At 40.8% G+C, this 72,089-nt stretch overlaps 1 non-coding gene across 1 annotated transcript; it reads right to left on the bottom strand.

The window, feature by feature from the left end:
* Positions 1 to 47,956: 47,956 nt before the first annotated feature.
* On the bottom strand, positions 47,957 to 48,028 carry TRNAC-GCA. The gene has a single exon. It is a non-coding gene; the product is annotated as a tRNA-Cys (tRNA).
* Between the last annotated feature and the right edge of the window lie 24,061 nt (positions 48,029 to 72,089).

Below are 72,089 nucleotides of genomic sequence, written 5' to 3'. Positions count from 1 at the left end.
TGAGAAGTGAGATGTTCACTTTTGAGAAGTTTTTCACTGTGGTTTTCTGGGCTGGGGGTGGGGTCGGGATGTGGACATCCAGTGAAATGAATTTATGGTCTGATCTTACCAATGAGGGATATGCTTCTGGTGTGGAGCATAGAGTCCCCATGTTGGTAATGATCAGGTCTAGTATGTTGTCCCCTCTTGTGGGAGTGGTGACTAGTTGTTCCATAGCATTTGAGTTTATAATTTCCAGGAATCTTTGGGCTAAGGTGCTGGGGCTTGAGTAGTGCTCCCAGTCAATGTTTGGGTAGTTGAAGTCACCCAAGATAATGGTGTTCGGAGAGATCTTCATGTTCTCCAATGTTTTCAGGAAAGCCGAATGGGATTCCTGACTTTGAGAGGGTGGTCTGTAGGATGCTATAAACTGAAAAGCAGTCTTGCCCACTGTTAGTTGCACATGGATGGTCTCCGATACTGTGCAATGCCACTAACCTGGAGGTGTGGATATCCTTGATAAATATGGAAACTCCCCTCCTTTTGTGGTTCGGTCCGGGTTTTGGGGCCGAAAAGCATGATACGAGGTATAACCTGGTAGTGCTGGGGTGCTCTCTGGAGCCTTGAACCAGGTTTCTGTCACTGCACAGATATCAATGTTCTCCATACTGAGGAGAGCTTTGAGTGTGTGCATCTTGAGGTTAAGACTTCTGGCGTTTAGCAGCATTACCCTTAGTTTCTTGTTCCTTGTGCTGTCTATGGGGGTGGGTTTGACTTTTGAGCCTTGCCTACAAAAGGCACTATGGGGGTGGCAAGAGCCTTTGCCAATATCCAAAAGCCCAGTGGTGACAGGTGCAAGCCATCCCTAGCGAAGCAACGTGGCTTGTCGAGCATGTCATCCCAGGCTGACAGACACTGGATCCCCTTTAAATGACACCACAATTTTAGCCAATTGTTAAAGTCGATCATTTTGTCTTTGTACTGTGGCATCATTCTAGGTGAGGGTAAGATGCTGCTCAAGGTCAGGGTCATACCAGCCTGGGCTACATGATCAGAGAGCTCCTCTATGTCTCGTTTCATGTAGTCCAGGGAAGTACGTCTCAGGTCATTCACACCAGCATGTACAATGACTGAGTCATATTTGTATTTGCTTTGGAGTGACCTGAGTGCTTGCGTTATGTGTCGGATCCTAGCACCCGACAGGCAGCTCACCGTGACCTTCTCTTTATTCAGCCTGGTGAGCGGGATGTCAGTGTGTCTGACAATAGAGTCACCTATAACAAGAGTATCAGGTGTGTTATTCAGCCTTAAGGGCTGTGGCTGCTTGGCACTCTGACTTTGTGGGTTATGTGTTGTGTGTGTTTTGTTTTGAGGTAGTGTTTGCTTGGATGTCTGCTTTGGAGGTCTCTGTTGCTTAGGTAGATTTTTATTTAGAGCCTCCAAGTATGTTTTTGTGTATTTAAGTGTTTGGTTCGCTGATGTGGTGGGACTATGTGATACTGGAATTGTGTTGTGTGAGGTTACCTTCTCCTCCTGACTGGTTACACCAGTTTTGAGATGAGAGAGCTCAGCCTCCAGTTTGGCTAAATAGTTGCATCTCTCACATATATTTGAACCTGTTTGGAGGAGGAGAGGGTTGTCCGTGTACATGAGACAGTTGTAACATTGCCTCAAAATTCCCAGATTCACCAGCTGGGCTGGAGAGGAAACCATTGACTGACCTTTGGACATGCTAGAGTAACAGGGAAACTGAATTTAAGATGGACCAATAGAGGACAGGGTAATCGTAGAGAGTATAAGCGTAAGTAGTGTCACAACTAGATATGTCAGGGATGCTACAGTCATGACCTGCACCCCAAGCTATATATATATATATATATATATATATATATATATATATATATATATACACCCTTTGTCTTTAACTGTACTTAGCATGTATGATTGTAATTTCAAAATGGTGGTGGGATTGTCACATGTGTTCCGATATAAACACAGGTATCTCTCACTTTACCTTCACACTTACTATTGGGGCCAAGCACAGGCTTGTGTTCTGGGCCTAGTTGTTTGTTTGCAGAGGCTGTGTGTCTAAGCACATGTTCCAGGCCATCTTAGTTCAGCAAAAGTAATTTTTCATTTCATTGATAGTGTAGTGCTTATGGTCATTGGCTGGTTTTGGTTATGTGGACTATGGCTTGGAGTAAGCAACTCATTGGTTCTTTTGAGCTTTTTTTAAAGTTGTTTCAGGTTTCAACTTTCTGTTACTTAAAAAGTGAGTGTTTCTGCCATTTCACACAGAGATAATCAGAGGAAGGGCACTGAGCAAAACTCTGATCTGTGATATATAACATTAAGTATCCTGTTTTTTTGCTTATTTTTACTAGTTATTGCTTATTATAGATATTTATAGCACTTTTATTGTGTTCTGCATACTTGTTATTGTATTTTATTGCTATAAACAATTTGCACGGTTGTACTAAAATTCTCTGCCTCACAGGGACTGATAAATAAGGTTTTTACTGTCACACTGTTTGTAAATCTTTTCTAGCTAGTTTCACTGTGTGTGAGGTATTAACTGGAAATTTTCTCCATTTGTTAAACATCTGTTTGTGTTTGTTCTGATTTCCTGCCAAGGATTGTATCATATAACTGATTGTTTCCCACCCTCCCTTCCTATTGGTATTCTGTTCTTATACTTGGTGGCTTTGCAGCTGCCCACCCCTACTGTAAATTTGATCTGGGACACTCCTCCCAGTCTAGTGTCATTAGCTCATTCTGCCTAATGCAGAGAGAACACTTGAGAAGGCCAACCCACTTAGTTTCTTAACCTTGAATTATCGTCTGCTCCTCCTTTTCCAATTTAGTAAAAAAAAAAAAAAAATTGCTAAAATTTCCCTGTGTTCTGACTGAGTGTGCTTCTCAGATGATAAATAAATTTTTTGGCACTTTTTAACTGTCCAGAGTTAAATAAAACAATAATTGAATTCAGTTCAGAATACATTTTTAATAAATTGCATTTATTTAAACTGTAGTGCTTCAATACTGCTATACACTCAAGTGTGCTGGCTTGCACTGCACTTGAATTGTTTTTAGTGCTGTTTACCTGCTTTTCTGTAAAAAATAATTCTAAATTCTAAGTTTGTTTCCTGCCTTTCCTGTAACTAGTCTAGTCCAGATACAGATTTGCTGTATCCACGAATGTTTGTAAGCTTCTGAGCCCCCCAAGCCTTTCTGTGTTGGAGGGAAGGCTTCTATCTTATCAGTGGGAGTCATAAGCACTAGGTAGCCTATCTACCACAAGAGGAGAGATTTCTGGCCCAGAAATTGTAGTATATTGGCCGTTTGGGCAGTTTTTCTATCTCTTTCAATTTCCTGGTTTAAAAGCCTGCATTTGTGCTTTTCCCACCTTTCCTGTCTACTTAATAGATTAGGTCATGGCTACAACAAACAACAAAATATACAGACTTCTCATCTTCTTTTTGTGGATGATTTAAAACTGTACTAGTCTAGTCCAGATACAGATTCGCTGTATCCTGGATTGTATGTACGCTTCTGAGCCCACCAAACCTTTCTCTGCTGGAGGGAAACCTTCTAGCTTATCAGTGGGAGTGGTAAGTACTAGGTAGCCTATCTACCATAAGAGGAGTGGTTTCTGGCCCAGAAATTGTAGTTTATTGGCTGTTTGGGCAGTTTTTCCATCTCTTTCATATTTCTGGTATAAAAGCCCACATTTGCCCTTGTTTCCCATCTTTTGTAAAACTAGTCTAGTCCAGATAGAGAATTGCTGTTTCCAGGAGTGTTTGTAAGCTTCTGAGCAGTACCAAAGGCTGCTCTTCAAATTTTCCCATAGATCTACTAGTTCTGTCCTCTCCTGCACTTTCACTAGCTTATTAGTCTAGCTCTTTACCAGACTTCTTGTAACAATTATTGTAGCACAGAAGTGCTACCAGCACTATACATTCTACAAGGAAACAGCTCCAGTACTTATTATTAATGCCCACCCCCTCCAGGCATGTCTAAAGGTCAGTTCCCTGTGCTTTCTCCTATTACTCTGGTGAACTTGGCCATCTTGAGGCAATGTAGCAACTGCCTCATGTACACTGACAACCCTCTCCTCTTACCTCGCAACACTCAGACTTGCGAGAGATGCACTTATATAGCCAAATTGGAAGCCACACACTCTCCAGCCAAGACCGGAATAGCTTGTCAAGAGGAGAATGTCAACACTTGCACACAATCAGCACTTTTGCATTCTACCACTCAAAGAGAGCCACTCTGAAAATAAAGCAAACAGAAAGAGTTGGGAAATGTATTTCTTTTAATCAAAAATATTTAAAATTGAATCCAGAGTAATTAATAGAGTAAACTTATATGCTTTAAACTTAAAGTATTATGCATTCTGAATTTAATTGTTTTAACATTGCAATAAGTGCCTATAAATAGGCCAAAACATATTTAAATTTTTTAAGTGAGTTGTGCATCTAAGCACAACATATAATTCATTAAATGTTATGGGATTTTTATTTAAATGAAACCCACACCCCGGTTCCACATTACAAATGCTCATATGCAGCAAGTAACTCTGAGGACATACTTAGCTATATGATTAGAAGAATCTAAACATGGTAAATATAATTTCATAAAAACAGTGTAAAAGATATGTCCACCTCTTCATTTTTAACACTGTCTGTATTTTGATGTTGTTGAATCCAACTGTGGAACTAGTTCTTTCAAAACAGCTATTTCTCAGCATATTTAAAGTGAAAGTCTCTATTTTTAACATTTGTTTGTTTTTTTGTGTCTGTATATTGATATTGTTTTTTTTAATTATGGAGCTTTTCTCCCCAGGCCTCCACTGAAAAAGGACCTACTCCAGTTGGATTAGCCCGGTTAACAAATGTAAAATAAAAATAAAAATAAATAAAAATAAATAAATAAAAGATATGAAAGTGACTTCATTAGCATTTCATGTAAATCTCTATTAAAACCATCTTTTAGATATAGACTCTACCCCAACTAACAGTCGCAGATTAAGACAAAGCTCTTCTTTTGACATCATCGACAGCCTACTCAGGTTGGCAGAGTTTGTGTGAGAGAAATTTAAAGTCAAATTAATTAACATTGGTTACAAAACAACAGCATTCAAGCATTCAAGCAGATGAAATTGAGCTTTGAGTTGCAACATTCTGTTTTCCAAACAAACTCCATCGTTCCATTCTGAACCATCGCCCCACACCGCTGCAGTAATGGGTTACTGGGTTCTCCATCTCCCCAGCTTGTGTAGTTCAGTGGCTGATGGTTTATCCAGTACCAAGTGTCTGTCATCCTGTGATTACGTAACCCAATCCAGACTCTTTGAGTTGTGACTCCTGTGAGTAATTTGGTCAGCAGCAGTTGCATTTCTTCAAAGTCGACACTGACCATGTCTTTAAATCATTAACAAAATACAGCGTGTAGTTATTAGTGAAAACTGAAAGAAAAACAACTGCATAATTATCATTCTGTTTCCTTTTTTTTTTTTTTTTTTTTGCTTATGCTAATGCATTATTTAAAGAATTTTTCAGCTTATGTTAAGAATTTAATTTTAGTAAGCTATTTTTGAAAGAAATTGTAACCAAGTTCAAAAGTTTAGTTAACAGACTGAGAAAAACAAGAGTCTGATGCGCTGGCATTTGAACTCATGTGGCTTGAATAAATTCTAAAATTGTGACAGTGGGGTTGTCTCTGTTACTAGACTGACAGTTTGCACTGTGAATCTCTCTGATGTCCTTCCTTGTCATCTACTGTGTGCCAGACAGTAAGAAATAGATCAACACAGAAATACTGTATGTGTACTACTTGATGAGGGCATACAGAGGTCTTTTGTATTTTTCTCAAAGTGCTGCTTGCTAACATAGATATTCATACTTATTTCTTTATTCAATTTTGTTATCTATATAAATCACACAAAGGCAATGATATGTTTATATGGTTTGACATAAGACGAATGCTTAGATAAAAACAATAAGTATTTGTGGACTAATAAATGACAGTAGGAATTGAGGATATCTAAAACCCATATAGTCATAAGGAGACATAAATTTCACCCATACAACAGATAACATAAATAAACTTTAGACGCTGGAGCAGAAAATCATCAGCACAAAACAGTGAACTGTTATGCCCTACAGTTTATCCTGTAAAATGTACAGCGTTCTCAAACGGTGCTGCACAGTTAGGGAATCATACTAGAGATTGCATTTATCGTATTAAAACTCTTTTACCTGCAATAAATTAGATGACCTTCAATCTGCTGCCCTTCTGAGTGTGTTGTCCTTTAGATCGACTGTTAAGATGAAACCCAGTGGTGGTTTATGTGGATGTAACTATTGAAAAGAGTAGGTTAGCATCCCTAATACCCTCCCTAAATGTGTTAATTAGTAGTATAAATACCACCTTAGGTCTCGCCTGAAAAGAGGCTATTAGTTTTGAGGAATTAATCCGGTCAATAAAGTATAAATAAAACAAACTGTTCTCTCTGCTACTGTCTTCACCAACAGTATTAAGAAAATACTTTGGGTCTCCTATATCTTATTCAGTGGAAAGAATAACATGTAAGTTCAGTCGCAGAGCTTCTGTGCAGATGAACTGCGAGCGTTTGGAATCTGCTTATTTCTTAAGCGATAAATACCCATTTTAATCTGGGAAAAATCTACTTCAACAGAGTATTTTATATTGTTTCTGGGATACATAGGGGTTAATTTTGTTTGTGTGTTTCTTACCTATGTAGAAATCTTGATGGGATATATATATATACATACATATATATATATATATATATATATATATATATATATATGTATATATATATATATATATATATATATATAGATATATATTTGTATGTATATGTATACGTGTATGTATATATATATACATATATATATATATATATATATATATATATATATATATATATATATATATATATATATATATATATATATATATATATATATATATATATATATATATATATATATTTATATACATATGTATGTATATGGGTCCCTTTTAGGTAGCCAACATTTTAGAATGTCAGCTGGCTAAACACTGAGTTAAAATTGTAGATGGTATGAAACATTGACTATGGCGTAGTTCAAAAAGGCTATTTTACTAAGATTATGGTATACCGGGAAAGGAGCATTTGCCCTTTGCCCCACTGTAGTGTGCTTTCTGGGCTGGTATTTATATTTAGCAGGGGTGGGGTGGGGGTACTTGCCACCCCTTCTAAAATAAAGTACTTTCTTTTTCTTTGATTTTTAACGTTTTCAAACATCAACAATTTTGGTTCAATGTTTTGCCAGCTGGGTACTCTGAAACTTTGTTCTTACATTTCTTTAATGAACGCAACAGCACCTGCACAACTGTGCAATTATTTATTTATTAAAAAAAAAAAAACAAGAGCATTATGTTATGTTGCAAAGCTTGCTACATATTAAAGACAATATGCAAATAGTGTCAGGCTTCAGCTATGCAAAGTGAGGATGTGTGGAATATTTATGCAAACTAAAACAGCCACCTGTTACAACCTGATACAGATCTTTGATTTATAGTAAGAGACAGCCATGAGTGTCTTACAGAAATCTTTAAAAATATGAGCTCATTTCAGTACATAAGAAAAAGTAAATACTATTAACAACATAAATAAAAATGAAATACAAACACTGACTGGGCTTTTATGTACTACTACAGAAACAGACATGATAGCTTTCCTGTTCTGCCCAGTCATTACTTCTGTGACACCACTTTTGCACAGGTAATAACTATTTTACCTGCGGAAGGATCATTAGGGTTGGGAGGATGGCCTAATGGTTAAGGTGTTTGTGTTACAAATACAAAGTGCAGGGTTTGAGTCTCACAAGGGATAATTGGTTAGGCTTAAAATGGCTCGCAAGGGCAGTTAGCTCAGTACTAATCTATGAACCTATAATCTATGACATGCTATGAGGTCAGATGAATATTTCTAACACTGCATTGTTTCAGATGTACACCACACACTGTCTTAAGTGCAGTAACCAGGCTTTTTGTTACATAATTTAAAGCTCTATTGGATATATGACAGCAGTTAGTTTTCTGCACAAATACATTTAAAACACACTAGTTCTGTTGAACAAAATTGACTTGGCAGCACCATTCTAGGATGCATAACCCATACTGTTGTGAACCTATAAGTCTCAAAAAGTGTACAGCATTTTCTGCGCTAGATGAAAACATTGATAATATCCCAATACATTGCATTCTACAATTTACTTGATGTATACTAACATAGCATTGTACTATATTTCCATGTTTAACTAGGTTCATAGATAGGTACTAGGCTATTAGCCCTAGGGCCTATATAAATAAGCCTAGCCAAAAAGGTACCCTGGCTTTTGCCACCCAAGAAAATTATTTTCCTGTGCCCCTGTCGAGCAGAGCCACAGAACTGATCCCCGGGGTGAATTTCCTATCTCACATCCAATCATCAAGATTTTTCTTGAACAGTGCTAATGAGGAGCTTTGTTTGATATAGATAGGTAATTTGTTCCAGAGTATGGGAAGTCTCTGGGACAGGAATCTATCCCTCCAGCATGTTCTGTTTATTGTGGTGACAAGGTTTTGTTCCCTAGAGCATGTAGCTCGGAGGGATTGGGATTTCTTTAAGTGGAGCATATCCAACAGCTCTGGGTTTGACATAGGTTTGAACAATAGACAGAGATCGTCTCTGAGTAGGTGATATGCAACGGAGTAAAGCTGGAGTTTTTTGAGACGGTCTGCGTAGGGCACCTGTTTGAGGCTGGTAATCCTCTTTGTGAGGTATTTCTGCGGCCTTTCCAGTTGTTGTAGATGTCTTGTGAGGTACATACCAAAAGGGGTGCTGCATTCTATAATGGGTCTAATGAGTGATGAGTAGATGGGAACAATGACCTCTTTTTTTCCTGGATGAGAAACTGTTTGTGATGAGCTGTGCCACATAGAAGGATTTCCTGACTACTGTGGTGAAGTGATTATCAAAGGAGAGACTACTGTCCACCTGTGTCCCAAGGTCTCTTATCACACTTTTGGTGTTAAGTAGACTACTGCCTATGTGGTAGTTCATGGGTACAGAGTTTTTACCAAAAGGGATGACAATGCACTTTTTGGCTTTGAGCTTGAGGCCATAGCTTTGACACCAAGCATCTGTCTCAGTGAGGCCCTTTTGTAGGATGTCCACATCATTAGGAGTTTCGATTATGGTGCCTAGTTTGCAGTCATCTGCGAACTTCTTTAGCCAAAGACCTTCTGTGTTAGCCTGTACTTCAGAGAAGTAGATACGAAACAGGAGAGGACCCAGGAGTGAACCCTCTGGTACTCCACTTGTCACTGGTCTGAAGTCGGATTTGGAGTCTGCTACTTTCACAGTGTGGGTTCTGTCAGTGAGCCAGTTTGCAACCCATCTAGTGACATAGGTATTTATACCTAGTTTAGTGAGTTTATCTATAATTTCAGAGTGGGGGATGGTGTCAAAAGCCTTGGCAAGATCTAGATAGGCTGTGTGAACCACCTTACCCTCATCTACGGCTTTGGTGACCGCTTCAAAGAAGTTTATCAGGTTTAGGAGACATGATCTGCTTTTACAAACCCGAACTAGGTGGGGTCCAGAGTTTGGAGATTACCAATATCACTGTTTATAAGTTCCATGATGATACATTCCATAGCCTTGCAGACCAGGCTCGTCAGGCTAGTGGGGCAGTAGAAAACTACTTTGCCTGTTTAAATGATAATACTGCTATGAGGTTTTACATTTTTCCTTCCATAGACATAGATGTTCTACTTTTACACCCATCAGAGTAAATTACATTTTAACTCTTGTTTGGTGCCTTTGGACTGATATAGAAACAAAATGAAGAAATGCCATGCTGAATGTTCATTCTCATTGTTGCAGTGCATATAGGTTGTATATTTCCATAGATACATCACCTGGACAACTTCCCAAAGCTCTACCGCATCTCATACAGTCACTCTGGCTGCTTATAAACTAATCCCTTTTAGAGGGAAGAATAAAACCAGCCAGAGTAACTAAAATCTTCAATACTTTCTTGCACTCTTGTGCAGATGCATCTCTGAGACTTCTCTTGTTCAGCAGTTAGTCAAAGCTTTCTGTCAAATAGATAAGATCCCTTTTGCAGACCATTTCCACTCATATGAATTCTATTTTGAATATGTTTAGTGTTTTTACATTTTGTAAATAGCAGTATGTCACTTTAAGAATACCAGCTTTTAAGGGGCTGTACCCTTATTGTCTTATGTCACTTTAAGAATACCAGCTTCTAAGGGGCCATACCCTTATTGTCTTATGTCACTTTAAGAAGACCAGCTTTTAAGGAGCCGTACCCTTATTGTCTCTCTAGGATTGCTTTTTAGTATTCAGCTGTCATTTAGTGCCTCAGGGCTATATTTAATTGTATTTCTTGTTTATAAAGTGTTTTTGGAACAGTGGGAAGTATTTTTCTGAGAGAATAATGGAATTATATGTGATTGCTTTGGTTTACACTTGAATTACTTAGATTTTATCCTATTTCACTGGACAGCTGATTTATTTAATTCTGTCTATCTTTTGACAGGGAATTCTTGTGTGTTGCTTGTGTTACTTTGTTTTGGGGTAAATTTGACTGGACTGGAAAGGCTGTGTGCTGTTTATGCTTAATAGTGACAACTTGCCTTCCAACAGAATTCTTCAGACATACCTTACTGGCAAATGGGCTTCTTCCCTGGCTATAGTGTGGATTCTTACCCCACTCCTCCTGGTCCTTCCCCTATTGTACTAAAAAGCAAAAACAATTGAAACATGAGTCCATGCCTCACATGTGGGCTATTTCTATCCGTCAAGTGATGGCAGCTGACTCTGCAGTGGCCACTGTCGCTTCCTCGGCTATCACAGTTCCAAGCATTTGAGCAACACTTTGAGTCTTTTTCTCCCACACTGGGATATTTATACATTTCTTTTTAATCATTAAGAAAGCAACTTTTTTTTTATTCCCTGTTTCTAGACAACAGTGGACAATAAAGCAATATATCCAACATCAGCAACTTATGCCTAACAAAGAACTCTTATTAGGTTCATAGGTTCCTGGATGTGTAAATGACCACAAACTCCTTTTTAGCCTAGACACGCATCCCAAATCTCTGACAAGTTCTTGTACCCTAGGTAAGTGTAAGCAGAGGCTTTGGAGATGAAACATTTACAATCACGGCCTGGGAGATGAACCATTTACAGGCTGCCTGTGTCCATTAGAGACATAGATGCCAAATCAGGGATACATTTCCTGTTCCCATCCAATGGTTCCAAGTTACATCTGAAATGGGTTAGGGAGATATTCTGAATCACATGCATAGGGAGCCTGTTCCAGAGGAAAGGTCGTCTATGAGATACATACCTGTCTCTGCATCAGGTCCTATTTATATCACAGGCAATTTTTAAGTCTTTAGAATGGGTAATTCAGATGCTGTTTGTTTTGCAGTTATGCAGGAGGTCCTTCAGGGAATGGTCTGACAATGCCTTGTATGCCAGGCATAGATCTCCCTTCAACAGCCTGTGTGAGACAGAATACAGGGATAGGGCCTTGCGGTGCTCTGCATAGGACATTTTACTTATGCCCTGCAGTCTTTTAGTGAGGAACCTGCATGGGCATTCCAGTTATTGGATGTGCCTGGTTAGGTTCACACCAAAGGGGGCATTGCACTCAATCAGAGGTCAGATGAATGAAGAATACAGTGTAACAATGACTTCATTGGACCTAGATACCATACCTTTGTTTATATGTTACACAACATAGAATGATTTCCTCGCTACTGTAGACATGTAATGGCCAAAGGCTAGATTACTGCCTATCTGTGTCCCAATGGTCATGACTACTAGGTCAAATTTTGGTGGTGTGTTCTCAATGTGATAGTTACCAGGGGGAATGACTTCCCGAAGGATGCTGTTATGCACTTCTTGGCATTTACTTTCAGTGCGTGGCTCTGCACCAGCTATTTGTTTGCGGCAGCTCTTCCTGGAAAACATTTGTGTCAGTGTATGATTCAATGACAGCTCCTAATTTGCAATCATTTGTACATTTAGTCAGCTAGAGGTCGTTGACATTGATCTTGACTTCAGAGAAGTAAATGCCAAAAGGAGTGGTCCCAGGACTGATTCCTGACAGACTGTTTGTGACCAGCCTCTTTGTAGAGGGGGACTCTACATGCTCTAACTTCCTGGGTCCTGTCTGTGGGCCAGCTGGCTTTTCACTGGGTGAATTAAGGGTTTATACCTAACATTTTTAGTTTGTCAACAATGCCTGAGTGAGGTATTGTGTCAAATGCTGTGGCCAGTTCAAGTTAGGCAGTGTGAACCATTTTGCCTTCATCCATTGCTTTGGTGACCAAGTTAGGCAGCGTGAACCATTTTTCCTTCATCCATTGCTTTGGTGACCTTCTCAAAGAAGTCCACCAGGTTGACTAAGCATGAACTGCCCATGGTGAAACCAGATTGGGTTGGGTCCAGTGACTAGAGGTTTCCTATGTCATTAGTGATCATTTCTGTGATGATTATTTTTCATGGGGTGCATATGAGATGAGTGAGACATATGGGCTTGTGGACGGCCCACCATTGTGCAGAGGGATGACTGTTGCTGTTCTCAATTCATGGGCCATGAAGCTTGTTTGGAGGCTACAGTTGAATAGCAATTCCAGAGGACCTGATAGATTGTGTTTCATGCTATTTAGAAGGCATCCTAGGATATTGTCTGGGTCAACTGATGCAGTGTTCTTCACCTGAGAGAGATTATTAAGGACCTGTTCCCTAGGGATAGGAGGGGGGCTTATATTTGATGTTATTTCTTGAGGCGAGGCTGAGGGGGAGAGAGTGGTAAAGTTGGACCAGGATTTGTCAGCCAGTAGGTTTGCTGTATCTTCTGGCTCAATATAGGTAGCTGCATTAACAATGAGCTCCACACACAATTGTGTATTGCCTTTGACTTTGCGGACATAGCTAAAGAATGCCTTGTGGTTGTTCTTGGACTGTTTGGCTTTGGTGGACTTTATTTATTCTCTGAATTATTTGTTTAGTTTGAAGAGAGTGATTTTATCCTGCTGGGTGCTGCACCTCCTAATTTGTGCCATGATTTTCTTCCTTCTGTTATATATCTTATTGATTTTGTGATTCCACCAGGTTCGCCTTTTTTTTGAGTTCATAGGTTCATAGGTTCATAGGTAGGTACTAGGCTATTGGCTCTAGGACCTATATAAGCCGAGCTAAAAAGGTACCGTGGCTTTCGCCACCCAAGAAAATTATTTTCCTGTGCCCCTATCGAGCAGAGCCACAGAAGTGAAGACGTTAGTTCTGTTCTTCTTCCTGGTGGGTACAGCTGTCTCTTTGCAGTTATTAACATGCTTGTATAGGGTTTCTGTGAATGGTTCCATTTAGGTAGAAATGTTCTTAGGGTTTAGAGACTAGTGATTGGAGCAGACATCAATGTGCATGTTGGTGAAGTGAACAGAGGGGATGAGGAAGTGATGGGTAGGTATGGTGTTAAGGAGAGGAATGCAGAAGGTCTGATGATTGTGGATTTTGCGAAAAGGATGGACATGCCTGTTGTGAATACGTATTTTAAGAAGAGGGAGGAGCATAGGGTGACGTACAAGAGTGGAGGAAGATGCACTCAGGTGGATTATATGTTATGTAGGAGGGCCAGTCTGAAGGAGATTGGAGACTGTAAAGTGGTGAGTGGGGAACGTGTAGTTAAGCAGCATAGAATGGTGGTCTGCAGGATGATGTTGGTGATCAAGAAGCAGAGGAGTAGTGTGAAAGCAGTGCCAAGGATTAAATGGTAGATTTTAAAAAAGGGTGATTGTGAGGTGGAGTTCAGGAAAGAATTAAGACAGGCACTGGGAGGCAATGAAGAGTTACCGAATAGCTGGGTAACTACAGCAGAGCTAGTAAGGGAGACTGCTAGGAAGGTGCTTGGTGTGACATCTGGACAGAGGAAGGAGGACAAGGAGACATGGTGGTAGAATGAGGAAGTACAGGAGAGTATACAGAGGAAGAGGCTGGCGAAAGAACAGGAGAGTATACAGAGGAAGAGGCTGATGAAGAAGAAGTGGGATTGTCAAAGAGATGAAGAAAGTAGACATGAGTATAAGGAGATGAGGTGCATGGCAAAGAGAGAGGTTGCGAAGGCTAAGGATAAGGCATATAGAGAGTTGCAGGAAAAAATACAAGATAGGACCACCACGATAATTCAATAAGACTTTAATCCAATGGAAAAAATGTGGATAAGCGCTTTCACGTACAAACTGAGTACGCTTCTTCAGATCTCTAAAACATATCAGAAAGCTCTCACCTTAAATAGTATTAGCTGAAACTAATCATAAAATAACTAATTAAACAATTTAACAATAAAGCAATTAAAACAACATAATTAATTCAATCACTCAAAATAGCTCTCATTTCTGTTAAAAAACTTCATCTAACAAATGACATACCCCTAATGGAAACTCTAGCATATAGTACTCAAAGAAAACATGTATATTATATAAACGACATGATCGCGTATAAAATCCCTGTGTATCAACGCTTAAATAATCATTATATATATATATCTATTTATTAAATAAATACATCGAGTCATATTCAAAAATAAATCAATTCATATTTAGAAATAAATCAATTCATATTCAAAAATAAAAATAACTTATTATAAATATAGAAATATATATAAATATATAAATATATGTACACTCAATATTTATCTCATTAACACTATATAAATCAATTAATTAAATAAATAAATAAATAAGTAAATATAAACACCATAGACAAAGCTTTATTTAAGCATATAGCATATAGAGAGTTGTATGAGAGATTGGACACTAAAGAGGCAAAAAAGGACCTGTACCGATTGGCTAGACAGAGGGACAGAGCTGGGAAAGATGTGCAGCAGGTAAGGGTGATAAAGGACAGTGAGGGAAACGTACTCACAAGTGAGGAGAGTGTGTTGAGTAGATGGAAAGAGTACTTTGAAGGGCTGATGAATGAAGAGAATGAGAGAGAGAAGGTTGGATGATGTGGGGATAGTGAATCAGGAAGTGAAGCAGAATAGCAAGGAGGAAGTAAGGACAGCTATGAAGAGGATGAAGAATGGAAAGGCTGTTGACCCAGATGACATACTAGTGGAAGCATGGAGGTGCTTAGGAGAAATGGCAGTGGAATTTTTAACCAGATTGTTTAATGAAATTTTGGAAAGTCAGAGGATGCCTGAGGAGTGGAGAAAAAGTGTTTTGGTACCTATCTTTAAGAATAAGGGTGATGTACAGAGCTGCAGTAACTACAGAGGGATAAAATTGATCAGTCACAGCTTGAAGTTATGGGAAAGAGTAGTGGAAGCTAGGCTAAGAAGGGATGTGATGATTAGTGATCAGCAGTATGGTTTCATGCCAGGAAAGAGCACTACAGATGCAATATTTGCTCTGAGAGTGTTGTTGGAGAAATACAGAGAAGGTCAGAAGGAGTTGCATTGTGTCTTTGTGGACTTAGAGAAAGCATATGACACGGTGCCTAGAGAGGAGTTGTGGTATTGTATGAGGAAGTCAGGAGTGGCAGAGAAGTATGTAAGAGTGGTACAGGATATGTACAAGGGTAGTGTGACATTGGTGAGGACTGCAGTGAGAGTGTCAGATACGTTTAAGGTGGAGGTGGGATTACATCAAGGATCAGCTCTGAGCCCTTTCTTATTTGCAGTGGTGATGGACAGGTTGACCGATGAGATTAGACAGGAGGCCCCGAAAACTATGATGTTTGCAGATGACATTGTGATATGTAGTGAGAGTAGGGACCAGGTTGAGGAGACCCTGGAGAGGTGAAGATATGCTTTAGAGAGGAGAGGAATGAAGGTCAGCAGGGCTAAAACAGAATATATGTCTGTAAATGTGAGGGAGGGTAGAGGAATGGTGAGGATGTTGGGAGTAGAGTTGGTAAAGGTGGATGAGTTTTAGTACTTGGGATCAACAGTTCAGAGTAATGGTGAGTGTGGAAGAGAGGTGAAGAAGAGAGTACAGGCAGGGTGGAATGGGTGGAGAAGAGTGTCAGGAGTGATTTGTGACAGACGGGTACCAATAAGAGTGAAAGGGAAGGTCTACAAGAGGGTCGTGAGACCAGCTATGTTATATGGGTTGGAGACGGTAGCATTGTCGAAAAGGCAGAAGTCAGAGCTGGATGTGGCAGCGTTAAAGATGTTAAGATTTGCACTAGGTGTGACTAGGATGGACAGGATTAGGATTCAGCATATTAGAGGGTCAGCTCAGGTTGGACAGTTTGGAGACAAAGCAAGAGAGGCGAGATTGCGTTGGTTTGGACATGTGCTGAGGAAGGATGCTGGGTATATTGGGAAAAGGATGCTAAGGATGGAGCTGCCAGGTAAGAGGAAAAGAGGAAAGCCTAAGATGAGGTTTATGGATGTGGTGAGAGAGGACATGCAGGTATAATCTACTAACACCAGGATATACTTCTTCCCTGTGCAACATGGGGAACTCAGAGGCCCCACGATATCCATAGCTACCCTCTGAAATGGCTCCTCAATCACAGGCAAAGGCATCAAAGGAGCTTTGACCTTGTCTCCTGCCTTACATACTTTTGGCACTGCTCACAGGTCCTGCAGTACCCTGTTACATTCCTTGCAATCCAAGGCCAATAAAAGTTCTGCATAATACGTGTCTCAGTATTCTTTATGCCCATATGACCTGCGAAAGGAATGTCATGGGCTATGGTTAGAAGTGCCAAATGGTAGGCTCTAGGCACTACCAACTGCTATATTATGTCACCCTCTAGCCCTCCCTCAGGGGGTCTACTCTTTTTACAGTAACCCTTTGTTCCATTATACAGATCCCCCTTTCTCTGAGAATCAGGTGCCTCTGTAGCTACCTCACTCAAGCCTTGTAATGTAGGATACGAGAACTGAACCTGTCTTAGCTCTACTTTTGTGACTCTTCCCAGCTCCCTTTCCACAGGAAGTCTGGTATCCTAAGACAGTGGGGCCTCACTGTTAGCCTGGGTACTACTACCCACCTCTGCCCTTGCAGTCACTCTGTCCAAGGGAATATTAGTACCTGCCAGCAGCTGTGGCCCACCTTCAGCCTCACTGCTACACTGTAGCTCCATTCCTGAAATAGCCACCTCACCAGCCCTGGCTTCAGGTGTGGTGTCTGTCTGGGTCTCCTGCAGGCTACCAGACCCACATGCCTGTCTCCAAGCCTGATTGCATTTAACTGCATGAACACAAGGTACTGCATTATCAGAATCATTCCCTATGAGGACATCTGCAGGGAAATCCTCAAACACACCTACTTATTTGCTTCCTTCTTCACCCTCCCAGTCAAGGTGAACCCTGGCCAAAGGCATTCAGAATGGGGTCCATCCTAAAGCTTTGACTGAAGTGGACTGCCAAAGCAAGTACTGTTCTTATTTAACCACTGCAGGCTTCACAATAGTTATGTCAGAGACTGTGTCTCTCTTAGCAGTGGTCTGTCTTCCATCCACTAAAATGGGATATAACCTCTTGTGATAGTTTGGTACCCCTGTTGTCTCCAGACAGCTTACCACTGGCATACTTGTATTCCCACATGCTGGCTCCCCCACCATTTGTTCCCTACCTTGCCTCTGTGGACATGTGCATGATACATGACCCCATGGGTTACATTTAGAACATTTAACCTTTGATCATGGCCATGTACCTGAACTAGTGGCTTCTCTTGCTACTGGTGGACTCTGTCAGGGTGGTTAAATCTGCCCACCATGGGTTCCCTTATATCCATATGCAGCACTGGGTATCCCTTTCCTGTCAGTGATGCCCTGCTTGTAGAGATCCCTCTTTATCTCCAGCTCATCTGCAGTTACACTCTCAGTCTGCCAACCAGATTTGTATGTGCTCAGGCAAAGTCCTAAGGCTTTGTTCCCTTACTAAAAGGTCTCCAGCCCCTCAGATGTGGTGACTTGACACCCTCTCACCCATCTATGAAAATAAGCGTTTACTTCAGCAATATAATACCACACATTTTCATATGCCTTGCGTCCATACTCACAAAACTTTTTTTCTGTAGGCTTCAGGTCTTAACTTAAAACATTCAAGAAAACAGTTCATTACTTTTACATACATTAAATATTCAATATCAGACAATTTAGAAACAGCAGATACAGCTTTGCCATGAATTAAGAAGGTCTATATTACACTGTCGAACTCACAGGAGTTCAAACAATGTAATATCGAAATGTTGAGATCGAAATCCAAAAAGTACGAAAACACAGAACAGCGATTTTTTTCCCAGGGAAAAAAAATGCTGTTCCGGTACAAAAAAAAAAACAAAAAAAAAAACACCCACCCTCTGTAACTTGTGGAAGAAATTTCGTGACCTTTATTGTTTCTGGGGTTCAGTTATTCCCTTCCTCATTGCCTCCAGGTCCCAGAAAAAAGTCACCATCGCCCTCTTATGTTGACACTGCTTCTCATTTTTTTTTTGCCTCCAAATGCCACAGATACCACAGATATCATAATTTTTTTATTCAAACTGGTGGTTCCAGGAAGTTATGTGTCCTTACTACCAAGTATGTTGTGTCATGGCTGCCTGGTGCTCCACAAAGTCTGCATAAACTAGAATGCAAAGTTGGCATTCCAGTTTATGGTTTAACACAGTTCCTTCATTTTTGTTTTCCTCCCCTGTCAACTTTCACAGTTGTAGGTCCATCCTGACATCATTTAGGAATGAATTCAGAGTTGTCAAAGAGTGATACAAGTCCTCAGCATCCGGCCGCACGTTCCCTGTGGCTGTTGTACTTTTTTAACTGTACCACCTTTGGACTGAAAGAATTAGTGAAATCTGAAGATGTAATGAGGCATGCAATTCTAGCTCATACAGTAATTAAAACTTAAAAAAAAACCTCTCCTGGTGAGCCATTACTCATTAATTTGCATCTGTGTTCAGGCATGTTCTTGAGCTCACCCCATAGGTTTGGAGATTTTGATGGAGAAAGTTACTAATTTGGCACTAATTTCACCAATAAGGACATACTTTTGGGAATGGTAAATACAGGTTGCTATGGCCAGGTCAAGTGTATTCTTTTCTCTAGTGGCTTCATTAATAACCTGGTGCAGGTAGTTCTTCATAAATTTTAAGATTATTTTGTGCATATCATGATTTCAGTCTCTAGAAGCTATGCTTGAAGATTTCCAGAAATCTGTCTAAAGATAATGAGGTCTTTGACAAATATAGATACACCAGCACAGTTTCCATCAGGTCTAATCAAGTGGTTAGCATAAATCTAAGGTACTGAAGAAGTGCCCTCTGGGCACTTATCCCAGGATTCTATAATAACAGATACATGGATGTGTTCCAAATGTAGGAGGGACTCAAGGGCCAGCAGTTTTGTTATTTAGACATCTGGCATTCAGTAGAACTACCTTGATGTAGTTCAATGGTCAATTTATGTATTTAACATTTGTTGACCGAGAAAGTCCAACAGTCAGCAGAGACCTAGGGAGAAATGCTCCAGACGCATGTCTTTAGATTGTGGAAGGTTGGCATAATGGTTAAGGTATTTGCCTTACAAACACAAGGTACAAGATTTGATTCTCACATGGGGTAATTGGCTTGGCTTAAAATGGCCCACAAGGGCAGCTAGCCTAGTACTAACCTATGAAGAACATGCAAACTCTGCACAGAAGGCATCCCAGCCAAGAATCAAATCAGAAAACCTCTTGCTGTAAGGCGACAATGTTAACCACTGTGCCACACAATTGGTTTTGAAAATTAAGCTGGGAGGTCCATTTCTTGAACCCTGACTAAAAAAGAAACAGTCAGGGTAGTAAATGATTTTAACAGTATATAGAAATCTTGGAATGAGAGGTGCAAACTGTCCTTAGGGAAGCAAGTGCAACTGTCAAGCATTTCATCCTATGCTGATGCACAGTGCATCCCCCAAAAATGACACCAAGCATTTAGCTTATTTTTTCATATACACTGTCCTATGCTGATGCATACTGAATTCCCCAAAAATGGCACCAAGCATTTAACTTATTATTCATATATCTACTGTAGTCAGGAAATCATGCTATGTTACATAACTTGTAAACAAAAGTATGGCATCTAGGTCAATGGAGGTCATTATTCCACTGTATTTGGCACTCATCAGGCCTATCATGGAGTACAATGCCCCTTTTGGTGTGCACCTAACTAGGCATATCCAACAACTGGAGCATCTACAAAAGTTCACAAAAAAATAGAATACAGGGCCTAAAAAACATCTCCTATGCAGAATGTCTCAACGCCCTACTCCTTTATTATTTTAGTCTTCTACATACTGTTGAGGGAAGATTTATGGCTGGAATGCAAAGCATCGTGGGAGCCCACCCTGATGGATCTCCTACATATCCAAAAACAAAAACCACCCGAATTATCCATTCTAAAGCCTTAAACCTTGTCTGCAATATAAATAGGACCTGCTGGAGAGACATGTATATATCCAAAAGACTATCCCTTCTCTGGAAAAGGCTCCCCATCCATGTGAAACAGAGTTCCTCCCTAACCTAATTCAAGTGTAATTTGCACAGCTGGACATGGAACATGAAATTCTTCCTTCATTTGGCACCCATGTCTCTAATGGATACAGGCAGCCGGTAACTGATTCATGACCCAGCCATCTTCTTGAAAATGTTTCATCTCCCAAGCCCCTGCTTACACTTACCAAAGGTACCAGAACTTGTCAGAGATTTGGGATGCATGGCTAAGCTTAAAAAAATTCCAGTGGTTCTTAGCCTAGTACAAAGCTTAGCTTTCCTGACATCCTGGGAAAAATGCTAGACAAATGACTACAAGCACTGTTAAACTGTGGAGATAATGTAAATTATACAACGGCTTCTCATTACCATTTAAAAATGAACATGCCACCACAGCTGAACCAGAGTGCCTATTGTAAATTGAGTATATACCAAAAGAAAAAAGTCTGGCCTCTGAAGTACCATTGAATGGCCAGACTTTCTATTGGTATATCCTGAAGGATGGAGCAAAATATGAAAAAATCAGGTACATTCTGCAAAACTAAACAATCAGAGACATACCTGATTTTCCTTGTATTTGTGGCCTGTCCTTTGGAAAATTTCAGTAGTTAAAAAAATACAAACAGCAACAGAGATTCTCTCTTCTCCATTGCTTTTCCTGGACTGTACTGATGCACTGCTCGAGTGTGGAATGTAAGTCCCATACATTCGTGCAGTACATCAGTAAACATGGAAAAACATGGAGGAACACTACTGCATCATTAAACAAAGACATTATTGAAAAAGGTAAGCAATTTCTTACTTAATAATGTCATTGTATAATAGCTATAAACCATTTCTGGGTGCGGGTATATCAGGATGTACCCATACCTAGTCATGGATTATTTTTTAAAGAACCAATAAATAACACAGCTAGAACTCCAGCCAATAAAGTCCATCCCTCAGAAACAGAAATTATTCCCAGCCACAGAATAATCACTACTAACCTCAGAAAATGAACACTCTAACCAGAAAACCAAATTAAACTGAAATTTAATGTAAGATTAAATGGAAAAGTGGGAAAAAAGAGGGGAAAGTGACAGGGAGAACACTTTGGGCAGGATTCACGAAGCTCTGTGTAAGAGTTACAAGGCTTACATGGAGGCTGCAGTTAAACGGTGTGACGTCAGCATGTCATGCATATGCATGAGAGCATGCTGAATCACACCTAAGGCTAACAGGGTCCATGGAAGACAGTAGGGGGCATGTCCGTAGGCTGAGCCCTGCAAACAGACATGCCCCCAGAAGAGTAAAAATCCCGAAAGTAAACCCCCACGACAGAGTCCGTGTAAATGTGAATAAACACAACACAACACATGCCCACAGACTACGAACATAAAATGTAGAAATGAATATCTTATAATTTTTTTTTAAATTGTAAAGATCTTTGCCCGTGAGTGTGCTCGTTTGCGCGGGCATGCCCATAGCTCAGCCACAGTTAGCAGTCAGTGGAAAAGCATATAAGAACTACATATGCAAAGTAAGCCAAAAAGCAATAGCGTAGCGGTAGAGACGTCGGCTGAAGAGCAGGCAGTCATGGTTCGAGCCCCCACAACATCAATTTTTATTTTTAGTGAAATAAGCACGAAACAAGTCCCTGACATATATGTACACATATAAAATTATATTTTATGTAAAATGTAATGAAATGGGCCATGTATTTTGAAGAAATGTGAGATAATAAAAAAAAAAATGTCAGATGTGCCTATAGCTAAGCTACAGTCTAACAAGTTGAGTACATCTGCCTGCAGGTGAGCAGTGTTTTAACAGGTATAAAATGAGTGCCTGTAGGTGAGCAGTGTTTTAACAGGTATAAAATGAGTGCCCGTAGGTGAGCAGTGGTTTAACAGGTGTAAAATGAGTGCCCATAGGTGAGCAGTGGTTTAACATGCTGAAACTGTGTGCCCATAGTTAAGCTAAGCGTAAAAATGACGCGTAAACCAGCGTAACCCGTTTGCGCGGAGCTGCGCGCCGCGCCAACAAGCTAACCGACGGGCAACATTGAGCAAGTTGTAACAAAACTGCCTTTACACAGTCACACCTCCTAGCCTGTGTAGACAGTCATAAAATATAAAAAGTAAAGACCAGGTTCGAACCCAGGATACCATGCACCATAGTCAAGGTACTGAACCACTAAGCCATGACAGCTGCAGTTAGAAATGCAGTAATAGCATATATATAGGAATGAATAGAAAGAGGAGCATGACAAAGCAGGTTTTGTGAAGCTGATACAATTCCAAAATGGCCAATCACAGATAAGTGCAGGAAAAACGGCATATATAAGCCCCATAGGCGGGAATACACAGCATAACCGATTGTAGAACAGACTTGCAGCCAAAATGTCAGGTGTAGGTGAGGGTAGTTGCTTCCGAGCACAGAGGTGGGGGGTTGAAGAGTCCAAATAAATGGTTTGGCTCCTTGTCCACAATCATGAGGCCCAACTCATGCAGGGCCAGGTCCTGTGGGGAGCATATAGGGCTGAGGTGTGGGACCGGTTGGCTCATGATCTCACCAGTGCCACAGGGATACCAAGGACTGGTGAGCAGGTTCGTCACCACCATGCGGACCTGAAGAGATGCAAGCAGGACCAACTGAACTGTTGGATCCAGGAGGCCCGGCAAATGCCCAACACCCCATTACTGAGTAAGTTACATGTAATTATTTATGTAAGAAATTCACCTAGCTGATATTATGGAGATGTGTATTCCAATATTACTTTATTTATATTACAGCTGCAGGTGTCCATTCTGTGAACCGTAGATCCTATGGCGATAGGCTGGCACGGTTGCACCACCAGGCAGGTCAGTAATTCTTTCCCTGTAACTGTAAATAAATATATAAGTATGACAGTTAGCAAAAGAGTGCAGTGTAGTCACTAATTAATAAAATGTGCAAGTAACAGTGTAAGAGGGTTGCAAGTGGTGCTTGATTACAAAAGTGTGATGCAGCCTGTAATCCAAACATAAAAATGAAACAAGTCTGAAATAAAGATGTCTCACCTGTAATATAATAGTACATAACCTGCAGCACGCTGAAAAGTACAGCTGCAGAAGCTGGGTAAAACACATGTGTGAAATATATCCCTATTGAAATACAAAAACATGACAGAAGTGAGACTGGTTGAAAGGATTGTTATAACTACAGGTAAAACTTGTCAATAAAGCCAAGAATTAAGTACCATCCTGAATTGTAAAAATAAAACAAGTGAGAGAGTGTGAGAAATAGTTATGAATCCACCAATAAAGTAGTAATAACTCCTGAATAAAGTATACTGCAGTCAGTACAGAATGAAATGAATGTGACAGGCAGAACCAAACAGTAACATGTGTTGAAAACGGTACTGCAGCTGGAATGTGTATCCCAAAATCTGGATATGTTGCTCTCAGTCTGCAATATGCAAATAGTATGGTTGTCTGAAATACCAAGCATCCACAGTTGTCTATAGCTATATAAAGCAAATGTAGCAGGATGATGTAGCTGAACAGAGCCAGATATGAATGTGTATGAATAAAAATGAAAATGTATATTGATGTAGCAGTAACATTCCTATCACCAACTTGAAGTAGTTATCACACAGGAAACTGTAGGCAGAACTGTAGTGTGTATATATTTTCTTCACCCTACCCTATAACCACATATAATCCATTCCATGTGAAATTGGTATGTGCAATCACAATTAACACCCCTGGACATTTGTCCTGTTGGTTCATACATATTTGCATGTACATTGATGCATCTGCCCTGTTCATACATCCAAACCTGATGGCCTGTTGCCATCAATCAACCCTGCATGTTGTTGAACTGTGTATTGCTGTTCAAAATATGCATGTGTTATGCTTGCTGTTCAATGGTTTGAATATCTGGGTGTTTGGTTAATGGGAATACTAATGCATGCTGTTACAACTAATTGTGAATGGTATTGTATGTTACTAACCCAAATTGTCATGACATAATGCAAAACATAGGATGACAGGGAAGGCGGGTTCCAGCGGACCCACCTCTCCCTCCTCAGCTGGCGAGTGCACCTGGCAGTAGTGCCCAGGCCGGACACTCCTCCGGTGGCCCTGTGCCACCTGTGGGTGGAAGCGCTGCAGGGGATGGGGCTCGTCCCCCCTCTGCAAACGTGGCCGGAGGAGAACATCCACTCACCCTCCTTAGTGTCCGGACTGTGGTGCGTAGGGAGATCTGGCACGCTGTGCTTGGGCCCCTACGCCAGCTTGAGGCACGGGTGGCACAACTAACGGGCGTGCCTGCTGCCCGTCCTACACAGCCCCCAGCACAGTCCCATCCTGGGCAGTGAAGGTACAGTGGCAACTGCCCATGGGTGGGGGTATCAGTTCCACTGTTGCCATCTGTGGGCTCATGGGCTCTAGATATCCAAACATCCATCCCCGTCAATTGTGTAACCCCCCCCACATGTGTCATACACCGCATCTGTATGCGTCTTGTTTGTCTTGTCTGTTAACCTACCCAACCTACCTCTCCAGCTATACCGACTTCTTGTACCTGACATACCACTCTCACCTGAAAAAAAAAAAAAAAGGGCACTTTGTACCCACAAAAAAATTACGCCCCATATATAGCTGCCCATTTCGCACACATGTCTGCTGGACATGGAAACTGTCAATTACAATTGGCTGTACAACAAGTATTATTGTTGTCCTTACACCTCTCTCAGGGGTGGAAGGTTTCAAATGTCACACCAAATTACAAACATATGCACAGCTGTTGCTGATGAAGAAATGGCCAGCTATGGGCCTTATCTACATCCCTCCTGCAAAACCCGAGCTTGTTTCCCTACTGTCTTACCCTCTTTGTGACCCCTTTTTCACCACTTTCCTGTCTCCCCATTTTCATTTCTTTCAAAGAAAATAGCGTGGGTGTGCGCAAGAGTAAGCACTGTTAAGCAGTTGTAAGCGGGTGTGTGCGGAGCTGAACGCCAGTGCACATGTGTGAGCTCCACGCAAACCAGCACTAACCCGGTTACAACTGCTTAAAAGTGCCTTAGTCACTCTGAATGACAAGGCCTGTAGTCTGCTCAAAAGCAAAATAAAATCCCACTGTCAGTCCCGAACCCAGGACCTTGGAAACAGTAGTCTGTATGACTAGCCACTAAGCCATGACTGTTATATAAGAACATTGTGCTACAATAAATATATCATGCAATAGTAGGAATGAATGTAAAGGGAATATAGGATGTGTGGTACACAAAGCATGTCATGTGTATTTACTGTCAAATGTAGTGGATTTCTATAATAGTAGTGTGTGAACAGAAATAGCCATGCTAGTTGGTAGCTAGTAGGTAATAATGTCACTGTAGCACCTTGCAAACCACACACATACTCACAGCAGGATAATCACTGCCCATACCCCACAACCTCTTACAGCAACACATCCGGACTAAGTAATAAAAAATGTGGAGCAAAGGCCCAAAAACAGGGACACATTCCAAATATTGCTCTAACAAACTTAGACAGTTGAGAGAGTAACAGGTTTTGCATTATGTTGGATGTTTGGAAGGGTGTGAAGTCTGAAACTGAAATGTTTGTCACTATAGTCTGACTTACGCCCAGAGTGATTTGCCAGAAAAAGCTGTTTATGAGATATGGACCAAAATATGAGGCAAAAATGAGGACATCCTGCAAATATCTGTACACTTGAGAGGTCTGATACTGCCATATTTGAATAGTTAAGAGCCTAGACATAGCAACAGCGACTGAGTTACAGGGATGCCCCACAGACTCCCTGTGAAATGTACAAACAGTAGGCAGAAAGGTGTTACAACACATGCAATGGTAACTATGAAGTACTGAAAGTATGCACCACTTGCACAGCGGAAATAGTGTAGTAATACATATGCTCATGCTAACCCACAGTCACAACTGCAGAATACCAGGCAATTTAATGGGTGTACCCCACTGATATGTACCATTCCATGAGGCAGATAAAAGATGCACCTAAGAGTCTCTGCGGCCTGCTCAGCAGCATACTCAAATACCCTAAAAGATGTCAAGGCCCACACCATGGCCAGACCACACTGCATGCAGTAACACCCTAGCAGATATAGCAAGCATTTCAAGGTGTGAATGTACATGGAAAATAGCAAAGCCACAGCAACACACTACAGTGAAGACACCTAGCAGGCATACAAGTAGTGAATGTAAAGGGAAAATATTGAAGCCATAGCAACAAAAGTACAAGAGCCATTGCTATATACCAGTTACACCACATGTCCCACAGGAAAGCACACACACACCCACATTAACAGTAGTAGTAGTCTTAGGTGTCAGTGTACATACACACTTAGTACAGGAAACTGGAGAAATGAATGGAGAAATGTTAATCTACAACACAGCCAGAAATATGAGAGAGATACTAACCTTTACACTCACAGAACAGTGTCCACAGCATACCAGCATGGTCCCTGCCCTTAAACTCTGAAAGGGCTACGCCTATCTCACATACCTTTTTATAGCACTGTCCTGGAATCACAGTGAGAACTGCAATCAGTACACAAATGGCTGCATGCAATTAGCAAATGCTGGCTAACAATTGGTGCAGAGGCCATCACAAGGGCATATGCAGATACCTACAAAAGCATGCTGTACTCCCAGTCCACACATGCAATACTTTCATTGCACCCTCTGGAGGTAGGGAGAGAGAGAGAGAGAGAGAGAAAAAATAAAATATACACAAACAAAAACAGTCATCAAAACCCACTTGAAAGCTGACATCTGCCAATTGGAGCAGCAGCAGGACACCAAACTAAATGGCAACGCAAGCAGCTGTGACAAACACAGGTAATGTAAAGTAATACTTTAAAAGTCTACATACTGTGAACCCTCCATATGTGTCATTGGTCTGTATCCATATGTATATGAAGATGTGCATAGGGCAGGGGACATACAGCAACTATCAGTGAAGGCTGTACATACATATGTATGTGAGGGCATCTATGTGCACATATCAATGTAGGTTGAATGTAGGTTGTAGTGCAATGTACAAAGTAGGTTTCACAGTTATTTATGTTTAGCAGTATGTTAGTGTGTGTATACAGTTTTGTAAACAAACATGTTGATATACCTATCTATCATATAGATACGTATGTATGTCAATATATGTATGTATGTATATACATATATATATATATATATATATATATATATATATATATATATATATATATATATATATATAATATGCATATATGTATGCATAAATAGAGAGGGATGTAGGAATAGATAGACAGATGTAGATAGATAGAATATGTAGAAACATCTATATGTAATACACACACACAGATATAGATATATGTAGATACATATACATAGACAGATCTGACTATCTACAGATATGACTGTATATGACAATCTCACACTCCCCCTATCCCACCCCCTCTGTCACTCTCACCCCCTCTTTGTCACACTCCCCCTCCTCTCTCCATATCTATAGCAATATATGTACATCTATATATATATATATATATATATATATATATATATATATATATATGTGTGTATATGTATACATACATATATATATATATATATATATATATAGACATATATATATATATATATATATATATATATATATATATATATATATATATATATATACACATATATATATATATATATATATATATATATATATATATATATATATATATATACATATATATGTATATATAGAGAGAGATGTATATATATTCTGAGTGAGGCACATGTGTACAGATGTATTGCAACAGATGCCTGGTGACAAAGGCATGGAGTGAACACCAGTGGCGAAACTGGAGTACCATACCCCATTTCAAATCACCTACACCAGTAACCACCAGATATGTGATTGGCTGCCCACCACTGCATGTGTCAGGGGTGAACAGGGTCATAAATGTGTACAATAGTTCCCCCAATGATAGTCACAGTGACAAACTATTCCTGGAATACCTGCACATGGTATGTGTCAGCAGACATGGTGTGTCAGCTATGGACATGTAGGTCAGTGTACCCCTGCACACCACACAATGGCTGCCATGGTATGTACCTCACATGACAGCTACAGATATGGAGAAGGACACAGTGACATGTACAACACTGTGACAATGCACTCAAACACATTACCAATGCACAGTGACTGACAACACCACAGAGTACACACATACTACCCACATAGAGGTTACCACTCCTGGATTTACATACTTAAGTCACACCCATGACAGATATCCAACAACCATTGTAACACCTCACACCATCCACAACCTAAATGACTGCTGTGTGTCGTCCTTGACACCGCAGTAGAGAGCACATGGTGGAGGTACAGGTTCCTACCCACAGATAAGACATACCCTGCAATAAACCACACAGCGTTAAGAAGAAAGACTCCCCATAAGTACATGTCACACATACCCCTGATGAATGTTAGTCAGATAGGTAATATGCCATATGGGTCACCCTGTGTAACTGTTTGACAGGAGCAGGTATCATCACATCACATGTGCCACAATGGTCAGGGTAGCAGAACAGTATGCTGCTGTAGTCCCAGGGGCAATAGCATATTGTATTGTATTGTATTGTAATGTATTGTATTGTGTTGTATTGTACTGGTATGTAGAGGTGCCTCCTTCGTGGAGTGGAACCACTGCTGCTGTACGCCAGTGTACAGGTACATATCCTGTAGTCAGGCTAGTGTTACATAGCACTTCTATACGTGTGTTTAGCTCCTCTTGGAGTTCATGTAGCATGCAACCGGGGATACCATCAGGTCCCATTGATGCTGTGTTTTCTGCTTTTCTGAGGGCGGCTCTCACCTGGACATCTGTGATGACAGGGAGGTTACATGCAGCTGGGATAAGTATGTCTTAGTTTGGGGGAGAGGGAGGGGGGAAACTTGCACTGAACCTGTCTGCCACAATGTTGCCAATATCTGTGGGTTCAGTGAATTATTTGTTGTTGTGTACTATGAGCATATTGGAGGGTTTCTGACCAGGTTTCTAACATAACTGAAGAAGGCCTTGTGGTTATCTGTAGTGTCCCCGGTGATTTCCCTCTCAAAGTTGCCCATGGATGTTTGTATGAGAGAAAATAGCTCTTTACTAGTGCTGATCAGACATGCCTTCCCTTTATGGAATTATGCTCTGTCTTGCAGTAACTTCCATCTTTTGTTATACAATCTGTCTATGGCTGGGGTCCACCAGACAGGATGCTTTCCCTTTGTGGAGAGTGTCTTGGACTTATATGGGATTGCATGATCCATGCATTCTCGGAGCTGTCCGTAGAAATCATTTGTGAAGGAGTCAGAATTGTGGGTTGTGTCTTCCACTGGCCCAGTGGGCTTAAAGGATACCATCTCAGTGTTACGAAGTGTAAAGTTTGCATTTGAAAAGTTATTCACTGTAGTCATTTCTGCTGGTGGTGGAGGTGGGATATGTATATCCAGGGCAATTAGTTTGTGGTGAGATCACAGTAGTTGATGATGTACCCCATACAGTACCTCGGTACAAACCCCCAGAGTGAGGAGGTGCTTTGGACCTGAATCAGTGTTCTGACTGCTGGGGTTTGGTAGTATGTCGTATGGAGTGTGCCAGGTACTTAGGTTCATAGGTTCATAGGTTGGTACTAGGCTATCAGCCCTAGGGCCTATACAAGCCTAGCCATAACAATTCCCTGGCTATTTCTTCCCACATTATTTACTTTCCTGGACCCCTGTCTAGCAGGGCGACTGATGTGATCCCTGGGGTGAATTTCCTTTCTCCCATCCAATCGTCAAGGTTCCTCTTGAAGAGGTCCAAAAAGGCACTCTGCTTGACATGTATGGGCAATCTATTCCAGAGTCTGGGGAATCTCTGGGTCAGGAACCTATCCCTCCAGCATGTTTTGTTTATTGTGATGACAAGGTTTAAATCCCTGGAGTGTGTAGCTCTGAGGGATTGGGATTTCTTTAAGTGTAGCATGTCCAACAGCTCTGGGTTTGACATGGCCTTGTATGTTAAGCAGAGATCGCCTCTGAGTAGATGATATACGACAGAGTATAGCTGGAGTTTTTTAAGGCGGTCAGCGTAGGGCATCTGCTTTAGGCCTGTGATTCTTTTAGTGAGGTATTTCTGAGGCCTTTCAAGTTGTTGCAGATGTCTTGAGAGGTACATACCAAATGGGGTATTGTATTCTATAATGGGTCTAATGAGGGATGAGTACAGTGGGACAATGACCTCCTTTTTTCTGGATGAAAAGCCCTTCGTGATGAGGTGTGCCACATAGAAGGATTTCCTGACTGTTGTGGCAATGTAGTTATCGAAGGTGAGACCACTGTCCACCTGTGTCCCTAAGTCTCTTATCACACTTTCTGTGTTTAGTGTACTGCCACCTATATGGTAATTCATGGATACATGTTTTTCCCAAAGGGATAACAATACATTTCTTGGCATTGAGCTTGAGCCCATGGCTCTGGCACCAAGCATCTGTTTCTGTAAGGCCCTTTTGTAGAGTATCCACATCATTTGGGGATTCAATAATGGCTCCCAGTTTGCAGTCATCTGCAAACTTTGTTAGCCAGAGTCCCTTAGTGTTGACCTGTACTTCAGAGAAGTAGATGCCAAACAAGAGCGGCCCCAGGACTGAACCCTGAGGTACTCCACTTGTCACTTGTCTGGAGCTGGATTTGGAGTCTGCTACTTTTACAGTGTGGGTTCTATCAGTAAGCCATTTAGCAACCCATTGGGTGACATAGGGATTAATGCCCAACTTCGTAAGTTTATCTGTGATTCCAGAGTGGGGGATGGTGTCAAAGGCCTTGGCAAGGTCTAGATAGGCTGTGTGGACCACCTTACCCTTGTCCATGGCTCTGGAGATTGATTCAAAGAACTCAATCAGGTTCAGGAGACAAGATCAGCCCTTCACAAACCCAAACTGGGTGGGGTCCAGTGTTTGAAGGTTGCCAATGTCTTTGTTTATAAGTTCCATGATAATACACTCCATGGCCTTGCAGATAAGGCTTGTCAGACTGATGGGACGGTAGTTTCCGGGATCCAAGGTGGATCCCCCCTTGTGGATTGGGATAACTGTAGCTCTGCGCCACTCAGTGGGCATGAAACCTGAGGTGAGGCTATGATTAAACATGACACTTAGGTGAGGTGCCAGTTCATATTTAGTTCATGTAGTACACAGCCCGGGATGTCATCTGGTCCCATGAATGCTATATTCTTGGCTTTAGAGAGTGCGTTTTGTACCTCTGTGGCCGTTATTACTGGAATTTGGCAATCTTCTGGTATTGAGATGGGCCATTTAGGGGGTGAGAGGGGGTGAAGTTGGCACTGAATCGATCTGCCAGGATATTGGCAATATCCTTCGGATCAGTATATTTAATGCCATTCTGTTTTAGCTCAGAGCAGATCTGAGCATTGCCATTTAGATTCTTGACATAGTTATAGAATGCTTTGTGGTTGTCTTTGGAATCTTTGGCAATTTTATTTTCGTAACTAGCTTTGGAGAATTTTATGAGGCATCTCAGTTTCTTACTGAGGCTAGTAAGGGAGTTTTTTGCATCCTGGGATTTTCCTCTTTTCTGCAAAAGTTTCTTCCTTTTGTTGTAAAATTTGTTTATGGCAGGGGACCACCAGATTGGCTTCCTTTTTTTGGATGAGAGCATTTTGGTTCTATTTGGGATGGCACGATTCATGCATGAGTGGATGTGCTCGTACAGTGCCTTAGTGTAGGATTCAGCAGTTGAACTTTCAGTTCCCGTCTGCATGGGTGTCATGAAGTTTGTCACTTCTGACTTGAGTAGCATGAAGTTGGCTTTGGAGAAGTTTTTTATGGTGGTTTCTTTACTGGGGGGTGGGGGTGGGATGTGGATGTTAAGGGTGATTAGCTTATAGTCAGACCTGACTAACGAGGGGGTGACCATAGGTATGGAGCATTGATTTCCCATGTTGGTAATGACCAGGTTTAGGATATTGGAGCCCCTGGTGGGACTATGGATTAGTTGATCCAGGGCATTGGAATTTATGAATTCCAAGAACCGTTGCGCAAAGGTGTTGGGACATGAGTAGTTTTCCCAATTAATGGCAGGGTAGTTAAAATCAACCAGTACACAGTTGTTGGCTGAGCACTGATACCTGGCCATTTACATGTGTATCCACCAACAGACAGACAGATGCTACATATGTGAGATATGTTGTATCACAACAGTCAAGTAGCATGTGTAGTATGTGTGCCAAATGCTGCTGACATATTTTGCTGATATCATGTTATTTCCTTTTTCAGGACCATGGCTCACCAGTGCAATCCAGCGTACACTGCAGCTGAGGATGAGGAAATACACCAGTGCCTGGTGTGGGATTATGCAATACTCTTTTCCCGCACCAGCCAGAATCAGCAGGAGAGGGCTCCACTGTGGCAAGACCTGGTCCGTCGGGTAAATGACATAGGCACGCATAATAGGGCATATGAGTGGGTACGACATCACTGCAGTGATTTAATCAGAAATGTCCATCAGCGTGCGTTGGATATCCACAGGCAACAGGTTGCCACAGGTGGTGGGGTGGCTACACATCCCCCACTCACCAGACTGGAGGGACTACTCATAAGTGTTGTGGCTCCAGCCCGCCAAGAACAACAACAACAGCAGCAGACCTGCATTATGATGGAGGCTGGAGCCACATAGCACCAAGACTACGAGTGTGCAGGTAATATGCCATATGTATAGTTGACTGTTGTGTACACTGGTAGTTAATGCATGTGTGAGGTGTGTCCTTGGTTTGTAGCTGTCATCATAGTATTTAATGTGCAAGTGTGATATTCTCAATATCAGCAGCTGACCTGTGAAAGGCAACTGTTGTACTACTGACCTGTATCATACTCAGTAACAATGGCACAGTTGTGCCCACTGACATTAATTTCCTCACTTCTGCAGGTCCCTCCGGTGTAACAACAATGCAGCCTATCCATGCTGGTGAGTGTGTATTAACAATACCTTTAATAGTCTTGATAGTGATAGTAATATTAGGCTCACTTAGTAGTGCTCTGTGTATGCATGCAGGTGTGTCTGTGTCTGAGTGTTGATATCCTGCATACTGAGTAGTGTGCATGTGTGCATGTGTGCACCTGTGCATGTGTGCATGTGTGCATGTGTGCACCTGTGCACCTGTGCACCTGTGCATGTGTGCATGTGTGCACCTGTGCATGTGTGCATGTGTGCACCTGTGCACGTGTGCACATGTGCATGTGTGCACGTGTGCATGTGTGCACCTGTGCATGTGTACATGTGTGCATGTGTGCATCACTGGTAACATTGTGTAGACATTGTAAACTGTGTTTCCTGTTTCCCTCCCACAGGTTCTGGTGCTGCTCTGGTGTCATGCAGCAGGGAACCTGAATCAGGTGCCACAGGTACTGATAATGATGACATCTGTGTAATGGCACAGGAAGGTGTGCCAGGGTCCGTCATTGGTCAGCTAATTGACAGTACACAGCTGTCAACCCCATCAATGTGCACAGTCATCCTGCCAATACAACCTTTGTCACCAATGTCCCTAGGTGATAGACAGGATACAGTGGGCATTGACCAGGGTAATGTGGTATCTGTGGCACATGCTGCCCCACACAGCAGCCATGGGCATGGCCCTGAGATGGTACCACACAGACAGATGTCCAGGGGTTCTCGTGGGAGCATCTGTGGGCATACTGCCCCTGTCAGATGTGCCCACAGAGGTCTTACAACCTCAGCTAGGTTTCGGGCTGTCATGCAGGCACAGTCACGTATGGAACGATACACCAGACAGGGTCCGAGGGAGCTGACAGCATGTCGCACAGCCATGACTGACAGTATGCGTGACATTGCGGCTGCCATCCGTAATTTCACCTATGTCATAGACAGACATTGTGGGGACATATTAGATCAGTTCCACAACTACATGTCCATGAGCCAGGGCAATGGTGGACGGTTGAGGCGTCGACATGGGCTTATGCCAGCAACAGCAGCAGCTGGCAGTCATCACGGATGACAACAGGGCCGTGGCCGCCCCCATAGTACCAGCAGCAGCCCCATCAATGCTGGGTCTGTGCTATCATCAGACTGCCCCAGGAGACCATGTGCACATGGCTCTGGACAGGCCCAACAGGGATCTGTGTCCAGTCAATGAACACCTGCTTCTGATGGCAGTATCCAGTCTGGATTAGTACCGGATACGGTCCGTAGCACCCCTGCAAGGCACAGGTACCGTGTCCGTGGCCAGAGACACTGATCTGTATGACCTGGCAGGTACAGTCTGTGGCTGTCAACAAACACCGGTATATGGCAGCCATGAGGTGGAACTGTGTGCATCCATACACACATGCGAATTGACAACACCTAGGGCTACCGCATACACACATACACTGCATCAACATTGCCCCACCTTGTACTGCTGTCCCTCACCAACACACATACACATACATGTCAATTGGTGGTATCAGTGGCAGACTCAGGCATACCAAGTTCACACTCTGTGCATATGATAAAACTGTGCCACCTCGTGCAATCTGTAACATCAGTGCAGGTACAGGTTAACATGTTGCTGATGCACAGGGTGACTACATAGGCGTGTAGTAATAGTATCATGCTGTTAACAGTACTGTGTGCTGATATAATTGTGGGTATATTCCCAGCATGCCTGATGCAGTAAGGGTATGATTGTCTTGTACTGTTTTCTACACCCATGGTAAGTACCATAGTGTATCATCTGCACATGTTTGCATACTGGTGGTAAGGATGTCAACAGAAGGCCACATACATAGGTAGCACAGGGGATAAGGTAATGAAAGTATTGATACGCAATGATGGACATGTAAACTGCAAGTGGCATGTTGCCCACACTGGACTCTGCAATGCGGATGTTTGAGGATTTTGATATGTGTGCAGTACTACACGACTGGTGCAGGACACACAGGAGCACCCTAGCACTGCAAGCTCACATCTCATACCATGCTAGACAGCCCCAACACACAAAACTAACTTTCACAGGAGGGAGAGTCCCCATAAATGTCAGGGATACTGTGGTGGCAGGACAGGTAGCATACATCCTACTAAGTATGGAACCACTGAGTGAAGGCTCAGTGTCTGTTATTTGACATGTGTATTACTGCAGGTATGAGCACCTGGGTTTCCATCCGGTTATTGTACATCCTGACTGTACATGATCTGTACACTTGTGTGCACTGAGACTGGACCCTGGCCATCTGACCTGTGTATTTCCATGTACATGTGTATAGTGCCTGCATATTTGCACTGTTACCTACTGGAAGTGGTACAGCTTGTTTGTTGTACAATGGACTACATGCAGCCCTGCTTACTGTAGCTTTGTTTGCTTGCAGTTGCCCTGGAACACTGATCACACCTGCAATGCAGATTTACAGAGCTTCTGTGGACTCCTAGTGACATCTGCATAGCTTACTATATGTATGTCCATGTCTCACTTGACAGAACGTCACTGTTTGTCCTGTTCGCATGTACGTTGCCTGTGACACATTGCATATGACTTTCCTGGCATTTGACCACGTGAGCATATATGCCAGTGCTAACTAATCACAGGCACTACACCCTCACATACTCACTTTCTGTACCTTGTTCCCCATTGGCCCTATGTGCTGTTAATCACCATGGCAATCACAATACTATGGTAGCATGTGCAAAGGTCACTTGTCAGTCACCTCTATGGTACACTTGTGGAATATGTGAGTCATGTGGCAATGTCACAGCTGCTACATGTACACAGTCAACCCTCTCCCCTACACATGGACGTACAACACATGTATGAGATGCAACCACATAGCCAAACTGGGGGCTAAGCACTCTAAACCCAGTTCTGGCATAACCTGTCAGGTGGCATGAAATACTACAGTGACTACAATACCAGTCTGATGTAGATCTACATTGACAGCAATCCAAACACATGAACGCACTGGGGCATTAATGGAGCCTCAGAATAGCATCCTGCATTTCTCTCGCACAGAATTGCACACACACTAACCCCCTCACCCAAACTTGCCATTTGCAGGATTCAAACCCCTACCTAACTATGTTATGACACTCAAGATGGATGGATTAGCGGAGCGCACTATTCACATTACTGGGAGGTTTCCCTTCTCCTGCTGTACTTACAGGGTGCTGACATCATCAGTGTTTGGAAAGGGGAATATGCATCCTGTAGTGTGTTCTCCTAGTTGCCAAAAGGGACATTTCCCTCACACAGAATTGCACACACACCAACCCTGCTCACCCAAACACACACACACATACACACTGAGCATTTGCAGGATTCAAACCCCTACCTAACTATATTATGACACTTGAGGGAGACGCATTAGCAGAGCGTACTATCCAAATTACTGGGCATCTGTTTTGCACCTGCAGTATTTATAGGGTGCTGACATCATTATTTATACAGAGGTATGCACATCTATTACTACCTGTCAGGTGGGGATAGCATATATATGCATTTGCAGCCACCTACTTCAGGGTCAGATATGCACATCAGCACTGGCAGGTTATGTTTTATACCGTGCTTCATGACCATGGGACCTGTAACACACAGCACAACCAGTTCAGACCACCCCTCCCACATCCGGGACACACACTTTGCTTCCCTGGGAACAGTGCCAAGATAGGAAGGTGTTCACATACACCATGCCAGTTGTTAATGTCAGGTACAGGTATATTGTGTGTGGGAACTACTCAGGCCTCTACAACATTACCCTACAGCCACTACAATTTGTGAGTCCATGTGCTATGGCAAGACCACTCACCACAGCCACAAGGGGGAATACATATTGCACCTGACTATCTGCAACATGGGTACTCACTGTTCCACACCTGAGGTAGACCCCCATTGTTGATATCTGACCATACCCACCTTTCCCTGGACATCCATATCCCATCCCCACCCCCAGGCAAGGTTGTCACTGCAAACAAAGTGTATTTATCAAAAGCAGACTTTGCACTTGTGAAGAATGGGGTGGAAGACTTCAAAGGACCCATGCTGGGGGAGTATACAGGCCACTCTGCATAATCCCTGACAATTGCATTCTATGAGCATGTGGAAGGTTTGCATTGATCATGCTATCCCAAATATACCCATGACTCCTCCACAACAGGACACCCTGTCAGGTTTACACCAGCCATATATGAGCTGTCCAACAGACAGAGTGAGCTAATACATTGCAGAGCAGTAGCCCACAGAGGGAGGACATCTCTGAACAGTACTGGCATGACACTTCAATCCCTCATAATCATCACGACAACGTGTTGACAGTGAAATTGTCCAGACACTGCAGATAAGGCTCCCATTAGTCTGTTATTGACACTCACTTACTGTTAGAGGTCCTCACCAACCCTCTTCCAGCACACACCAACAACATGGATGTGGCATAGCAAATTCAACCCATGGGATCTCCACTGTGTCCCTGCTTGATGGAGGCACAGCACACTAGCCTCAAACGGTGCCTTATGTGACTTACTTTACAGTGGCACAGTAGCCTACTGTACTGGGGATGCAGATGCCAAGCACACTTTGGCTAAGCTTTCATTCCCTAGGGCAAACAGCCTAGTATTGACCTCTACACCCATATGTTTAATTGTCAGATGCACAATATTTGTTGCTGATGGACTTTTTGCAGGTCTTTATTGCCATAGTATTCCCTGTTTCTATGAACAACTTGTGTATCTGTGGAAGATGTTTGAATATGAGAGGGATCCACTATATCACTTATGTCTCTGTAGTCATTTAACTGTGTGCACTGGGCAGATTGCTGTAATGTGGTTGGTTCCTGGAGTAACACGTACAAAAACTAGATATGTGTGGCCAACTGCTAAACTGAGATATGGCCTAAGTGTGTGAGCATGCCCAGTTCAGCCTTTCCATGGCATGTTGTCTGACATATGTCTCATTTATCAAAGTGTTCGAGCATGCCCAGTGTGAGCTTTCCATATGTTGAACTCTGCAGTCCACCACATTTGTGGATGAGTGTGAACTTCAACAATATCTCACGTTTATGGTTGTGTGTTGGGTGTCATGTTGTGTACTTACTGGCCAACTGCTTTGTGTCTGAACACAACAGGGATTATACTGTGCCTGCAGGGTTTGCATGGGATACTTTGCATACAGGTGTCAACATCCTTTCATACTGACCTAACACTGTAGTACCATATAGTGTACTGATTCAGTACTTTCACTGTGGTGGACAGTATCCTGGGATTTCGTCCTATCACTGCTTTAAATTTTCATAGAAAGCACAACAGACTGTTTAGGGGCCAGTTGTGCACATATGACCATGTTGCATTATGTTCAGATATGGACTACTTAAACCAGGCTTGTCCAACATTGGTAGTGTATTCCACAACATAGGTGGACATTGGCAAACATTAGCGATGTGCCCTAGGCCATTTCTAATGCTAGTCAGAGAGTGTGTTTGTCCTTCGACACACATTGTAACTGGAGGTTGCCATGACATATGTCATGGTTAGTATACTGTGCCTCCGTCTACCCGTGACATACCAGTGATACCAGGGTAAACCTACCATCTCCCATCCACTCATCAAGATTCCTCTTGAGGAGAGTCGCTGGGTGACTCTCTGGCTAACCTGTACTGGGAGTTTACTCAAGAGTGGGGGTGGCTTCTGTGTTATGGATCATTCAGTACAGCTTGTCCTATGTATGTCAGTGCTGGGGTTCAGGTCTCTCATGTGCATAGCTCACTGCCATTCAGATTGTACAAGGTGCAGCATGTTCATTGATTCCAGCTTGTACATGGCTTTATACATCAGGCACAGCTTGTCTCTGGGCGGACAGTATGGCAGTGTGTGGAGCTGCAGTGTGTTTAATCAGGCAACACATGGCATCTGTTCAAGCTCTTTGATACTCCTGGTGAGGTACTTTTGGGGTCTTTCCAGTTGATGGTGGTGTCTGCTGTGGTACATCCCACAGGGGGCATTGTAGTCAATTGTGACTCTAATGAAGGATGACTGCAGAGCCACAATGACCTCCCCTGATCTAGATCTGACTACCTTCATGATTAGGTGGGTATATGGTATGTTTCTGTAACCACTACAGCCACATGCTTGTCCAATGCAAGATATCTATCAACTTGTGTCCCCAGGTCTCTTATTACATCTTAAGTACTTCATGGGTTAACACCTATGTGGTAATTGGTGGGCACTTACTGTATATCCACAGGGGTTGACTATACACTTTTCTGCAATTAGCTTGCTGACATGGTTATGGCACCAGTTGTCTGTTTCTATGTGGCCCTTTTGTGTGATGCTTGTGACAGCTGGAGGGTCAGATATGGTGACCAGTTTGTAGTCCTCTGCAAACTTGTTCAGACACAGTCCTTCCATGTTGGCCTGTACCTATGGGACATATATACCAAACAAGGGGGGTCCCAGGACCAAGCCTTGTAGGATGCCAGTTGTATCTGGTTTGTAGTCTGACATGGCTGCAGCATTTCTGACCATGTCAGTTCTGTCCTTGGTCTGGTTTGCAACCCCTATACTGACACAGGGGTTTATATTTAAGCTGGTGAGCTTATCTATAATGAACACGTGGGGTATTGTATGGAAGCCTTTTGCAAGGTCCAGCTAGGCTGTGTGGACCACATTCCCCTCATCAATGACCTTAGTGACTGTTTCAAATGAGTCAAACATGTTTAAGGGGCAGGATCTGCACTTAAGAAAGCCACACTGGGTAGGGTCCAGTGTCAGTAGGTCTCCAATATCTTTATGTCTGAGGTACATGCTGATCCTTTCCATAGCTTTGCAGACCAAGCTTGTCAGCATTCTGGGGTGGTAGTTTGCAGTATCCATTCAGGCAACTCCTTTGTGGTGAAGGACCACTGTTGTTGTACACTGCTCTTTGGGTACATATCCTGTGGTAAGGCTGACATTGAGCACTAGTGTTATTTGGCACTCCATTCTTCTTGAAGTCCATGTTGGACTCAACCCAGGACACCATCTCATACCATTGATGCTGTGTGTTTTGCTTTGTAGATGCTGGCTGTTACCACAGCATCTGCAATGTCAGGGGGCCAGCACTCTGCTGGGATAGATATTTTGCATTTGGGGGAGGGGGGTGTTGCACTGCACCTGTCAGGTTGGATGTTGGCAATATGTGTGTGTGTTTGGTATGTTGTTTGTAATATTTGAGTGATTCAGAGCATATCTGTGACTTCCCAACAAGGTTCCTACCATCAGTTAAGAAAGCCTTGTGATTATCCCTAGTGTCCTGTACAATTTGCATCTTCATAGGTTCATAGGTTCATACTAGGCTATCCGCCCTAGGGCATTTATAAACCTAGCCAGAGTGTGTGTGGCTTTTGCCACCCCTTGATATGTGGATATTATGGCCATTTATGATTTACTTTACTGTGCCTCTGTCTGGACGTGACACAGGGAAGACCCCCGGTGTACATCTACGATCATCCATCCACTTGGCAAGATTCCTGTTGAAGAGAGTCAGTGAGGGGCTCTGCCTAACATGGAGTGGGATTCTGTTCCAGGGTGTAGGGAGCCTCTGGGTTATGTATCTGTCCCTCCAGTACATCCTATTTCATTATGTGTTGAGGTTGACATCTCTCACTCTCACAGCTCCGATGGATTTGGGTTTTCTGGGGTGGAGCATGTCCATTACTCCTGTGTTGGACATGGCCTTGTACAACAGGCATGCAACACCTCTGCGTAGGCAGTATGTGACTACATACAGCTGGGGTGTCTACAGCCAGGCAGCATATGACAAATATTTAGGACCCTTTATCCTCTTGGTGAGGTACCTTTGAGATCTTTCTAACTGCTGCAGGTGTCGGGTAAGGTACATCCCAAATGAGGCATTGTACTAGATTATGGGTCTGATAAGAGAACAGTACAGGGGCACACTGACCTCTGTTGACGTAGATGTGAATCCTTTCATGATACCGTGTCCAATATAGACAGTCTTCCTAGCCACGTTGGCAATGTGAGTGTCACATGACAGGTTACTGTCCACTTGTGTCCGTAGGTCCCTGATTACTCCTTCCATACATAATGGATTACCACCTATGTGGTAATTTGTGAGTACCTTGTTTGGTATTTGGTGAGACATTCATACTGTCCAGTGTCTTCAGGATGGCTGAGTGGGGTTCCTGTGTGTGAGAGTGTGGTCTGTAGCATGCTACAGACTGTACAGCAGTTTTGCCTACGGTTAGTTGCACATGGGTGGTCACCGATGCTTTGTGCATTGTCAGTTACCTGGACGTGTGGGTGTCTGTGCTGAATATGGATACTCCCCCTCCTTTTATGTTTTGGTCCAGGTTTTGGGGCCATAACGCATGATATGAGGTATAACCTGGTAGTGCTGGTGTGCTGTCAGGAGCCTTGTTGCAGGTTTCTGTCACTGCATGGACATCGATGTTCTCCATACTGAGGAGGGCCTTGGGAGCATGCATGTTGAGGTTTACACGTCTGGCATTGGGCAGCATTACCCTTATGTTTCTTTCCACTTATGTTTTCTAGGGAGGTGGGTTAGTCTTTTCAGCCTTGCCTACGCAAGGCTCTATGGAGGTGGCAAAAGCCTTATCCAATATCCAGACGCCCAGGGGTAACAGGTGCAAGGCATCCCTGGCACAGCAGCGTGGCTTGTCAAGCATGACATCCCAAGCAGACAGACATTGGATCCCCTTGGAGTGACACCAGTAATTGTGCCACTTGTTAAAGCTGATCATTCTGTGTTTGTACTGTGGCATCATTCTTGGTGAGAGTAGTATGCTGCACACGGTCAGTGTCATACTGCCTGGAATACATAATCGGAGAGCTCATCTATGTCCCTTTTCATGTAGTCCGGGGAGGTACATCTCAGGTCATTCATGCCAACATGGACAATGACTGCATCATATTTCTACTTGCTTTGGGGTGACCTGCGTACTTGTGTTATGTGGCATATTGTAGCAGCCTACAGGCAGCTTACTGTACCCTTTCCCTTGTTCAGTCTGGTGAATGGGACAGCAGTGTGTCTGACTATGGAGTCACCTATTACAACTGTATCAGGCATGTTGTTTCTCCTTCTGGCCTGTGACTGTTTGGCACACCACCTTTGTGTACTATGTGTTGCATGTGCTATGTTTGGAGGTAGTGGTTGCTTGGGTGTCTGCTTTGGAGGCCTCTGTTGATGTGGTGTGTTTGTAATTAGGGCCTCCGGGAATGTTTTTCTGTGTTCATGTCTTTGGTTTGCAGTTGTGATCGGTCTATGTGGACTGGATTTGTGGTGTGTGTGGTTACCTTCTCCTCCTGACTAGTTTTGACAGTACTGAGTTGAGAGAGCTCAGCCTCCGGTTTGGATAAATGGTTGCATCTCTCACATATATTTGTATTTCTTGGGGGGAGGTGAGGGTTGTCTGTGTACATGGGGCAGGTGTAACATTGCCTCAAGATTCACAGATTCAACTTGTTGTAGCTGGCCTTAGTAGATTGTATGAGTGGACATATTTTATTGCCATACTACTGATCAGTGATTACTTCCCTTTTTATGTTTGCTCTATCATGTAGTAGCTTCCTCATTCTCTTGCATGGTTTAGTAATGGCTGGAGTCCACCATGCCAGATGCCTGCATGTATGGCATTGTGTCTTAGTTTTATTTGGGATTGCATAATCCATGCATTCCTGGCAGTGTTCATGGAATGCCTGTATAACAGATTCTGAGGTGTGGCCCATATTTTGCACCTGCACAGGGCCTTTAATTGATTCCACATCAGTTTGGAGGAGTGCAACTTTTGCTTTACACGTTTTTCACTGTGGTTTTCTGGCCAGGGACTGTGGTCAGGATGTGTATATCCAGTGTGATTACTCTATGGTCTGGTCTTACCAGTGAGGGATACACTTCTCATCTTGCCATCCAGTACCCATGTTGCTGATTATCACATCCAGTATGCTTTCCCCTCTTGTGGGAGTGGTACATTGTTCCTGGGCATTTTGGTTTATGGATTCTAGGCACTTTTGTCCTACAGTGTTGGAGCTAGAATAATACTCCCAGTCTATGTTTGGGTATTTTCAGTCACCCAATATAATGTGGTTTGGAGGGCTTGATATATTCATGTATTCCAACATAGGCCAAGTGCAGTTCCTGGTGTTACGATGGTAGTCTGTAGCAGGCTATAAACTGGAAGGCAGTTTTAGCCACTGTTACTTGACCATGGCTAGTCCATTCTGCTTCTTGTTGTGGTACCAGCATGGGGGTGTGGTTATCCTTGACAATTATTGCTAGTCACCCTCCTTTTGTAGCTTGTCCATGTTTTGAGGCTGTACAGCACAGTATGAGGTGTAACCTGGTAGTGTTAGGGTGCTGTTGTGAGCCTTGACCCAGTTTTCTGTTACAGGACAGATATCAACATTCTCCATACTGGGGGAGTTTAGACTGCATGCATCTTGCTGTTTACACTTCTGGCATTGTGCAGCATTTCATCTAGGTTCTTATCCCTTGTGATACCTATGGAGGTGGGTTTGTGTTTTGAGCCTTACCTATTCAAGGCACGCTGTGGGTAACAACAGCCTTTGCCAGTATCCATAAGGCCAGGACTGATAGGTGCATGCCACCCCTAGCAGGTGGAGCATCATGTCATGCTCAGCATGTCATCCCAGGCTGGCACACATTGGATCCCCTTTGACTAACAGCAATACTTCAGCCAATTATTTCAATTGATCATCTCATCATCATATTGTGGCACCATGCTTGGTGAGGGTAGAATGTTAATCAGGGTCATCAAGTTTGCATATACTACATGGTGTTACATTGCTTAACACATGGCATTCATGCCTCAAGTGGTGCTGCAGGGCTGCCTCTGTCGGATGCACATACTACACTCCCTGTACATGTTTAAGAGCAGGTTATGTCATTTTAGACATCCCTGTTAATATATGAGTGAGTCAGAGAGGGGTATCATTCCCAGGGTTCCTACTGAGCCAGTGTATGTGCTATGCATTACCTCTTTGTCAAGGCCAGGGCATACTGGGCACACCTCCTTCTGCCTACTGGGGCAGGCTCAGGTTGTTCCTCCTCCGAGTCACGCTCTGCCTGTGATGGCCTTGGCAATGGTGGGGGGCTGTTTGGCCCGGCCCTGTGCTGGTCCTGCTGCAGCTGTTTCGCAAGATGATATTATGTAGCATAGCACATACCATGACAATTTGGGTATATGTAGTTAGTGAGTACTGCAAGGCTCCACCAGATGTGTCCAGACACCGGAACCGTGACTTGAGCAGCCCAAACACACGCTCTATTACATTACGTTGTTGTGCGTGTGCCTCATTATGGTGTTCCTGTTCAGGTGTGTGTGCGTTTCTGATGGGTGTCATCAGCCACGGCTCCAGTGCATAACCTGCATCCCCCATTAGGTGTCCATGTGGGATGTCCCCATTTTCAAATGTCTGGTACAGCTGCGTCAAATGCCAGATATGGGAATCATGGTAGCTCCCAGGGCAGCCAGCACACACACATTCATTATTATGCCCTGGACATCACACACGACCTGGCAGTTAATGGAGGGGAAGCCCTTGCAGTTGATGTAGGCCCTACCCCGCTCACCGGCTGGTGCTTTGATGCATATGTGCGTGCAGTCTATTGCACCCACTACCTCAGGGTATTCCGCTATTTGCTGGAAGAGACGCATATTGATGGCCAATACCTCATGGGCATTGGGGAAATATACATGATCACTGACATGTGCTGACATGGCATCCAGGAACTGGTGCAGTACCCTGGAGGCTGATACCTGTGATATCCCCATCATATCACCAGTTGGTCTCTGGAAGGTACCTGTTGCTAGTATTCGTAGGCCAACACATACCTTGGTTTTCACTGGGATGGGTTCCCCTCTGTTGGTTCTGTGTGTGAGGTGTGGCCTGCACTGCTCAACAATTTGCTGCAGGAGGTCTCTGTTCACTCTATAGCGCTCCACTATCTCTAGCTCATGTAACCCATGATAGGTGACCCTGGGCCTGTACACTCTTCTCCGTCTCCTCACTGTGGGTTGTCTGCACCATTTGCATTGTCACCACCCTCAGCAAGTCACCTATGTCTCCTTATGACAGCTATAGCATCCCCTAGCATTTCTGCTCTGAGTTCAGCTTTTTCAGTTTTCACTTCTAATAGCTTACTCCTGTCTTGCAGTGTCTCTTGAGAGAAACATCCTGCACTGCTGTTTGCAGAGTTTTAAGTGCTTGGCTGGGCTACTATTCTGCCTGTGTAATTGCATGCTTCTAGTTGTCTTCCCCTGCTAGCTCCAGCAGTATTCCCTGCCAGCTTCCTACTAATTCTGTTGCTTCCTTTTTCCTCTCTGTTTCCTCAGGGGGTAGCAATGCGCATACCAGCAGAAACACGCTCACAGTGGCTTACACACGCGCACACATGCTTACACGGTTTAGAATCTTCTTATTCGGGTTAAAATGCGCGCACACCAGCCCAAACAGTCTTACAAGTCTGCCAACAGGCTCCTACATGCTAAGTCTGCCTTACACATGCGCACACTGCCCTACTCGCGCCTCATGGCACGCACCCGTGCGCATGCACGCCCAGCAAGAAACTTCGGTGTAAGCAACAGTGTACACCTTCCATTTCTTGACTTTCCCATGCTTATCTTGTGGCACTCCTCTTTCCATGATATGTGTCTGACATCTGTCATGTAACACTGACCTCCAATGAACTGCATTTCTTTCTGCCATTCCCCCCTGTGATGTCACCTATCTCCTACTCTGTTCCTCCCCTTATGTAACTCTTACACTACTCAGAATGTGCTCATTTGCTATGTGACAGTGGGATTCAGTATCCTAACACTCATTTACATCAGATTGCCTACTAATGCTTAGTTACATGTCTTTGACTCAGTTCCCCCCTTAGCAACCACTAAACGGTGGCCATGTTGTTTTTGGTCTGCTGGTCCCTGAATTGAAGATCCATATATTGCATAAAACCCACATTTGTGGGTTTATAAGCTTCATTTTTATGTTTTCTATAGCGCAGCCCGTTTGCGCGGGGCTGCGCTGCGTTTAAACATCGGCGATCACCAAAAAAATAAATAAATTATTTCTCAATTTTGCATCGGGGTACCTTGCCAATGGTCACATATTTGGCCATTGGCATGCTGCCTGACACATATGCACCCTTTATTTGGAGCTGACATGGCTCCATTTTGTTATTTGCAGAAACGTACTCAGTTGTCAACTGAGTACATTTCTGCAGCTACTTACACGGGCTGGTTTGGGCTTCGTGGATCGCTAATCTACCTCATTTGCATGCCTTTCGGCTGCAAGTGAGGTGATTAGCATATCCACGCCTACTCCATGTAAGAGACGTTTTAGCTGATCTCTTACACGGAATTTCGGGCTGTTCCTGGATTGCAAGGGCTGCATGGAGTCTTACACTACTCTTAGACTCTGTGCAAGCCTTCGTGAATCCTGCCCTTTGTTTATCAAGACTGTAAAATGCTACCCAACAGGTTGACAATGTAAAAAAAAAAACACTGTAACTAAAAAGAGGCTCTGTTAATCAGCTAGGTGACTATTACATGTACAGTGTAAATAATTTCTAGTCAAACAGACTGAAACTGTAATAAAAAGTAGGAAAATCTCAGGGGATACATTTATTTTAACTAGAGAATCAGTGCAGTATGATACACTAACAGACAGATGATTGTTTAACAAATAAGTCCAGCAACTTTAGTCACACAAATGATAAAGTATAAAATTTAATAAAACAAGCTATAAAGTACAGTAAACATCAAAATGTCACTATGTGCAAAAAGAAACATGTACTTCCCTCATTTTAATGTGAAGTTTAAGCTTGGAAATGCCAGGAAAAACTCTTAACATCACATGTGCTTCTAGCTCAGCTTCCCAAACATCTTGCCACATATGTGATGATGTTCTAATGCATTAATATTAATGTCTACAATATGTAATAACTTTCCTTCCTCCAAGGAGGTGTTATGGTTTAGCCCATATGTCAGTGGGATGCAGGGAAGCAATAAAAGCTTTTTACTTCTTTAATGACGCTTGTTGTTGCTGACCTGTGATTAATTCAAGGTTGTTTACACTTTTTAGTGGTTATCATTTATACTGCCAATATTTGTCAAGCAGGCATATTGGCTGGTGCTCTGCTGAAATGTCAGCATTTGAAATACTTAGTGCCGATATGCTGAAAAAATAGGTTCATAGTTCATAGTTCATAGTTTAGTACTAGGCTAATTGCCCTTGTGGGCCATTTTTAAGCCTAACCAATTACCCCAAGTGAGAATCAAACCCTGCACCTTGTGTCTGTAAGGTAAACACCTTAACCATTATGCCAATCTCCCCCCCAAAGCCACCCTTTCAGGGGACACCTGGATATGAACCAGGAACCTCTTGATCTGCAGTCAAATGCTCTACCACTGAGCTATACCCCCATCAGAAACTACTACAAAAGGTTGCTCCATTCTGACTTAAGTGCCTGGTTTGCACTATGCTTTGTATACTTTCTAAGCATGTTTTAAGTAATGTCATGTAAAGTTGCTGTAAGGAAAACACTTTTCAAGTTCTGAATGTAAGAAAATGAGCAGCTCTTTCTGTACTACCCTCCGTGCAGGGCATTCCATTAATGCTCCCCATCCCCACATCCGCAATGCCTAGTGTGTGGTGCCTAACTGTATGTGCAGTTAATGCTCCCCATCCCCACCTCCGCAATGCATAGTGTGTGGTGCTTAACTGTATGTGCAGTTAATGCTCCCCATCCTCACCTCCGCAATGCCTAGTGCGTGGTGCCTAACTGTATGTGCAGTTAATGCTCCCCATCCCCACCTCCGCAATGCCTAGTGTGTGGTGCTTAGCTTTATGTGCAGTTAATGCTCCCCATCCTCACCTCCGCAATGCCTAGTGCGTGGTGCCTAACTGTATGTGCAGTTAATGCTCCCCATCCCCACCTCCGCAATGCCTAGTATGTGGTGCTTAGCTTTATGTGCAGTTAATGCTCCCCATCCCCACCTCCGCAATGCCTAGTGTGTGGTGCCTAACTGTATGTGCAGTTAATGCTCCCCATCCCCACCTCCGCAATGCCTAGTGTGTGGTGCCTAACTGTATGTGCAGTTAATGCTCCCCATCCCCACCTCCACAATGCCTAGTGTGTGGTGCCTAACTGTATGTGAAGTTAATGCTCCCCATCCCCACCTCCGCAATGCCTAGTGTGTGGTGCCTAACTGTATGTGCACTTAGTATTTTGGAAAGAAATGACTGCCTTATAAAATCATCATACTAATGAATAGTCTCTTGCCTACACAGAGCATTGTTTTTTTAAGCTGTCTACCTGTAATATAAATAACATTATATTATATTTAAGATATAGATTAATAGATTATTACTAGGCTAATGATCTAGGAGGAGTTTCTAAGCCTAGCCAAGTTTTCTCAAATAAATAATGATGTCTTGTATTCAAACAGGACATCGAAGGTCAGGCATTTATAGGCTATCTCTGTCCATAAAGGACATAGGTGCCAGGTGTGGTGTTAATTTCCTATTCTCTATCCACTGGTCTAGGCTGTGCTTAAACTGGGTAATGGATGTACTCAGCTTCACACAAGTGGGAAGCCTGTTACATAGGAGGGACACTCTCTACAGACATATATCTGTCTCTCTGTCATGTTCTGTTTAAGTCACAGACAAAATTCAGGTTCGTAGACCTTGTATTTTTGGTACTGTTTGACTTATGAGTATGCAGGAGATTCATAGGTGTGGGGTTTGTGGATGTCTTGTAAGCCAGGCATAGATCACCCCTCAGCAATCTATAGGAGACTGAGTAGAGAATAAAGGGCTTTAAAGTCCTCAGCATAAGCAGGTTTGTTACGCCTTGTATTCTTTTTGTAAGGAATGTCTGAGGTCACTCTAGTTGCTGCATATGCCTGGTCAGGTACATACTGAATGGAGAACTGTACTCTATGATTGGTCTGATAAGCAAAGATTACATTGGGTTAGTGACCTCTTTAGACCTGGATGCCATGCATTACTTATAAGTTGCACAACATAAAAGGAGCTCCTGATCACTGTGGCCATGTGGTGGTCAAAGATAAGGCTACTGTCTATGTGTGTGCCCAGATCCCTGACCACCGGTTTGATTCTTAGTGGCATATTATCAGGCAGGTATGAGCCTAGCACTGAGCAGCAAAATACCTTCTGCAAGAATGATGCCATGTTGCCAGAATGGTTGACTTACCAAAGGGTATAATAATGCATTTCTTACTACTGAATTTAAGACCATGGCTTTGGCACCATTTGTTAGTCAGAGACAGACCTTCTTGAAGAATGCTAGTGTGGAAGAGTCATTGATAACCCCCAGCTTGCAATCATCTACAGACTTAGTCAACCATAAACTTTCAGCATTTGCTTCCACTTCAAAGAAATAGATGTCAGAAAGGAGCAGGCCCAGTACCAAGCCCTGAGGTCTCCGCTAGTGACTGGCCTCTTGATTGTGGTGACCTCACCTATTTTGACTTCTTGGGTCCTATCAGTGACCCAGCTGGATATCCAGTGGATGATAAAAAGGGTTTACACCTAAATTAGTGAGCTTGCCTATAATGCCTGAATAGGGTATTGTATTAAAGGTTTACTATGAAAACCTGGAAATGCATCCGGTCGAGTGACAGACCATTGAAATGAGGTTTTTCAGGAGGCTAATCATCGAACCTTACCATACCAAAGCCTGAATATCGATGTCCAGACAGCAGATGCAGGTCAATGGGCACATTGTTAAAATGGAAAATATCAAAACCTCGACATTACCATGGTTCAAGATGGGGGCTGAAAGATGTTTTAAGTTTCGCTATTCCAATCTGATGATGTGATGACTCAACCGGGTGCATTTCCAAGTTTTCATAGTAAACCATATCAAAAGCCTTGGACAGGTCAAGTTAAGCTGTGTGCGCAGTCTTGCCTTCATCCAATGCTTTGGTGACCTTCTCAAAAAGTCCATCAGATATAATAGGCATGACCTTCCTTTAACAAAGCTGAACTGTGATGGGTCCAGTGTTTGTATGTTATCTATGTCCTCATTTATCATGTCTATGATGATTCCTTCCATGGCCTTATATATGAAGCTGGTTAGACTTATGGGCCTGTACTTCCCCAGATCAGTGGTTGGACCTCCTTTGTACAGGGAAATGACTGTAGCCATCTTCCATTCCATAGGCACAAAACCTGACTGTAGGTTCCAGTTGAAAAGTGATTCAACTGGACCAGAAATGTCATGTTTCATACTATTTATTAAGCATCCTGAGATGTTATTAGGGCCCATCAATGCAGTATAGTTGGCCTTAGAAAGTGCATTGATCACCTGTTTCCTAGTAATGGTTGGGGGGGATTGTGGAATACGGTATTTCCTTTTGACTCTCAGGGAGGAGTAGAGGGAGAAATATGAGCTGAACCTGTCAGCCAAAAGGCTGCCAATGACCTCCAGTTCAGTGTGGGTGATGCCATTTACAAAAAGTCCTGCACTTAATAGCCCATTTCTTCTGAGGTTACGAAAATAGCTGTAGAAAGCTTTGTGGTTGTTCTTTGCCTGAGCAGCTATTTTTCCTCCAAATATAACATCTGAATTATTAATTAATCTTTTTAGCTGCCTGTTTGGATTGATCATGAGGCTTTTATTATTTATGGCTTTGTTCATCGTATGCCTGGCCAATATTATTTTTTCTTTTTGCTGTATAACCTATTGATACTGACTTGTTTTTTGAGTTTGTCTGATTCTTAATATGAATGGGCATAGCTATCAATATGGCTGTACAGGGATTTGGTAAATAACTCAGTTTTTACTGGGTTTGGGAGTGATTGGAATTTAGCCAAGGTGTCACTTAGTACAGAGAGGTCAGCCTTGGAATAGTTCCTAAAGCTTTTTGGTTTTACTGTATTCCTGGATTTAATGTTTATTTCAGTAATAAAGCCTTATGATCAGATCTGATGAGCAAAGACGTTACACTTGGGGAGGAACACTGGCCCTCAAGTTTGTGAGTACAAGGTCAAGGATGTTTGTACCCCTAGCAGGAGAATGGACCAACTGTTCTAGAATGTTGGTATTAACAATGTTTAGGAACTGCTGGACTTGTGTATTAGAAATGGTGTAGAATTTCCAGTCTATTCAGGGGTAGTTGCGATTCCCCATAAATATTGAATTGGGTTCAACAGTGATGGACTCTAATATATGGAGATAGGTAGTATGGTTTTGTGAGGATCTATAGGTTACAAGGGTATGGTACAAGACCATATATACGGTGAGTTGGACATGTATGAGTTCCAGTGGGTCATACATTTAACTAGTCTGGATGTGAGGTTGTTTTTAATATATAGTGAGACTCCTCCACCTTAATTCCCTCCTGTGCAGTAGCTGATGTAAAAGTGTGAAAGGAATTATAACCTTGCACTGTTGGGGTAGTCTCCATGACTTTAAAGAAGGCTTGTAGGGAGTGGTGTTTCTTGTTAAGACTTCTAGCATTGAGCAGTACCATCTTCAGATATTCTTTCATAGGTTCAATGAACTTGGGAGGTTTATCAGTTTGGCATTGCCTAAAAAAGGCACTATGGGTGTGGAAAAATTCTTTGCCAGTATCCAAAAGCCTAGAGGGAATAAGTACAGACCATCCCTGGCAAAGCAGCGTGCTCTGTCAACCATGTCCTCTCAGCCCGTCAAATATCGTACTCCCTTGGATTGACACCAGACATTAATCCAATTGATAAAATCAGTCATTTTCTATTGGTAACATTGCATCATCCTTGGAGAAGGTAGTATGGCTGCTGCTCAGTGCTAGGCTCATACCTGCCTGAGACACATAGTCAGCGAGCTTGATCATGTCTCACTTCATGTAGTCAAGGGAGGTAAGTCGCAGGTCAGTAACACCCACATGGAGTATGACAGTTTCATAATGGAACGTGTGCTTCAATGACCTGAGTGCCTGTGTGACTTGATGGCTCCTAGCCCTGGAAAGGCAGCTAACCAGGATTCTATTCCTTCCTCAGTCTGGTGAGGGGGATATTAGGTGTCTCACTATATGACCAGGAAATTTGTCTATGCACTGATGGGACTATATTAGATCACCGAATGCTTAAAAAAGTGAACGTTGATTAATTGATCCTATGTAAGTGAAAGCTTACAATTTCGAACTGTCAGAACAGCGATTTTTTTTCTAGGGAAAAAGAAATTGCAGTTCCAACAAAAAAATAAAATAAAAAAAAAAACACTTTAAACGTTACATAAAGTGGGGGGGGATTTGCCCGCCCCATACAACCCCTACTTAAATATACAAACTCCGAGACCGCACTACAGTGTCAAAAATGGCAAAGTAACAAAGTGGCCAAGCGAATTATTTCCCAGGGAAAGAATTTGCTTAAAAGCTGCTTTGATTTTTTTCCGTTTATGCCTTTTGAGTTTGACCAAGATGCATTCGAAAGAATGTGTCTTCTGTCTTCTAATAGGGAACCGCACTGGTTTGCCTTAAGGGCATAGTAGCAGAGGCATTGGATACAGTGTTACTATGTGTAGCCGTGGGTGGTGCTTAAAGAGAGAGTTTCTGTGATGGCTGAGGATCTTTCTTTGATTGTACTGTGCAGAAGGTCTTAATGTTTTAGGAATGTTACCTGTAAGTTCCTCAGCATAAGTAGCTTTATGTCTAGGGTCTTTACCTTGTGCAGTAGGCATGGTGCAAGTGTAACTGACAATGACTATAGGGGTAGTTTTGGTTATATCAGAAAGTTTTGCTTCCAGCGTTAAAGTGTATTTATACCTCTCACTTATTTTATGTCTGTTATTAAACAGGTTGTCAGTATACATGAGGCAATTACTACAATACCTCAGAATACCCATCTGATCCAGACTGGCCACAGAGAGAGTCAGGAAGTGCATATCCATGGCCACTGATCTACTATAGATAAATGAGGGAAATGTAAATATTGAATAGGTCAGTAAGACAAAGAACTTGATGAGCAATGCTCAGCTATGTGCAAACTAGATACTCAAGTAGTTAAAAATGTTCTGTCTAGACAGTAAAGGTAGTTTAAGGGAAACCTACACTGTGAGAGATGTGAATGCACATATGCTGATATCTGTTTAGAAATTCAGATATATATCTATCTGTCTTTACATATAGATTGATAGATAGATCAATCTGTCGGCATGTATATATACACACACACACACACACACACACACACACACACACACACACACATAGGGTGCTAGTGATTATACCAGGTTTGTGTTAGGTCAACAAGCTGTCTAGTCAATCTCATATGGTAGACTATACAGTTGATTGACTGGTTCATCAGATCAAAGAAATACAGGGATTGGGAAATTTGCCCTTACCTCGTGTTTCTGAGATTTCTGAGTTTGTATATATAATTAGAAGGGGATGTGGGGGGTGCAAGGAAGCTTTCCCTCCCCCTGTTAAAAATATATATATATTTTTTGTTTTTTAGAAGTTAGATTTTGCATGCGCCGAGTCTTTTTCTTGGTGCATGCATACTTTTGTGTCAATTACATTGTTTTCTTCCTTTTGCAGTTAATATTATTACAGTCAATGGGTGTTTTAGATTAACCCTAGGATTCAAGAAACTCTGTGTGGGGTTCGTGTAGAGCCTACATAGAGTGTTTTTGTGTACACGAAGTTATGCCTGCGGGGGTGCCTTGCAATGCATATAAATGAAGCACTGCACATTAAAGCAAGGTTTTTCGGTGAGCAACACTATCTGGCCGCGAAACCTCATTGGGAATGTGGATAGCATTTTGTGTAAGGTCTGTTGAATGCTGATTGTACGCAATGACTGAGTGACAGCATGGCGATAGCTTTTCCCTTTGTTTGAAATATGGCAGCATCCCAAACATATTTAAATGGAGAAAAATCGTACAAGGGACCCTGCCATAGATATGTCATTCTGCATTTATTAATTTTATATTTTTTTTATTGTTTTTCTTTTCTCTGTCTTTTATTTATTTTTATTTGCTATGTTTGTGTAATGTAATGGATTAGTTGTTATTCTGGGCAGTTGTATATAATTGAGCATGCATATCTCAACAGTAAAAGAAAGTATGCATGCCTTAATCTGTAGCACAAAACAACTGCTCCACATTCTCAAATAGTGTGCATGCATGTATAAAGTGTAAAAGGAAAATATGCATGCATTACTCTGTAGTCCAAAAGAAAAGTACAGTATTACAGTAGTCAGAGGTTGTGGGTTCAAAGACCACACTTCCCAAATATACAATAGGGTTATGTTTTCATAGTTATATATACAATACTGTTAGTGCATCATCATTATTATAGCAAGTTACTTTCAGACCGCCATACCTCTGGCATGAATTGCCTGCTGTCAAGTGTAATCAGTATAAATTGAACATGCATATGTACAATATATGCACACATGAATGATTGCTGGCTGCAATTTGATTAGTACTATAGTGTCCATCTGTTGGAACTAGGTATTTTTCAAATAATTACATTTCTTAGGAGTTGGTAGTGTTAAAAGTAAAAAGTAACAGAACACAGTGAAATAATTGTAGAAAGATCTGTATAAACTATGAAACCAGTACTGTTTTCCTATTTTTTTTCTCACCCCACCCCTTTTCTTCTTTTATTATTTATTGTTTAATTTCTTTTCATTTTGTTATTATGTATAATTTGGTATTTTTTGTGTTAATTTATTATTTCTAATTTCTGTTTGTTATTTGTTATTATATAATGTTTAAATATTTTTATGTTTAATTTTTTCTTTCTTTGTGTGTCTAATTTTTTTATATTGATTTATTTGGTTTATTTTTATTTTATAATTGTATGTTCGTGTTTTTATTTATTACTACAGCACAGCAGGGTAGGCAGGTCCCATGTGATTCTCCTACTATCACTCCACTGGCTACAGCACCAAGGCCCAGGACGTCTGGACTGCAGCTAAGCAGTGCCCCCCTCTGCTCCCACTGCACTCCCTGGGGTCTCAGGTAGTTCTAACCCAGAGGATAGGCCTGTGGTACCTCTGGGAGCAGTGGTGGAGGGGGTGCATTTATCACCTGGGATGAGTTGCCAGGTATGGTATGTAGGATTGTGTGCCGCACAGTGGGCACATGTCTACGTTGGATGGAGCACCTGTTCTCAGTTCTGGTACAGAGTACCTATCATCGATGCTGACATTAGGCACTGCAGCTTCTGGCACTGTGAGGGGACAGTGATAACAGTCCACTGGGTGAGGGCTTGATTCTCACTTTCAGCCTGCCTGACATCTATGGTACCTCGATTTCCACACCCTCACCTTAACAATGGTGTTCACCCCCCATCTTATGTCCTTCACTATCCCTGAGTCTTGTCTTGTATGTCCTGTCTGTCAGCGATTTACTTCCTCACCTTGCCATCTTGCCTGCACCATAGATGCCTATGTCCCTTCCTCAACATTCCTCTGTCACCAAATAAAAACAAAACAAAAAAAAAAAAGGGGGGGGGGCGGGGCACCTGTCCAAAAAAATTACATGTCCCATACATAGCTCTCCTTTTCACACACATGTCTACTTGACATACTTGATTCTGTCCAATTGGCTATACAACATTATTATGTTGTTGTCACCGCTGTCTCTCGAGATAACAGTCCAAATTCAGCTGATATTGTATACATCTGATCAGTGTTTACTGTTGAAAAAATGGATAGCTATGGTTCTTTCCTACACCCTTCCTGCACATTCCTGCCCTCCTTTCACTTTGTTTGTGCCCCTGCTTGCTCCCCATTTCACCACTTCCCTTCTTCCCCACTTCTTTTCTTTAAAGACTCAGTGCAGGATGGTGCACCATGAGTAGCAAGGCTAAGCAATAGGAAAAGGCAGTGGTATCAGTGAATGTATGTGAACAACATGCACACTTGTAAAATTAATGCCTACACCCCATTTCAAATCCAGTGCCATCTGCTTCCAGCAACAATGCATTAACCCGTCTGGACAAACAGCCAGTTAATTAATAGGTGTATTTTATACAATCAATATTAACTGTCACACTTTATCTATATTTTCCCTTTGTACTCCCCCGTGCTTGCTCCTTGTATCATCAATGTCATATTTTCAACATTACCATGTATGAAGCATCATTGCATGATCGACATTAATGTTTTATAAAGCCTTATTTTGCAATCCCCATTCATTTTAGTAAAGCATGTGTGCTCTGCGCTGCACATTGAAAAAGCCTCTCTAAGCAAGGCAAAGGAAAATGTTATGACATAACAGAAATGAGACTAGTAATGAAGAGTATCAGCTACAGATTTATTTGGAACCAGTTCTATGAGGTCCAGAAAAGGAACTTATCACTGCCTGAAGTCAATTACTACCTGCAGCCAAAGATTCAGTTAAGTAACAGGTGTATGCAACAGCAGTGACGTCTGCAATGTTCTATTCAGTGTGTAAAATACACCTGCAATTCAACTGACTCTGTAGAACCATCTGTTAATGTATTGATGCAACCTTGTCTTGGTTAAGATGGTACAGGGTTCAAATACAGGTGTATGTAACAGTTTCAGATACTTTTAAGTGTAAATCACACATAAAGTGGGTTACTTATAAATCATTGTCATCATTTATGTGCTACATGGTAGTGGTTCCAAATACAGGTTTATACAATGGTTCTAACTGTTTTTTGCCATAGCCACTGTTTCCGCATAGGTGGGCAGTGCACAAAGTGAGCTGCATTGCTAATGTGTGACAGATACTCCACTCTAGGTTTTGCAAAGCAGATTCTGGTTTGATCCATTTGTGTTCTACTACAGTAACCACTGGGACATTTGAACCAAAAATGCCCCTGAATATTACATTTCCTGCACAACATTTTGTAATTGTTTTTCTACTATGCCCTCTTTTTCTATACTGTTGACACCTTCATTTGTCACATTCCTGAACTAAATGTGAGACTGCTTACAAAAACATGGTTGTCTGTCCCCAATAGTGCAGAATTCATCTTGTTTTCCATTAAATACAATCATAGTAGGTTTATGCAAAAGTTTTCCAGTTTAGTACACAATGATACCCACACCCCCATGCCTTATTCCAGAAAGTATGTTCACCATACACTTCCGTACACAGTGACACCCACATCCCATATCCCATTCCACAAAGTGTGATCATCATACACTTAAGTTCAGCAATGTTATCACCACCGGAGATTAGATAGTCTGTGCTCAGCACTCTCTACCATTCTCTCTCTCCTATCTAGCATTCCTCCTAAATACTGGTCACACTGCTCATAGTTTGCATCATCTTTATAATAACCTCTGCAACCAACTGAACATCCTCAACTTCCTGTTTTTTACTGACACATGACCAACAGACATGGGTACATATGGCACCAGGCTAATGAGCAATAATTTATCTCCTGCAAATGTGATGGTCACTAATTTTAATGTCACGGTTATTCCACTGTCCTTCTACAATCATAAATGTGCTTTTCATCTGGGCTTGTTTTTCTTATTATTCATACAGCACTGGAATTTGGTACAGATGTGGGCATGGCCATATAAGCACAAATGTCTTGCACAATTGACAGCTGCTCAATTATTTATTTCTCCCAGCTAATAAGGAACATGTCACCCTTGTGGCTGCCATTGAAAATCACTTCAGTCTCTTCTTTAAAGTCCATTTATGTCTTACTCAAAGTAAAATCCACATGAAAGAAACTATTTTAGTAATGTTCTCTCCATATGTGCACCTGTGTATTGACTAATGCATATGCAACAAACCACCAGATGTTATTGGTAGCAGATGAAGTCAAGCTTTGCCAAACGTACAATAGCTTGTTTAGTCACATGCATGCAATTGTGCTCTTATGGTGTGTTAGTATTCTGTATATTTTAAAGAATGTCAACAGATTCATCCTTACTTAACAACTAGGAGTATGTTTAATCACATGCATTGTGTAGATTGTTACGATGCTGTGATGAAGTTTAAACATTTAGCTCTAAGCACAATAGAAAGCATTCATATTGCGGCTCCTTAGATGATTTTGTGACAGAGGGAAATATTACAACATTGACATAATCTATTTGATTCTCTATGAACATTTCTGCGTCTTATCCTTCAGACATACAAATTGTCTCTTTTATATCAGATTCATGATGTTTAATTATTAATAACAGTGAATGAACAGTGGAGAAGTTAAAATATCTCAAACACACATATTTGTAGTTGCTAATTTTGCTTATGATATCCATCAGGGTATCTGTTTCCTTTTAGCAATGTTACCTGATATTCTCAAGGATACTTACTTGTTTTTGTGCTAGTTGAAAATCAGCCATGGAGCTCAGTGGGAACTATGCAATTTACAAATTTCTTGTAAGTAAAAGCAACGTTATCCAAGATGGCTTCACAAACCAGCAGATCACAATGCATCTGCAATACAGGGAAATGTCACAACTTTCAGAGCTGCAGTTCTGTGCAACATATCATATCTCTCAGCCTCATTGTCCAAGAACTTGGACAAAACCTGACATAATGGGGGGCAAAGACTCCAAAGTAGGAACACATTTTAAATACTGTTCTTATGAACTTAGAAAGTTGTTGTTATAACAGGATTTGTGTTAGTGTGCATTGTCTGGAACTCAAATGCATGTTATTATTTAGTGACTTTAATCCTTAGATCATCCCAGTGATTTGTCAGAAAAACACAAATTTTATAAGGAACAGACTAAAAATATGAGGAAAAAGTGTTGACATTCTGCAAACATCTGGACATTTGAGAGGTATGCATTACAGGTTCACTTCAAAATCCTGAAAGCTCAAACTCCAGAATCTCAAAATCCCAAACTCAAAATCCTGAAACCTCAAAATACTGAAAACTCATAATACTGAATCTCATAATACCAAAAAACATACAGGACACCAACACTAACTGTAGTGCAGCTGCACTACACTGCACATACACTGCTATCTATCCACTTACCTTAACCTAGACCCTAACCCCAAGGTCCGTCACTATCGCACACTCACCCAACCTGTGCCCTAACCCTGACTCACTTAACCCGTCCCTAACCCCAAATTCTGTCACTATCGCACACTCACCTCACCCGCGCCCTAACCCTAACTCACTTAACCCTGCCCTAACCCTAACGTCCGTCACAATCTCACACTTACCTGACGCGCACACTAACCCAAACGTCCGCACAATCACACATCAGTGTTGGTGTCCTCTATGTTTTTCAGTATTATGAGATTCAGTATTATGAGTTTTCAGTATTTTGAGCTTTCAGGATTTTGAGTTCGGGATTTTGAAATTCAGGATTTTGAGCTTTCAGGATTTTGAAGTGAACCTATGCATTACACCCTTTTTCTATTACATTTTTAAATTAATATTCTGAATTTGCCCAGAGTTCCAGTTACAAAAACATGTTAATGTTACTATATCATCTAAAGTGTTTGTTTTAGCAGTTAATGATCTTTTTTCAGTATCCCTAAGTGAACTGCAGAAAATACTTATTTATGTTTTGTCTCACTGGACATTATTAACAGGTGTAATCTGTAATTACATTCTCAGCATAAGCTACTTCTGATGGTTTAGAAACAGTTTTATTTCTCAGTCTGAAAACTGCTGCTGCTGCTTCAACGACTCTGAATGCATCGTAAACATTCTGGTTCATTTAAGGAGCATATCACTAGAACGTGTACATCTGTGGGGTATCACCTACTGGTTTATTTAAGGACCATATCATTAGAACGTGTACATCTGTGGGGTATCACCTACTGGTTTATTTAAGGACCATATCACTAGAATGTGTACATCTGTGGGGGTATCACCTACTGGTTCATTTAAGGACCATATCACTAGAACGTGTACATCTGTGGGGTATCACCTACTGGTTCATTTAAGGACCATATCACTAAAACGTGTACATCTGTGGGGTATCACCTACTGGTTCATTTAAGGACCATATCACTAGAATGTGTACATCTGTGGGGTATCACCTTCTGGTTCATTTAAGGACCATATCACTAGAATGTGTACATCTGTGGGGGTATCACCTACTGGTTCATTTAAGGACCATATCAACAGAACGTGTGCATCTGTGGGGGTATCACCTACTGGTTCATTTAAGGACCATATCTCTATAATGTGTACATCTGGGGGGTATCCCCTACTGGTTCATTTAAGGACCATATCAACAGAACGTGTGCATCTGTGGAGTTATCACCGACTGGTTCATTTAAAAAGCATATCAACAGAACGTGTGCATCTGTGGGGTTATCGCCGACTGGTTCATTTAAGGAGCATATGAACAGAACGTGTGCATCTGTGGGGTTATCACCTACTGGTTTATTTAAGGACCATATCACTAGAACGTGTACATCTGTGGGGTATCACCTACTGGTTCATTTAAGGACCATATCACTAGAACGTGTACATCTGTGGGGGTATCACCTACTGGTTCATTTAAGGACCATATCACTAGAACGTGTACATCTGTGGGGGTATCACCTACTGGTTCATTTAAGGAGCATATCACTAGAATGTGTACATCTGTGGTGGTATCACCTACTGGTTCATCTAAGGACCATATCACTAGAACGTGTACATCTGTGGGGGTATCATCTACTGGTTCATTTAAGGACCATATCAACAGAACGTGTGCATCTGTGGGGTTATCACCGACTGGTTCATTTAAAATGTAGTGTTGCATACTTCCATTATCAAGTTGTGGTTATGTAGGGAAAAGTTTGAACTACACTTTTTAAGACTTAAAAATGTTAAGCAAAATACATGCCAAACCGAATGCTGAAAATTGTCCCTAGTCAATATGCATTTCAAATGTACTTTTTGGGTACAGCATAAAATACTAAATATATCCTGCATAAAGTTTGTAAAATCTCAGCATAGCTTGACTGTAATGTCCAGTGGTTGTGTATGTAGACCAAACAACTTATGTTGTCTATTTACAACTTGTGTTGTCTATTTTAAGGAAACATAAAGCTATTATAAGGTTGAACAAGGTAATTTATGGAACATGAAACTTATTAAACAATCTGTCACAAATTTCATGAATGCTATACTTACTAAAATCACATTAGCTTAATCCAAAGATATTACAAGATAAGGAGAATAAATTAGAGTCCCAAAATATGGAAACTGAAAGTCGGAAAGATCAGACTTACATATACCAAGTCCGAGATGCCACTTCTCTGAATATTCCCTTTTTTCCCAAGTCTGGCAATCTCAGAGTTGGCACATATGTATGTGGATGTGCCCCCCCCCCCGCATGCGGGGTGCAATGCAGCGCCCCACACACAAATATATGTTTTAAGGAGAAGAAAACTCACTTTTCTCCTATGGCTTTTTTTCTGGCTTGTTGGCACTCATCATTTTGAGTGGCAACATTTCAATAGGAGCCATAACAAACTCAAGGGACATGCTACCACTGTTCTCTACTGAACACGATCCTAAAGGAAGACAGGATTACTAATACCATGTGATAGAGGACACTTGACCACAGAATTGGAGGGAGGTGAGGAATAAGTGCATCCAGTAGAAGGCAGCTTGGACAGAAATGGTGTTAAGGAAAGTAAAGGACAGAAGTACAAGGAAGACGGGACTACACTTCAGTTAATCTTGAAACATATATTCAGCAGTATTTAGTAAACTAGGGGGACAATGGCTGAGCTGTGACAGCTGCCATTTGTTGGTATGGCTTTACTAGTACTTAGAAGGACATAATAGTAACAGCACTGGTTTCTGGGACATTATGTATATCTAGGAAGTCAGCCTCCAACTTTAACTGTTTAGAAACAACATTAAAAAGCTAAAGAATGCTTGGGATCATAGTTCCCCAAAAATGATGGTGTTTCTTAGAACAATTTCCTTCTGTATGGGTAAATACAGTTATAGCAGCATGTCATAAAGGAATATAAGTAAAGGCTGGATAAATTTTGTTGCTATGAATAGATCTCCATGCTAAAAACATGTTGTCACACTACTACATAAATAAGTTGGGAAGATTTGTACAGTGTGACTTATATAGTGTCACATCTGTTTCCATTTCCTGGAAATTTTCCTGTGTCACTTCTGTATACAATAAAGGAAGCAGGGATGATGCAAATAATTATTAACTCATATGCCTCACATATATTTTTATTAAATGCTTTGAATAGTGCATTTCTAAACTTGAGATGTTAGATCTATTTAAACATGGGTTTTAAAGAGTAAAGCTGGCATGACAAATCTCAGTGAATTCCAGAAAAATCCATTTCAGGCAGTGGATGTAGGAATCTCTTCAGGCACAGGCATTGATGGTCTCCTCCATCAGGTCATATTCAATGCTATGACTAAGGTCAGCATTAACCCTACATTGGATCATGTCTTAGCTTGCCGATAGAAAACAGTTATAATCCAAGGTAAAAAAAATCTGATCCCTGTTTAACAAATGGTTTTTGTTTTAACACTACTGCATATGGACTTCTTCAGAACAGCACAAAAATCTTTACAATCATGCACAACCCATGTTTAAAAACAGTAGTGTAATAAATCACATGATTAACCCAACCAATCATGGCACTCACACAGCATACATACATACATAGTTAATCATGTGATTTATTACATTACTGTTTCAATTCATGTGTTTCAGGAACAAGTTTGCAAATTTTTTTATTTTAAGTGTATCAGTAATAAAGTGGTGCTTTGGAATTTTGAACTGGTAGATTACTTCATTGGTGGCATCAGTGTTTCGTGCTGAACTGTGTTTGGTTTTCCTGGTTGCCTCCCTTGTTAATGCATCTACAGTTGGTTCTTAGTTTTTTTTATACACACATTTTTGTGGTTGTAATCCTTATTAATAATAATTTGTATTTTAGCAGACATGTTGATATGATTATGTGTAGAGCTATGTGTCAACTTATAGCATTGTTAAAGAATTTTAGCATTAGTGACAGTAATTGTCTGACTCTGATTTATAATACAGACACACTTATTTTATATATATATATATATATATATATATATATATATATATATATATATATATATTCACTTTATAACATCGAAATACTGAAATATCGAATTTCAGTATCTCGAGACTATAAAACCGAATCCACAAAACACTGACACAAAAAAAATGCGAAATTCACAACACCGAAAAAACCGCACACACTATACCCCACATACACCACAACACCCACATCACAACATAAACAAACAAAACTACACACATACACAACTCATACACACATAAGCAGGGCAAGCCCCTGCGCCCACCCCCTACTTATATATACTAACTCCGAGATCACACAAACACAAAACAAAAGCCAACTCACACACGCACATTCTCCGACCCCTCACACACACATCAAACACATCAGCACACTCACACCCATTCTAACTCCCACTCAAAACCCTTAGAAAACACTTACCTGACATAGCACCTACATCCACACATGGCACCGCGCACCATCAAAACACAATCCCGGACATTACGCAGCATAAGGTCATAACCGCGAATTCGACATGTATTCAAGTTTGCGATTATGACCCTTCGCTATTTTTAACATTCAGCTTTATAGTCTCGAGATACTGAAATTCGACATTTCAGTAATTCGAGGTTATAAAGTGTTTCCATATATAAATATATATATATATATATATATATATATATATATATATATATATATATATATATATATATATATATATATATATATATATATATATATATATATATAAAACAGTTTTTTTTTTCATTTGCAGGAAGAGCCATCTTTCAATTCTGGAATGTGTAGAAAAATGTTTCAGAACAAAACTAGTAGTGTTAAACATTTGTCTTATACAAAAAAGATTTAAAGTGTTAAACCTTTACTCCTCACACTACCACTACATTCAGGGTAACATATTAATGACCTATGAGGTATTTAATGATTACTTTTTACAGGAACATTTTAATATAAAGCTAAACCAGATAAAAATTTCCTTGAGGCATAGCCAATTAAAATTATTTACACCATTAGTGAAAAATATTTTAAGGCAAAACTTTATTAATGGGAAAATTCCAGCATTATGAAATAAGTTCCTTTAAGGATTAGAATAATAAATAAACTTACCTTATTTGAGAAATAATTGGATGACTACATTGGGAATTTGGTTTATCAGCCCAAATTGGTTGAAACAGTGTTCCTTGAAGGCCTTTGACCCTAAACAATGTCACTTGACTTATGACACAATAAAATGCATTTAGAAAATCCAAATACTTGAAATGAAAGTAATAATTAAAAAATTACCAGTTATATCCTCTGGTTCACAGTGCCGTAAAGGAATCCCTGAAATATAACCATTTTCACTGACTATGCTGTTTGGTACAGGAACACTGCACGTGCTTCAGGGAACAGACACTAAAATGTAATGAAACCTGTATAATTATATATTCAGCAGAGGTCTTAATTAAATAACAAATAAAATGATTTTCAATGACAGCCTAAATTCATTTAGCAACATCCAAAAAATACTTATTCATCAAAAGTGCATTATGGGTAGTAACATGCACACTTCTGGTAATTATAGTAGATGTACTGTCAATATTTGCCTCAAGTGTTATGCATAACTGCATGGATGGTGTTAACATTTGCATATATACAAGTATTGTTCACTTGGAATACCTAACATAGTTACTAGCTGGTTGACAAGAACTACAGCAACTCATACTTTGTAGCTGATTCTAAAAAATGAACATTAAATGGGAATTCTGTCTTGCTAATTGACTGTGCTTATCTGTTGTAGAATAAAAATACCATTCTAAAACATCCAATCAAAACATCCAGTCACTATACAACAAAATCAGTTTAAACCAGCTGCCATTACGATAGTGGTGGCAAGTTTATAATAACATGCAGAATATTAAAAAAAAACTTCCATCACATAATTACATTTTCCAATAAACTTTTATAATTAAATAGGGTATGTGATGATTACATTTCATTTCCATCATCAATGTACAAAAATAAACACACTGAACCCCTTAAATGCTGCACATGTCTTAATGTCTGTCCCCAAAATGTTTTTTGTTTTTGGCTAGTTTTACTCTTTGCCTTTAAAAAAGCTTGCATCTCCAAAATCACTCAACATTTATTAATGAAATTTCAAGGGAAAGTTAATTGCATAGCTGTCTATAAAGTATCACTCAGCTAGGCTCCTGCAGACAAAAGAGAAGCTTATTTTGAATTTTAATGGCAAAAAAAAGATAATTTTTATTCTTTAAACATATTTAAATAATGAAAACATCAGCAGTGTATTGAAATATTCGAATTAGCAACGCCAAGTCTTGACTTGCAGAAAAAGAAAACCAAATATACAAGAGAAGAATGAATATGAAGCATGACTTTTCTCGTTCACATTTGCTTTTTTTGTGGGTAGACAAGCACTCCCACCACCAAACTTACATACACCAACTCTGAGATCACCATTCCTCAAGTGACCAAGGGATATTCCAAGAAATGGCAATATAGGACTTAATACACATAAGTCTGGATTTCTGATCATTCAGTCGCCACATTCTGAGACTCTGCATTGTTTCAGCAATTCAACCCCTTACAAAAAAGAGCATTATTATACAGAGGCAAACACTTCTTATAGGTCAGAAATCATACCAACATTATATATTTATATTTTTCCAACTACGCTATTTTTTCAGTAGACTACTTTGTCAAAAGTAAACTCCTGTCAGTTTCCACAGGCCATTCCACTTTTAATTTTACTCCCATTTAAAATGGCAACATCTCTACTAATTCAACATGTTATTATGGTATTTTCAGACCAAGTCATCTTGATAGTTCAACTTTCATTATGTTTTGCACAGCCTAATATCAACAAGGGAAAGAAGAAAACAGAATGTCAGATATGTTCATGCCTATTAAATCATGTGACATAGTCATACCTTGTTATACCACAGAAAAATGGGAACAGAATAGTGATATCATTCAGAAAATAAAACCCACAAAATATGCATTTTTTTGTATACTGAATAACAAAGCCAAAGCATCCAAATGGCTAAATCTACTGATGGTACCAAATAATACAGGATGTTTTTTCTGTAACTGTACACAGCATTACAGCTAGTTTCATAGCATAATATATCATAACCCTCAGCTACAAAAGAGGTTAGTTGGTGGAGCTAATTGTAAATATGCATGCTCTACTTCATTTTCTCATGGTGCAATTTATTGTACACGAGTCTTAATGGGGGACAGGCCAAAAATCTACTAACAAAAAATGTCTGTATTCCAGAGAAATAAATAGGATTTTTACTTCTGATGTAGTGATGTAGTGACATCTCATTAAAGAAGCATGTTAGGCCATTGTGGCAATAAAGGGACATGAGTTATGGCCACTCTGTCCTGTTTCTGGCAAGCTGTATCTCTGTTCCCATTTTAGATTTCATTGCAAAACATTCAGATAGTAACAACATGGAAAGATGCAAAACACATGTAAGACTGCAATTCTAAACTCAGAGCTTCCAGTACAGCAGACCTCTAAATCTGAGCCTCACAGCTTTAGAAAATTGATTTATTGACAACTCAATAAATAAGTAATTTAGGCCATTTCTGTGCTAATTATTCTGAGAAGTTCAACACAACAGCCAATATGAAAACCAAGTATAATGTAAGATTTCTGGCTGGCAGTAAAGGAACATGAACTAAAGCAACTGGGGCCTATCTTTGAAAGGCTATACTTCTGTTCCATTTGAGATTACATTGCAAAACCTACTAATAATAATAACAGAGTGTTCTGTTAGAAAACATACATAAGAATACAATTGCAACCTCAGAGTTTCCTGCATAAGACCACCATCTGAATTTGATACTACTTCCCAAACTAGTCATATCAATAATTGCTTCACATGAGTCATGAAATTGTACTTTGGTTTCATAAATAGCTCTCCTCTTCAAAAATAAATAAATAAATAAATACAAGACAATCACTTTGAGATTGTGAGGAAAGTGAAAGGCACACTGGCCTTGGTAGTAAATTTAAACTTATTCATAGATACCTACTGTACCTAGGATAGTCAGGTCACATAAATGCCCTGTGTTTTTTCAAACCTGGTCTTCTTATCTTTTCCCAAATGTTACCACATTTTATGTGACTGATTTTAGGTTCTGATGAAAGTTAAAGTACAATCATCACACTGATGCACTTCATCTTGTAGATCTCAAACACTATATACTGTCCCGCCTTTTCACTAAGCCACAACTATGATAATTGTTTTCTAATCACACTAACTGCTCTTTGTTTTTATCCATAGATGGATTCTTCCAACAGACAGCCACTTTTGTCAGTAACCTTTCATGTGTGATTGCCAACATGGACGAAACAACAGTCACTGTTACACACTTCTACTTGGTGATAAGAATATCCAACACCATCATAAAAATTAAACAAAAACAATAAATAGAAGTGTTCTGTGATGCAACCAGTGTGTACTGCTATGCTATCCCTGCCCACAGATCTATCTAGTTTCTTGCAGGAGAAAGTGAAAGAAAAAGTGATTAGAAAATCCTTCTATTTTGCACAACTGGTTGCCAAGGAGATATCATAAATATCTAAATAGGTCATCATTCCCCTACATTAAGCATTGATTTGGGCAATTACTGAGTACAACATTCACTTTTGCATGCATCTCACCAGAGCTACCAAGAGAGACAGGAAGCACTGTCCCTTAATGTGGTGCCTTATAACCAATTTAGGAGTGACTTACTTCTAAGTTTCCACATCATTTGAGAGCCAATTGTTCAGGACTTCTTGTATGTATGCAGGCCAGATAACTCTACGAATTACAGAACTAGAGATTTAAACCTTCCCCAGAAAGAAAATAAAACATGACAGAGAGACAGATTCATCATACAGTTCCTCCTCCACAACTGGAACTGACTGCTCCTGCAGATCAAACAGTGTGATACATTATTTACCTTCAGACATGATCTAGAAATTGGATGGATATCTATTTATTTATTGCAGACTGATTGCCCTAGCCATCACAGAGAAATGGGGTATGTCCTAAGGGTGGGTACTGGCAAAAGTTACATGGATGTAGAATAAAGTTTCCAGAAATTCCTAGGAATCAGATGAATCCAATGACATAGAGTGACCTATTTCAGCTTTGAGCTTTGAAACACTATGATATGTCACAAACTATTATGATGAACTACAACTTGTTTCTACAACTGACTGGTGGGCAAACGGATAGCTAGCCATTTCTTGTAATCACCAAGCAAGGATAAAAGTATAAGGAACTTCCAAGTTGCTGTTGTGAGGCTCAAGTTGCTGCTACATGGAAGACCTCCCACTATACTCATGGTAAAAGTAACATTTAAAACAAAAAACATCTGTATTCTGCTGTGGGTTGTGTCAGATATTACAACTTCTCTAGAATTATATCTGGTTTTCTGAGAAGTAGCAAAATAAAAAACATAACTGAAAGAGAAAAAAACCTTGAAGATCCCCAAGTTTGACTTCCCACAGTCCCTATTCATATAACTAGAAATTCTTAGAAAAGCAATTAGACTGGTTGCTAAGGGCAAAAAAATCCCAATTGCTTAGACTGCATAGTAATAGGACATGGGCTGCCTACCAATGTTCTGTTACTGTTTTCAAAGAGTGTAGGCATGAAGTCATGCTAATAAATCATAGAACATCTCACTTATGGGTCACATTTCCAAATGATTTTAATGATTAGCGACTGGGTAATTATTTGGGTGGTACAACTACTGTATCAGCCAAATAGGTAATTACTGCATTAGCCAAGTGACTACTGTATCGGCCAAAAAGTAATTACTGTATCAGCCAAATAAGTAATTACTGTATCAGCCAAATATGTAATTGCTGTATCAGCCAAATAATTAATGTATCAGCCAAGTAATTACTGTATCAGCCAAATATGTAATTACAGTAGCAGCTAAGTAATTACTGTAATAGCCAAATAAGTAATTACTGTATCAGCCAAGTAATTACTGTATCAGTCAATATGTAATTACTGCATCACCCAAATATGTAATTACAGTATCAGCCAAATATGTAATTACTGTATCAGCCAAGTAATTACTGTATCAATCAAATATGTAATTACAGTATCAGCCACATATGTAATTACAGTATCAGCCAAGTAATTACTGTATCAACCAAATAAATAATTACTGTATCAGCCAAATAAATAATCTCAGTGTCAGCCAAGTAATTACTGCATCAACCAACTAATTACTGTATCAGTCAAATATGTAATTACAGTATCAGCCAAATATGTAATTATATTATAAGCCAACTAATTACTGTATCAGCCAAATAAGTAATTACTGTATCAGCCAAGTAATTACTGTATCAGCCAAATAAGTAATTACTGTATCAGCCAAGTAAATTACTGTATCAGTCAAATATGTAATTACTGTATCAGCCAAATAAATAATTACTATATCAGCCAAGTAATTACTGCATCAGCCAACTAATTACTGTATCAGTCAAATATGTAATTACAGTATCAGTCAAATATGTAATTACGGTATCTGCCAACTAATTACTGCATCAGCCAAATAAGTAATTACTGTATCAGCCAAGTAATTACTGCATCAGCCAAAAAAGTAATTACTGTATCAGCCAAATAATTACTATATCAGCCAAGTAATTACTGTATCAGCCAAATAATTACTGCATCAGCCAAATAAGTAATTACTGTATCAGCCAAATAATTGCTATATCAGCCAAGTAATTACTGTATCAGCCAACTAATTACTGTATTAGTCAAATATGTAATTACAGTATCAGCCAAGTAATTACTTTATCAGCCAAGTAAGTAATTACTGTATCAGCCAAGTATGTAATTACAGTATCAGCCAACTAATTAATGTATCAGCCAAATAAGTAATTACTATATCAGGCAAGTAATTACTGTATCAGCCAAATAATTAATCACTGTATCAGCCAAGTAATTACTGTATCAGCCAAATAAGTAATTACTGTATCAGGCAAGTAATTACTGTATCAGCCAAATAAGTAATCACTGTATCAGCCAAGTAATTACTGTATCAGACAAGTAATTATTGTATCAGCCAAATATGTAATTACTGTATCAGCCAAGTAATTACTGTATCAGCCAACTAAGTGATTACTGTATCAGCCAAGTAATTACTGTATCAGCCAAATATGTAATTACAGTATTAGCCAAGTAATTACTGTATCAGCCAACTAATTACTGCATCAGCCAAGTAATTTCTGTATCAGCCAAATAATTACTGTATCAGCCAAGTAATTACTATATCAGCCAAATAAGTAATTACTATATCAGCCTAATAAGTAATTACAGTATCAGCCAAGTAATTACTGTATCAGCCATGCAATTACTGTATCAGTCAAATATGTAATTACTGTATCAGCCAAGTAATTACTGTATCAGCCAAATAAGTAATTACTGTATCAGCCAAGTAATTACTGTATCAGCCAAATATGTAATTACAGTATTAGCCAAGTAATTACTGTATCAGCCAACTAATTACTGCATTAGCCAAGTAATTTCTGTATCAGCCAAGTAATTACTGTATCAGCCAAGTAATTACTATATCAGCCAAATAAGTAATTACTGTATCAGCCAAGTAATTACTATATCAGCCAAATAAGTAATTACTGTATCAGCCTAATAAGTAATTACAGTATCAGCCAAGTAATTACTGTATCAGCCATGCAATTACTGTATCAGTCAAATATGTAATTACTGTATCAGCCAAGTAATTACTGTATCAGCCAAGTAATTACTATATCAGCCAAATAAGTAATTACTGTATCAGCCAAGTAATTTCTGTATCAGGCAAATACCTACCTACTGTCTACATAAACTACACAGCAAACATCCATCTCAGCTAGACTAACTCTATTTAGAAGAATATCTCTAACCTTCCAACATTTCAGATTAGATATACTAACCAGCTTGCCTCCTAAAAGCTGCCAATGACTTCAGACTTTCAAACCTAATTGCTTTTATGTCATTCAAGTTATCTTCTAATCACTGCAAACTATTCACCTGTATGTAAATGAAACGGCCATGTTACCTACACCTGTCAAAGGTTTTTACTTTGTAATTCTCAAATGGAAATGTTAAAGAAACGTTTTACTTTCAATTTTTAAATCACAAATATTTACTTTGTGCTTCTCTAATGTAAATGTAAATCAAATGACCATTATACCAATGCTCTCTCAAATGTTTTATATATTATTAACTGTACTTGTTTGTGGAGCTTTTCTCCCTGGGCCTCCGCTGAAAATGGGCTCCTGACCAAGTTGGACTTTCCCGGTCAACAAATGTCAAATAAATAAATAAGTAAGTAAGAAAGTAATTATCGTATCAGCCAAATAAGTAATTACTGTATCAGCCAAATAAGTAACTAGCAGATATGGGAGGCAGAGGAAAAGAACTTTTTTATTTCCTCTAAGTGTCGTCTTGTTTGGTCGATAATATCTCTTACTATTCCTA

This window comes from Protopterus annectens, chromosome 2.part1 (assembly GCF_019279795.1).
Source record: "Protopterus annectens isolate FY-2018-M chromosome 2.part1, PAN1.0, whole genome shotgun sequence".
Taxonomy (NCBI): Eukaryota; Metazoa; Chordata; order Ceratodontiformes; family Protopteridae; genus Protopterus; species Protopterus annectens.
Note: the sequence above shows the minus strand (reverse complement) of the source record. Positions and strands in the feature narration are given on the sequence as shown.